General features: G+C 37.5%; 1 non-coding gene across 1 annotated transcript; it reads right to left on the minus strand.

The window, feature by feature from the left end:
- Positions 1 to 24,345: 24,345 nt before the first annotated feature.
- LOC142435275 (U7 small nuclear RNA) lies at positions 24,346 to 24,409 on the minus strand. The gene has a single exon (XR_012781367.1). It is a non-coding gene; the product is annotated as a U7 small nuclear RNA (small nuclear RNA).
- Between the last annotated feature and the right edge of the window lie 47,680 nt (positions 24,410 to 72,089).

Raw genomic sequence — 72,089 nt, forward strand, 5'->3', positions numbered from 1 at the left:
TTGCGTTTGGCATTTAAATAAAAGTCACTGAAAGTGACAAATTTGAATCTGATCAATGGCCTTTGGTAAAAGTGGACAGGGACTGCAGCATATGCGTATGGCAGAGCCAAAGTTCTGACCACCTGGGATGGATTATTGTAGCCTGGCTTAAAATTAATGATTGTTCCTGAGAAAACAACGACTTGTCACTGGCAATATTATTAAATTATTAAAGTCTTAATGAATTCCCTTATTTTATTTCATGCCAGTATCGCTCATAATTTTATGCCACACGTTTAGTAATTGTTGAATGAAGTTTAAGAAGCTTTGGAAATTGAGAGCCAATGAAAGCATTTGCATTTGGAGAAGGAAACGACCCACATGACTTAAGAAGGTATTTTATTAATGGAATCACTTCGTTTATGACTACATAAGTCATATTTTAGAAGGCAATGAAATTTAATTCTATTGTAATTGCCTAAATCAATGATGATGATGATGGTGGTGATGATGGTAGTAGTGATACTGTTTTAAATGTGAACCCAGTGGTTGTCTATGCTTTGTGTCCTTGAGTCATCTGAGAATAAGAAGTATAGTGTAAGTTCCATGTGTTATTTAAAGTTGTAAAGGACAGTTTCAGTGCTGGCTCTGACACTATATTTGGTAAAATTTATTCCTTCTGAAATGTACTTTCCTTATCTGAACAGATGGTGATAAATATGAAATTTAGTGTAAATATTAAATGAAATGATACATGTGAAGTGGATCTATACATTATACATTATTGATATGTTTATTTTCTGACACATTATAAATGATTAATACATGTATATTTTCACTTTATTCCTTAATTTCTTTTCCCTCGCCACCATTGGGAAGCCATGTAGTGTGGAGGAAGGGCTCTGAAGTGGCCATGTATGAGTTCAAATCTTACCCTTCTACTTACCAGAATTCACAAACTCTGTGACCTTGGACAAGTTACTTAAAAATGTTATGCTTTCATTTCTTCAGCTGTAAAATAGGGAAGTGTACAAAGAATGTTGTGGAAAGGAAAGAAATGTGATAATGTATATAAAACCCGTATAACAATTTTTGGAGCATAAGAAGTGCTCAGTATATTATGTTTCCATGAGTTCTAGCCCTCATTCAGCTTTACAGTCAGTGAAATAGAAAACTCTCTCGGAACCTGATTGTATGGGCCAGTTGACTCATGAATGCACTTCAGAGCAGTGCACTGCAGACGAAGCCGTTGTTGTGTTATCCATGTTTTGATTCGTGCTTTACAAAGCTACCTTCATAAGTATCTATGCATTCATTTAGAATAGCCATAGCAATCATGTCACAGGCAAGTATATGCAAGTATATATTTTGGATAAGTGAAATGAATTTGAAGAACATTCAAAGGTCCTAGCTGTAGGAATTGGGTCAATTCTAGGATAAGGCATTTCACTGCATGTGCAAAAGTGTAATGTTATTAAGGAAAGGACTTAGCTAGTTTCTCTGACTTATGATAACCCTGTGTGGCCGCAGTATTAGTGTGCTCTATCAAACTTGCAATAGCATTCTTTTCATAAGTACATCCCTACAATGATTTTCTGAAGTACCTCTGGGTAGTGTAGAATCTCCAATGCTGGGTTCACAGCCAAGCAAATACATTTCCAATTTGCACCACTAAGGGACTCGAAAAGTGACCTTAGATTCATAGTAAATGCATATTGTGAACTCTAAGGCAGCCTCGACAACATTGCAAGAAGTCTAATTGTGACATTACAATAGGAGAGAACATGAAACACTTAAGTTAACCCAGAGAAGACATAAAAATGGGAAAGACAAAAAAAAAAAGAAGAGGAACAGAGAAAACAGTTAACACAGAGGTTAGCTATTTATCCAACTACATTAATAATAACTTCAAACAGGGACTATTTCTATAAACTGATTAAAATATAGATACCATCAGTGTGGGTTATTAAACAAGACTTTATAAGAGACTCATTTCAAACAAGGTAGAGGTGGATAGAAAGGAAAGGAACAAAGAGACGCCATGCACGCACTGACCAAAAGAAAGGTGGTGTTACATTACTCAGTAAAATGAGGCCTATTGCAATGATAGGAAATTCAATTTTCTATGGAGACCTAACAATTCTTAACATGTATGTAAACAAAGCCTCAAAACACAAGAGCAAAAACATAACAAACTCCTAGGAGAATAAGAGACGTTCATTATTATAATCAGAAACGTTCACAGTACTCTTTTAGTCATTGGAAAATCTCAAAAGTAGAAAAGCAGTAAATATATACTTGACTGGAGGCTATCATCAAGCAACCGGATCTAATTGACTTTTGTAGAACACTCCATCCAACAATGGCAGAATACACATTATTTTCATGCTCATGTGAAATATTCACCAAGGTAGACCACATTTCTGGCCTGAAAATACATTCAACACATTTAAAAGAATAGAAACCATACAGAGCATCTTATGACAGAGTAGAGTTAAACTAAATAACTGTAACAGAAAATCAATTAAACAACACATTTCTGAATAATACATAGGTCAAAGAATATGACTCAAGAGAAATTTGTAAAAAGCTTTTTGGAGGCAACTAAATAAAAGTGAAAGCAAATCATTTCAGTATGGCCTATTTTATACTTAATATAAAATTATAGTTATCCAAGGAAATGGATTTATTATTTGACAATACAAATTTTGTATTGTCAAAGAATAAACACATAGATAATGAAACAGAAGAGAGAGGCTCAAAACATTTCATTTATAATTGGCCACGTAATGAAGGCACACGTGATGCTTGAAAAATTGTCATACGGATGCAAAAATAATAGACTAGAAACGGGATTGATAGCTTTCCCTAAAATCCACACAAAATGGATCCTACACCTAACTTAAAAAAAATAAAACATATAGAAGATAATATAAAACTTCTGGATGATGACATAGGAGCACAGTTAGCTGACCTGGAGCTGGGATGAATGCTTATACCTATTGCTAAATGCATCATACTCAAAAGAAAAACATATTAATAATAAGTTGGAATTAATAGCAATGAGAAAAATTCCCCAACAATTTCTGCATTGAAAAAAATTGAGAAAAAATACAAATTGAGGAAAAGTCACAGTCTAGAGAAAATATTTACAGCACACATTGGAAAATGTCTTATATACAAGATATGCAAAGAACTCTTAAACTCAAAATAAAAAAAAACACACCACCATTCAAAATGGGCAAAAGATCTGAAGGTAGTAAGTCACCCTATGAAGAAATATTATGCACCATTTGTCATTAGGGAAATGCAGATCAAGCCAAAAAAAAAAGACACCACTATACATCTCTTAGAATGGCTGAAATCTGTAAACCTGAAGAAACACAAAATGGTACAGCCACGTGGGATTGGAAGACAGGCATTTTTAAAGAAGGTGCACATTCTATTAGCATATGATTACACAGTCACGGTCCTGAGTATTTATTCAAATAAGTGGAAAGTTTATGTCCACACAAATACTCGGTTATCATGGTTTTGTGTATAACTCCTCAAAATTAAAAGCAACCAAAATGTCCTTCAGTGAATTAATAAATGAATAGATTAAAACGGCAACGTAATTTTAGTAAATCATGGGAAAAAGTTGCTACTATTTCAAGGAATAGTATGCATACCTACTGCTAAGAAGAAATCAGCCTTAACACACTTCCTATAGTATCATTTCAACTCTATGTTATTCTGGAAAAAGGTAAAATCATTGAGATGTCCAAAAGATCATATTTAGGTAGAGAAAGAGCAAAGAGAGGGACAAATAAATGGACCACAGGGCACTTTTGAAGGAAGTGTGTGAAATTATTTTGTAATATGAGCGCATGTCATTATACGGTCTCCAAAGCCATTAGAACTGTACAACCCATAAAGCGAATGCTAATATAAGCTGTGACTTTCTTGAATTATAATAATTCACTATTGTTTATTAAATGGTAACAAATTGTAATAATGTGCCGTCCATGCGACTGTGAGATGAGAGTAATAGAAAATAAGGAGACATGGACAAACAGAACAGAGAGAGGACTTAAGATTAGTGATGGTCATTGTAGCGACTGCAGTCAAGGACACGAAATGAAATGTGCATGCATCGTTAGATGGGAAACTAATCTGCTCTGTGCACCTTTACTCACTTCACAATGGAAAAGTTAAAATAGATAAGTAAATGAAATAATTTATAATTTTACCAAAATGAAAAGGTGCTAAGTCTACGAAACGCTATGTGGGAGAGAGACTATGTGGAAACTGTACTATGTGGTTAATTTTTTGGTAAGCCTAAAACTACTCTAAAACCTAGGCTATTAATAAAAATACATTTATACACTGTTCTCCCTTTAAAAATGATTGACTTAGAGATAACAGTGGGAATTTAATGGAAATCAGATATGATTATTATTCATCACCTTTCTATACCAGGCAAGATTTTCTCTAGTGCTCTCTGAAAATCCCAGTGATTTTTGAATAAAAATAGCAAGACCTTTTGATTTAATACATATTTATACAGTGCTATTGCTTTAACCCTTCAGGACTAAAGAAAAAAGATTACTAAATTGTACATCCCAACATAATGATTTGGGAGAAATATGATTAAAAATATGAAAGGACATCTGACCATTGAATGCTAACAAGAGTGGCAAAATAACATTTCTAGTTCACTATCTATATGTCTCTATATGTATTAATATATATGTGTTTTTATTTTATTTACTTATATTTATGCATGCATAGACAAGGTGGCTTAATAAAATTTGGGGGAGATTGTCATTATCTTTTCATTCTATTTTTCAATACAGCTTTTGAAGTCACCACCTACATATGCATACACATGCACAATAAGCCAAATATCATTTTACCTTCTTACATTAGATAAATTTTGAATTTTAACTAAAACAAGCAACCTATTGTCATTGTCATTTACTTATAATTGTAGAGACATTTTTATAGAACCTCAATAAAAAATCTCCAAATTTTAAGACTTTTCAGGACATTATAGAGTTTAAAGCATTAACTTAGAGAAGGAAGTTGAATCTTGGAACACTGTATCCTCTTTAAAAGAAGAGAATATAAATTCTATAAATATGTGATTCTTATATAATTTAATTCAAGCATTTAACAACATTCTTTTTTTAAATCTATCCACTCTTGCTCCATTCCATTGAACTCTTGGAAAGAATTGCCTTGTTTGTATACAAAGCTAGCCACCATACAGATTTGCAACCTGAATTAGGATAATCTAGGGAAACCTAATAGAATCAGAAGTTTTAAGGTGTAACCAGACTGGCAATACTGCCGTATGCAAATCTGGAAGATGCTCACAAAAATCTCTGGGTGATAGGACCCGTATCATTGCTTTTTTTAAAAAGTAATTTTATTGGGGGTTTGTAAAATTCTTATTACCATCCATACATCCATCCATTTTGTCAAGCACATTTATACATTTGTTGCCATCATTATTCTCAAAACATTTGCTTTCTACTTGAGCCCTTGATATCAGCTCCTCATTTCCCCACTCCCTCCCCGCTATCCCTCCCTCATGAACCCTTTATAATTTATAAATTATTATTATTTTGTCATATCTTACACCATTCAACATCTCCCTTCACCCAGGGAGGAGGTTATATGTAGACCCTTGTAATCTGTTCCCCCTTTCTACCCCACCTTCCCTCCACCCTCCAGGTATCGCCACTCTCATCAATGATCCTGAGGGGTTCATCTGTCCTGTATTCCCTGTGTTTCCAGTTCCTATGTGTACATCCTCCAGTCCAGTCAGATTTGTAAGGTAGAATTGGGATCATGATATTTGGGGGCGGGGGGTAGCATTCAGGAAGTAGAGGAAAGTTGTGTGTTTCACCATTGCTACCCTTCACCCTGACTGGCTCATCTCCTCCCCAGGGAACTCTTGCAAGGGGATGTCCAATTTCCCACAGATTGGCCCTGTGTTCCCACTCTGCACTCCAACTCATTCACAATGCTAGGAAACTCTGTTGCTTTTCTACTTCACAAAGTTAGTTGCCTAAACAACATATATTTATTGTATAGGGTTTACTTTTACATACGCTTAAAATATCTAAAATTTAAATGCTTCTAAATGTTATCCATAGTTAGGTATTATCTACACAGTGCAATGTCTTTGCATAATCATAAAACACAAATACATATTATAACTGTTATTCCATGATTTGAGCCAAGATCTATCTGCTGTCAGCAATGATATCCCCTGTTCCAGGTCCTTTTCTGAATCTGCCTTGGATTTCTGGAAGCTCACTATTAAGATACTGCTGCAATTCTCTTTGAATACTCTTTAGTTCAGGTTCAAGAGACAGAAATTAAAACAAGTACACAAGACCCCAAATAAAAATGAGGAAATTCCACCTGAATTTGAAGAACATTTCATGAATAGATTCGATATATAGAGTACTATTGAAAGAACACCAGAATATCTGTAGGATGACATAAAAAAAACATACAATACAAATACAACAAAAGAACTTGTTGTCAAATCAGACTGAAATTTTCTCTTGGTCACAGAGTGCTTAAAGTAAATGAAAGAAAATATAAAGTTAACAAGAACAACACAAATCTAACCGAAAATTCCAAAGGACTACACAAGAAGACAAAGTAAACTCTTATAATGACCCGTACAAAGACCAAGAGTTAGAAAATCAAAAGTCAAGAGCACGCTTAGCAAATATATTACACTGAAAGAACTGAAGAAAATTATTCCAGCCCCAAGCTGCAGAACTAAAAGATTCTATGAGCAAAATAGTGAACAATGAATGAAACATTGAAAGAAGATTGAAGGAATACATAGAGCCACTATATGAAAAAGAACTAGTTGAAACTCCACCATTTCAAGAGATCGCCTGGGATCAAAATCTGATGTCACCTCAGGGAGAAGTATAAGCTATATTGAAGGTATTAGTGGAAAATACTGCTCTAGGAATTGATGGAATGCTAATTGAAATGTTTCAATTGGCTGATGCCACACTGGAAACTATTCACTAGTCTAACCAAGAGAAATGGAGTCACCTGTCTGGCCAATAAACTGGAAATGGTCTAGGAACGCACAAACTTTATAACGGTATCATTGATTTCACATGTAAGGAACATTTTGTTAAAGACCATTTAACAGTGGTTTTGCAGCAGTACATTTGATAAAGTGGTACCAGAAATTTAGACTGGATTCTGAAGAGTACTTGGGACATGGGAAATTATTGCTGATGTCAGATGAAGCTTGACTCAATTAGGGACTAACAAAGAAAATGTTTACTTATGGTTTATTTATTATGCAATGGCAATCAACTATGTGGACTATAATAAACTATGGATAATACTGAAAAAAATGGAGATTCCAGAACATTCCATTGAGCTCAGGTGCAAACTGTACATGGCTCAAGGAGCAGTCCTCAAACAGAACAAGGGAATACTGCATAGCTTAAAATGAGGAAAGTCGTGCATATTCTTCCCGATATGTAGTCAATCTGTATGGTTGACAAAAAGTTCAAGAAGCTGGAGTATAAGAAGAACAAGGCATCAGAATTGGAAGAAGGCTCATTAAAAACCTTGTTTGCTGACATCGAAGAGGACTTGAGGCACTTGCTGATGAAGATCAAGGATTGCAGCCTTCAGTATGGATTACAACTCAATGCAAAGAGGACTGAAGTCATCACAACTGGACAAATAGGTAACATCATGATACATGGAGAAAAATTGAAATTGTCAAGGGTTATAACTTGCTTAGATCCACAGTCAGTACTTCTGGAAGCAGCAGTCAAGAAATCAAAAGAGAAATCATACTAGGTAAATCTGCTATACAAGAGTTCTTTATAATGCTGAAGTGCAGTGATGCTATTTTGAGGAGTAAGCTACACCTAACACATGCCATCGTATTTTCTGTGCCCCATAGGCTTAATAAGAAAAACCAAAGACGAATAGAATTGTGATGCTGCCGAACAATAGTGAACATGCCATGGACTTCCAAAAGAACCGTCAAGTCTGTCTTGGAAACAAGTACGGCTAGAATGCTCCTGAGAGGCAAAGATGTCAAGATTTCATGTCAAGTACTTTGCACAAGTTATCAAGGGAAACCAGTCCCGGGAGAAGGACATCATGTTTGGTCAAGTGGAGAGGGAGTGACAAAGAGGTAGGGCGTGAATGATATGGACTGAAAGAGTGACTACAACAACCGGTTCAGACATCAGGACAATTGTGAGGCTTGCACAGTATCAGGGCATGTGTTGTTATGTTTACATAGGATAGCTATGAGTGAGGAGTGACTTGGGGGGACCTGACTAATCTGGACCACTCATGATGTTCTTTTAAGATGCCATTGAGTTGGTTCTGACTCAGAGTGACAAATACAACAGAATGAAATACCACTTGGTCCTAAGCCATCATTACAATTGTTCCTATGTTTGACTCCATTATTGGAGTCACTGTGTCAATCCATATCTTAGAGAAATAGTCCTGTTTCTCTACCCCTGCACTTTCCCAAGTATCATGTCCTTCTCCAGTTATTGGTTTCTCCTGGCAAAATGTCCAAAGTACCTAAGACAAACTCTAGCAATGCTTGCCTCTAAGAAGCTTTGTGATTGTATTTCTAGGACAGATTTATTTGTTCTTTTGGCAGTCCATAGTACTTTCAATAGTCTTCATCAACACCATAGTTCAAATGCATGGATTCTTCTTCGGTCTTCCTTATTCGCTGTCCAACGTTCACATACATATGAAATGATAGAAAATACTATAGCTTAATTCAGATGCACTTTGGTCATCAAAGTAACATTGTTGCTTTTCAGCACTTTCAAGAGGTCTCATGCAGCAGATTTACCTAATACTATTCATACTAGGCTACACATTTATTTACTTGGCTTTTTTAAGAACTTAGATGTCTTGGACTTTCTTAAACCCAGCAATATTGCATCTCTCATCCTTCCATTATTTTCTTTGCCATGTTTCCTCTTTTGCCTACCTCTTACACTTTTATGTGGTTACTGGGAGTGGGTTACATGTTGCGTAATCAAACCCAACAGCTGCTCCACACAAAAAAATGCAGCTCGTGTAAAGATAAACAGCCTTGGGAACGCATCGAGCCTGTCCCTCTCTGCCCTAAAGGATCGCTATTCATCAGATCCATCTGAGAGCAGTGAGTTTGATTCTCCTCTTTTCGTGATGTCACTGGACTTCCAATAAAATGAAGTGTAATTTCTCTACTTCACAGAAGCACAATTGATTGGTGGTGTTGTGTCAGAAATTTTATCCTGACTCATAGTGACGTCATGTGACAGAGACTAATTTTACAGGTGCCAGTAGGCGTCTTCCTCCTTTGAAGTCACTGGGTAGGTTGCCATTGCCAATGTGCAGTTAGGAGCTGAGCACTTAAATGTGGCATTACCAGAGCTCTTGTTCAGTTGCTCAACACCCTAAATTCTAAATTTTCATCTTGGCTTAATTTTGCCAGGTTACCTAACATATTCCTAAATTCCAAGGAGTAATATATAGACATCTTTACAACCCTGTGCTGCCACTTATTTGATTTCAACTCATAATGACCCTATATAGAGTTTGTACAGTTGTTCTTCTTTTCCAGAATGGATTGCCTCTAATTCCTTACAAGGAGCATCAGGGGGTTTGAAATGTCGTTCTAGGGATTAACAGTCCACCATTGACCAGCACTGCCACCAGGGCTCCAGATGGACATCTTTAAGGAGCTTGTATTCTGTCTCCCACAAGTCCTGATATTTACAAATATTTTTCAATTCCAATAGGTATTATCCAATAAAAAGTAAATACACAAGGAACTACAAATAAGAATAAGTACAAACAAATAAATGAAATGATTTAAAAATAAAATCATAGACTATAAAACAACTGTTGTCCTTTTTAGAAATAAATATGAGCTCAATGAAACTCATACATGCTCAGTCCCCAAAAGAAAATCTCCAAGACATATTATAATTAACCTTTCAAAAAACAAAGACAAGGAAATAATACTGAAAGTAACTCAGACAAAACTGAAAATTACCTACAAAGACAAAGCTAAAAGACTAAATTCTGATTTCCTTGCAGATACCATGCAAACAAGATGTATGGGATGGCCTATGTGAAAATGCTAAAGGAAGAGAAAAAGAGAGTAATCAATTAATATATACCAATTAAATCTCCCCCTAAAATACAATGGCTAAATTAGGACAATTCCAGATAGACAGCGTTAAATCAATTTGTGAAAACCAGTTACACTTTACGGGAAAAACTAAATGGAGTTCTTCTGAAAGTGAACCAACACTACACAACAACCTGTGATTAACAGACCACACCATCCAGAATCAACCATATATGGAATTATCAAAAGTAAAATTTACTGAAAAAACTGAAAATAGGCAAGATGAAATATGAACTTGCAATGAAGACAATTACAAACTACAAGGAGAAAATAGTGTAGTTACACAACATAGAAATGGAGAGTAAATCAAGTTGATTTAAAGCTAGGAGAGACTGAGAAACTTAGGAAGAAAATAAATTAACCTGAAATGATAATATCAAAGAAAATTATTAAGCCTCTTCCTAACCAAAGCAAGAAAAATCACAAAGGCCTAGGAAACACTACACCAACAGCAGTAAAGGAGGTGAGTACAAAAAAAAGAACTCTCTAGCAAGAGGGATTCTGCACAGAGAATTCTGTGAAACAAAGAAACCAGCGGCAACACGCACACAACCACCACCATACACAGAGCAACACAATAATAAATTCATACCTTAAGATAATTGCACTGGCAAATGATTAAATGCACTAGGCAAGAAACAGAGATAAATTCAATGGATGAGAAAACAGGACCCAATAATATGGTGCCTACAAGGGACCCACCTTCGACATAAAGGCATAAAGACAAAAAATAGATTAAAAATTAAAGGTGGAAAAATGTCAAGGTGCTTCAAAATTTCCATTATCGTTTAGTTCCTAATTTTCTACAAACTTTTTGAATCAACCGTAGAGTTCAAGAAAATTCAGAAGCGAGAGTGACAATATTAATTCTGATAAAATATATATGAAAATTCAATTATTTTTATTACTCCAGGAATTAAAGAGATTTAGAAATATATATTTATCTCTCTTATTCCTAATGTTTTGCTGTTTCAAATGACATTTATTTAGTAGGTTTATTATTGTTATTTAAACATAAATTAATAGATGTTTAAAATTTTCCATTTTTACTTTATAATAAATATTGAGAACAATAATATAAATGAACAGATATTTCAATATTTTCAATTTCAGTGTTAAATATTTTATTTTGAGACTCCTTCATCATGTAAATAGATAGTTATTATAGTTCTGCCCTCTTGTTTAATTGACCATTTATCCTTATGTAATTTCCTCTTTTCTCTGAAGATGATTTTTGCTTAAATATATGTTTTATTATTAAACTGATTATTTAAAAACAAAAGTCCTCGAAACTGGACCAAAAGCAACATCATGATAAAAGAAGAAAAGAATTAATGTGTTGTGGATTTCATTTCACTTGAATTTATACCCTCACCCATCGAAGCACTAAACAAACAAACAAATGAAAAGCAGCACTCAAGAAATCAACAACAAAGAAATATATTGAATGATAGTGCATTGGACATATGTACTGCAAAGTACCTCTTCAAAGTGTTAGAAATCAGAGATGTCCTCTTGGAGAATGAGGTGCAGTGGTCTTAAGAGATCTCTTTTTAACCGTTTCAGAAGCTAGTGAATGTTGCACCAGGAATAAGGAAAACTGGAACAAAGGACACTTTTCAGTTATGGTGTGTGTCAAGAATACTGAATGTCATGTGGACTTCCAAAAGAGGTATACATAGAATGCCTCTTAGAAACCAAGATGGTAAGATTTTGTCTCATGTGTTTTGGGCATCTTATCAGGGGGACCAGGCCCTGCAAAAGCATATAATACCTGAAATAGCAGAGAGTCCGTGAAGAAGAAGAAAGCATTCAACAAAATACATTGGCACAGGAAATGCAACAGCAGGCTAAAACACAGCAACCATTTTGAGGAAGGTCCAGGACCAGGTGATATTTTCTTCCATTGTACAGAGGGTCTTTATTACCTTTCTGAATCCCAAATATAACAGTGGTAATCTCCTGCTTAAAAACCTCGAATGATTCTGTGGTGCTTGCCAAACGATAGACAATCACCAAATGCTGACATTCAAAGCCTTCATCGTGTGGCTTAGACTAAAATGTTCATCTCATCTCCCTCTATTACCATGATATAATATGTGACACCTAGCAAAAACAAATTGAATGGCATTATTCCTCTGTCTCATGCTTACCTTCTTAAAAATAACATTTGTTTTGTGTTCAACTGGATTAACTAATTATACTAAAGCGCACTTGAAAGAGAAGGTGGAAATGTGAGAATAGCTCTGGATATATAGCTGTAATGAAGGCCATTAATCCAACTTACAATATGAAAGTGTGCCCTGTACACATTCTAATAATGGCTGTGATCTCAACCTTTCAGATGGAAAATGCAACATTATACTCATACTCTTCAAACCCATCATCTATTGTATGAAATTTGTTTTATGAGCTGTTTTGACATATGTTCATGTACCTTCCTATCTACTAAGGGCATCATGCTTGGCAAGCAAGTATAGACATATTTTTTCTGGTCAGAATCTCCTAATAATGTGCATTAATAGAAAGGCAAGTCATAATGATGAGAGAAGTCCAGGGCCTTGAGGGGTCTATTGGAGAACCAAGTTCAAGGCTGAGTGACATTAAAACAACAACAGCAGCAAAAGTCTGATGTATTAGGATGTTGATACATTAATGACCATTTTGTCTTGCAATTTGTTTTATGGAGGTAACATGATATTAAATGGGGAAATATTTTGGTTTGATTTTTGTTCACTGTATTTGAATATACAAATATTGATTATAATTTGGAAAATGTTGTTAGTTTTCCAACAGCACATTTTAATGTCATTTATTTCTGATATTAATTATTATAATAGAGAGATGTTCTAAAATATAATTCGACAGTATACATACAATTTGAATAGGGAAAGAGTGCAAAGTTTTTGGTTTTGTTGTTGTTTTTCTATTTTGACTCCATCATTAATAAAATTTCAATTAGAAAATCATCAGTAAATCCTAAACTTGATTGATTATTAAAGGTTTTTTTTTTCTCTATTTGAGAATAATGAAGTATCTGTTGCTTGCCTTTGGTATGAAACTATTTAGAATTTGAAGACATTGCCTGCAAAACAATTTTAAAAAAAGAAGTGCAGCTGCATTCATAAATAATTTAAGATCATTATGAATGATCTCTTCCTGGAGAGAGTAAACTTTAAATTAGTTATTTCCCTAACAGATCCATTTGGCCCTAAGTTGTATCTTGTTATGATTATCCTGGTGCATTTATAAAACCTAACATAAATTCAGTTGAACATTTCAATACATTTTCTATTCTAATGGATTATTTATAAGGTGTAGCAGAGTAGATCATTTTATCCCAAAGTGATCTTTTTAGGATGCTTCAATGTTCTTTGGTGAAATCAAAATAAAGAAAATCTCATTCAACCTGAAAGATGTCAGAATCAATTGAAGACTGCAGTTGAACTGAATTTCTTTTTCTGTTTTTTTCTTCTAAAAATTTTGAACTGAATTTATTAGAGACAAATTCAAATAGATACCTAACCCCTTTTAGCATGATTTTCTCTGGCTATATTCTCATTTTCAAGCTCCATATCCATTTAATTTTCAAATTCTGCACCAACTTATGATCCTGTAAAGCTGTTTGTGCCATGATGTCTACACTCAAGAGCTCATGGACAAGAGAAGTTATACTTAATCTTGACTGCATATTAGCATTATCTGAGAGCTTTTAAAAATCCCAATGGCCTTATCTGTATTTGTGTACATCCTTTGGTCTAGCTGGATTTGTAAGTCAGAATTGGGTTCATGATAGAAGTGAGGAGGAAGCATTAAAGAACTAGAGGAAAGTTTATGCTTCATCGTTGCTTTAGTGCACTCTAACTGATTTGTCTCCTCCATGCAACTCTTCTGTAAGAGGTTGTCCAGTTGCCTACAGATGGGGTTTGGGACTCCAATCTGCACTCCCCCTCATTCAAAATGATATGATTCTTTTGTTCTTTGATGACTGATACCTGATCTTATCAACACCCCGTGATCACACAGGCTGGTGTGATACTTCCATGTTGGCTTTTTTGCTTCTCAACTAGATGGTTGCTTGTTTTTCTTCAAGCCATTAAGACCTCAGATGCTATATCTTTTGATAGCAGCCCACCGTCAGCTTTCTTCACTACATTTGCTTATGCACCTGCTTTGCCTTCAATTATCGTTTCAGGAAGGTGAGCATCACAGAATTCCAGTTTACTAGAACAAAGTGTTCTTGTATTGAGGGAGTACTTGAGTAGAGGCCCAATGTCCATCTGCTACCTTAATGCTACAGCTATAAATATATGCACAGAGATCTATTTCCCCATCATATATAAATACATTTACATATGTACATACCTATATTTAGACCTCAAAATGCCCTTTGCCTCCTAGTTCTTTCCTCTATTTCCTTTTGCTTTCCTCTTATCCCACTGTCTTGTTCAGCCTTCGTTTGGCTTTCAGTATTCCTCTTGGTTATATTGCCCTTGCTCAAGTCCTACCAGGCCGCCTACACCCTTGCCACCATCGATTTTGTGTCACTTGTTGTTCTCTTGTCCTTGGGTTTCATAATATCCATTTCCTTTCCCCTGCCTCCCTGTTTCCCATTCATCCCCCACCACCCCAGAACCATGGGTCCCTTTGTTTTCTCCTCCAGATTTGTCATCCCACCTATCTTATCGAGATATACCTGCAGAGATAATAATATGCACATGCACATAAAACAAGACACTGGTACAGATAAGGGATGAAAACACAGGGAATCCAGGACAGAAAAACCCTTCAGGACCAATAATGTGAGTAGCAATACTAGGAGGGTAAGGGAAAGGTGGGAGAGAAAGGGGGAGCTAATCACAGTGATCTACATATAACTCCCTCCCACGGTAACAGAAAACAGAAAAGACCTTCATCAATATTTAAGATGTCAGAGAAGTTTTTGTCATGGAACAGCAAAGATAGTTGTCCCCAGAACAAATTCAGGGTGTTTCTATAGAGATGTTAACTGCCCAAGTATGGAGTTTTAACCAGCACATTTAAGGATATAGTGGTCTCTGCCTGCCAGTAGGGCTAATCAGGACTCTTGCTAAGGGCTATAGGGGATATACCATGGACTCTCAATGTCTGACTGTATACTTTGTCACTGGGTTTGTGGCGCCCACTGTCCTCCATAGCCTTCACAAATTGTGTTCATGATTTTAACTTCAATACTTTTCTTCACCATATTTGAATTTTGTACTTGTCATCTCTGGATCACATTAGCTGGTGTGCTTCTTCTGTGTGGATTTAATTGATTCCATGCTTAGAAGGCTGTTTGTTGGAATATAAGCTTTTTAGACCTCAATCGCTATTTCAATTGATAACCGGGCGCCATCTACTTTCTTCACCACATTTTGCTGCAGGATCCTTATCTTCAGTGATCATGATGTAAGGACTAATTGTTCTTAAGTTGGATCAAGGATTTAGTGCAAGCCCAGATCTCCATCCTGGATCTATGCTCTTAAAAGAGAAACAAAATTGTAGTGTAGCTTGGGCCTTAATACACATGTGGTATCATTCCATACTTCAATCATATCAAGCATAATTGTACCATTGCTTTCATAATCAATCTACAAACAGAATTTCTTTCCTATGATTCTTGATGTCCTTTCCTTGTTATTTAAACTAAACTCAGACCCATCAAGTCTATTATAGTTCAGAGTGGCCCTATCTATATAGATTTCCCATGCCTTCTATAAATGTTTATGGTAGCAGACAGCCTCTCTTTTTCTCTCTAAGTGAGTGATGGGCTTGAACCACTTACATTGTGGTTAGCAGGCCAACCTTTACACCACAAAGGCACAAGGGCTCATCTAAGGATGAAATTTTGCATTTATAATATTCATGGACGTTCTTAGTACAGCTGGTAGGAAAGAGCCATGTGGACATCTTTGTTCAATTTTTAAAACAAAACAACATAATATAAGGGTACATAAATGCTTTATCAGTACTGCTCTACTCTACGAACTGTAATCTGATGAGTTCGTCTGAGTGGAGCAGGTAGACCCGCCCAAACCAATCCCAATTGCACCAAGTTGTTTATGACTCACAGTGACCCTACAGCACAGAGTAGATTTATCCTATAGTGTTTCTAATGCTGTGAAACATCTTTCTCCACCAATTGGAATCACCAACCTTTCAGTTGATAGCCAAGCTTTAAACCATTGTGCAATCAGGTCGTGTGCAGGTAGATGATGAAGGCCAATCATGATATTGGACAAGAGGAAAGTAAAAAGAAAGAGAGGAAAGAAAGAGGAAGCAAAGGGCATTTATAGAGTTCTAAATGCAGGCATGTACATATGTAAATATATTTATATATATCCATAGGGAAATAGATCTATGTGCATAAAACTATATGTTAAGTATTAAGGCAGAAGACAAACATTGGGCCTCTACTCAAGCACTCCCTGCATGTGAGAACACATTGTTCTAATAACCCAGCATCCGGTGATGCTCACCTTCCCAACATGACCGCTGAAGACAAAATGGGTGCATAAGCAAATGTGGTGAAGAAAGCTGATGGTGCCCAGCTATCAAAAGATATACCATCAGGCGTCTTAAATGCTTCAAGATAAACAAGCTGGGAAGCAACTAAGCCCACAGAAGAAGCACACACCAGCCTACATGATCATGAGGAGTTGATGGGATCAGGTATCAGGCATCAAAGAACCACAACAAAAAAATCATATCAATGTGAATGAGGAGGAGTGCAGAGTGGAGACCCAAACCCATCTGTAGACAACTGGACATCCCCTTACCAAAGGGAAGCAAGGAATACATTAGCCAGTCAGGGTGCAGTATAGCACCGATGAAGCATACAACTTTCCTCTAGTTCTTTAATGCTTCTCCCCTCCCTATTATCATGACCCGAATTCTACATTACAAATCCAGGTAGAACAGAGCATGTACACTGGCACAGATAAGAGCTCGCAACACAGGGAATCCAGAAGAGACATCAGGAATAGGAATGAGAGTATAGTTAACAGGAGGATGGGAAGAAGTTGAGGGGTGGGGGTGGGGGGTGGAGAACCAATCACATTGATTGACATATAACCACCACCCCCAAGGGGGATGTACAACCAAAAAGTGAGTAAAGGGAAACAGCGGACCTTGTAAGATATGAAACTAATAATAATTTAGAGTTTATAAAGCATTCATGAGAGAGGGTGAGGATAGGGAGGGAAAATGAGAGTTGATATGAAGTGCTCAAGTAGAAAGAAAATATTTTGAATATTATAATGGTAACATATGTAAAAAAAAAGTGCTTGACACAATGGATTGTGATAAGAGCTGTAAGGGCCCCCAATAAAATTATTTAAAAGGAAAAAAAGGTACAAATAAGGTTTTGAGTCCTACTAGTTCTTCAGTTTTTGTTTTATTTTATTCTTTTGATTTGTGAATTGGGTGAAATTTTACAGAGACATCTGCTTGTTTTACATTCAACAGTTCATACATATATTTTTACAAATCTTATTCCTTGCAATCCCCACAATGAAACATTAATGATCCTAATTTATACATGTATTTCCCATTTCAACTCCTCCTCCTTTCCTACCATTTCTGAACTTTGTCCTGGGATAAATGTAACCCTTCTGATCTCAAGTGGTTAATTATTCTATGGTGTGCATATTAATATTATTGTTCCCCATGTAAACTGGTATACTGGTTGTCTGAAAACTGAGGCACAGGGGTGAGTTCACTTCCAGTCCTGAGGGTGAACAAGAGCCATAGTCTTCAGAATTCCATCGATCTCTACTCAACCAGTAAGCCTGGTCCTTCGTACAATCTTGAGTATTGTTGCACTTTTTTCTCAATCTATAAATGACCTTCTAATATGATCTCTTGAAGGAACGTTGGCAGTCGTACTTAGACACCATCATACTTTTCAGGTTTACACGAAGGTTTATGTGGTTGTTTATTCCATTGGACAGATCGTTTCCTTGCAGCTTCCATTGCATGCTCTTCTTTCAGACAGACCAAGAACCATGCTTCAATGTTCGCTTATCAGTTTTTCTTGTTGCTATTGCTTTTAGTTTTCTTGGACATTTTCATGTTCATATAAATTTAAAATACAGTTTATCCACATCTATACAGTTCTTATAAGTGGTTTGTTTATTGTTATTAATAGTTTTCTCACTCAATAGTGACTTATAGCAACCCCCTGCAGGTGGCTGAGACTGTCACTGATTATGGGAGTAGAACACCCAGTCTTTCTTCAGAGGAGCTGTTGGTGGTTTTGAACAGCTGACCATGATAACAGTAGGCCAAAGTCTTACTGAATCATTATTTATTTCCCTGTGTTATTAGAGCCCTAATTTTCTTTTTTTTTTTAATTTTTTTTTATTTTTTTTGAGCCCTAATTTTCTTTATGAACAAGTATCCATTTTGTTAATTGAACCTAAGTAAACACTACCTTGTCTAATAAATTCTTGTTTAACTTAAAATTATTTTAAAGTGCTTCTTTTTCAACCTCAATCATTTTATATGTTATGTTAGCTATTAAAGTGTACAAACATACACATTTTTAATAATACGACTACACAGATCTGAGTTCAGGAAGCACAGCATCATCCTAATTACAGAAGCCTTTTTCTGAAAGGAACTCACTCTTTTAATTATTTATAACATCAGAAAATAGTTTTGACTATTTATCATCTCAAATCTACATACTCATGTAGTACATATCACCTTCTCCACAACATGGTTATCTGATACAACCAAGTTGCCTTCTGTAGTTATGTTTGCCATTGTTTGTGTAGAATTCCAAATGGAGATAAGAGGACAATTCATTTTGACAGCCTACTGTTGATGAGCATGTAGGCAGTTTTCCATTTGTTATAATAGCTCTAATGTCAACAGTGCGGTCCATGTCCTTTGGTGAACCTGGGCATGTTTTTGTCTTCGGGGTACAACCACAATTGGAATGGCTGAGCAACAGGGCATGCATATGGTCACTTCACTTGATATAAACAAGCAGTTTTCCAACTTCACATTCTTTGATGAAATTTTAACAAAATTAGAAATAAATTATGAAGGCAGAAAGATTAGAAGAATGTTCACTGTTTGTTAAATAGAAGAGAACATACTTAAAAATATCTCAGATCAAGGTGGAAATCAGCATTGAATTTACAAAATATCTCAGAGAAATTTATACTAGCACTTTACTACTTCCTATGCCAACCAGTTAAAGCCCTAAAAGGAAAATTTATTATCTTCATCATTAAGAAAAACTAACGAATTCAAAACTTAATTTTTAAATTTAAATTCCTGAATAATACTGAAATATTCTAAAGCTTTCTATTTCATTACAATGATGTACTTGTCAGGTAATAATTCTTCATAAAATTAGTTTTAGAATATTCTTAATCCTAGAGTGAGTGCAATAACATGCTCAAATAAAAATTGTCATAAATATTGAGAAGCAGCCTTTTTTCCCTTTTAAGAAAGCATGACACTACCTGTGTCAATATACACAGTACTAACACATGTTTTCTAATAAGTGCTGTACAGTATGTACCACTGGAGGACAGAGTAGCAGGGCTCCACAGAATTTTTCTGGCTGTGCTTCTTTACAGGAGCAGACTGCCTAATCTTTCTCCTGGGAAACTGCGATTGGGCTTGTTACCCCTTCTTTTGGTCAGCAGTGCAACACAGGCCATTGAAGCACTGGGGTTCTTTCTCCCATGCATATAGCATGATGAATCTAACCATTGCCTTGTATTTATTGACATTTGCATTTTACAAATTTGTGACCACTATAAACAAATGGTTTCACTTTTAAGTTTTATGGCAAAATATATTATCCACAAATTAGAATGTTCACAATTATCATTCTACTTAAATAGAGAAGTTATATTCCTAAAAATGATCACAACAAAAGTAAAAATGCTAACCACAAACTGAAAATATATTCACGAGCTGAAAACATGTAAGAATTCATATGAAACCTTAAGGAAAGGGTTTTAAAGACAGAAAGTTTTGTAAAAGAAAGAGCTTTTTATTGAGCAGGTCAATACATATTTGGAGATAAACCTGAGTGGTCATCAGGAAGGGAAAGTGAGTCTATACTTGCATAGGTTTACTGCCTATTATGTGTGGGGAATGTGAAAATTGCTGACAATATCAAGTTTTAATGGCACATAAAATATTAAATTCATTGCCATCACATGAAATAGAATTTCCCCTGAGATTTTCTCTGTCTGTCAATCTTTAAGGGAGCAGGAAAGCTCTCATTTCTCTCTCGTGGCTGATGCTTTCTAGTGACTGATTTGGCAGTTACCTCCCCGCCCCCCCACATGTAAGGCCCTGCACCACCAGGACTCCATGATTACACAGACACAGTGCTAAGCTGTTTGGATGTTGGGTGCCATCTCCTAAGTTCTGACTCATAGCAAACCTTTCTGCTGCAGAAAGGAGCACTGGCTGCTCTTGAGCCATCCTCCCAATTGTCATGTTTGAGCACATTGTTGCAGCCACTGTGTCAATCCGTCACATTGAGAGCCTTTGCATGACCAAGCATAATGTATTTTTCCAGGGACTGGTCTCTTCTGATGACACATCCAAAGTATGCGTGGTGAAGTCTTGTCATCCTCTTGTCTACAGAGTATTGGGGCTCTATTTCTTCCAAGACAGATTTGCTTGCTCTTTAGTCAGTCCTCGGTACTTTCCACACTCTTCTGTAACACTATAATTCAAAGGCATTGATTTGGGGGTTGGCTTACTTTCTAATTGTTAAACTTTCACATGTACAGTGTTACTAAATCCCAATACCGTAACCCCAGCTGCCATTACATCGTATAGAGCATTCCCAAGGTTGTACATTTTTATAGGCTCAGATAGGTTTATATAGCTTCCTTGGAGTGGCTGATAGTTTTGAACCACTGACCTCACAATTATGAGTCCAATATTAGCCAGCAGCGCTACAAGTGCTAATAAGAATTCACAAATTCAGTTTTATCTTTAGCTGTAGTCTGACTTGTGAAGATGAATGTGTTCATACCTGTGGTCAGATAGTAAATATATATGTATATATAATTACATATACACATATATACATTCATACACACAGAGAGAGACATATGTGAGCAAGCTTCGAAAATTTTGCAGAAAAATGGAATTTAAAAGAAATGGATTTTTATATCAACCTTTCAACCCCCTTCCTGCATATGTGTGTGTGTGTGTTATTAATTGAAATTACCTGGAGGGCTAGACCATATATGGATTGCTTAACTGTTTCTGACATCCAGAATCGTCATACTAGACATATACTCTATTTTATTATTATTCTATACATTTCACATTTTATGTCACAAATCATCAAATAAAAGAAAAATGACATGCCAAACAAATGCTTCCAGAGAAGGTAAGTATCACAGCAACATAACAACAAATAGAGCTGAAAGAGAAGAGCATTAATGGAAAGTAAGAGGAACCCTTATATTTATAGGACTTAAAATGTAATAAAGCAATGAAAGTCATGAAAGAATATGCTTATTAAGCAAATTTAAAATGAGTAAAGACAAATATGATAGAAATTTAATGAGAACACAACAATACATGAGAGTAAGTACATTAAAATAGCTCTCATAGAAATAGTACACCTAAAACTGAGGCTATGTTACGTGCTGTATAATCACTTAATTTTTAAGTAGTTATGCAACAAAGGTCACTGGGACTTGCAAACGTTTAGCCTTTACCAATGTGCAAATTAGGGGTTCATACCCAACCAAAGGCTCTGTGGGAAAAGGCCTGTTGGTCAGTTTCTATAAAGATATAGCCATGAAAGCCTTATTGTATTTCTGTTCTTAAAAGTAGGATCAACCTGATCACCATGGGTTAAGTTGGTTTGGGGGTTTGTTTGTTTGTTTGTAACAACTATATGTGCCCTGGTGAGATAGTGGGTTATACATTGGGCCACATCATGCCGGTCATTGTCATAAATATCAATCCAGAGTTATATCCTAGATCCCTGCCTTTCCTGAGATTTTTTTTATTTGAATCATCTTCCAATTATTTGGGCTACTCTGTAATCTTTCCAGAACATTCCTTTTTTTGTCTTTAAATTAGCCAGAGTATACATCTAAAGTGGTTGCTTTTTTAGGCACCCATTCACATTCAAAGCTGGTAAACTGGCTGAATATGTCATAGTGTAGAAGACCCTCATGAAGAATTGCTCAGGGGATTCTGGTGCGATGAGCCTACTGAAGGTGAAGCTGTGGAGATGAGGTATATCTTGCTAGAAGCTAATTTAAATGGGATGGGTTTCCATGATTATTTCTGACAGAATTAACTAAAGCTGAAACCTCAAATCCCTCCTTCATGGCATGTAATAAAACTAGGGCCATTATCTGACCCCATTGCCACATGTTTTGTACGAGCTTTAAGCTTCCTGAAACCAAACTTAAAGCATGATGCAGTTGTTGAATTATAAATATTGGGGGTATCCCAGTGATTAGGCAAATGGTAAGAATCTAATAATAATTAAAAACATCATACTTAGTTAGAGGCAGAGAACTGGGGGTAGCACCAAACTACTCCGAAATTCTCACAAGCTTGCTACTTTCTCAAAGTTGTTTTTATCCTTGCAAGAAAAAAAATCATATTACCCCTCTATACCCCTCACTTATTATTAGGCATATATAATTGGAGGGTTAACCTTTTGAGGAAGCAGAGACTGAGATGGAATGTATCATGCAGGATGTTTGTAAAAAGAAACAATCACTGGGTGTGTTGGGGGTGGGGGAGAAGGTGGGGTGCAGAGAAAGAACTGGGCAAAGGATCAAGTCAGGCTGTGATGCAGGCCACAGCCAACTTGAGCCAACTTCTAGGGGTGTTCTGGAGCCAAGATGATCAGATTATTGTCATTCTGCATCAGTCAGACATTAAATATGGGCTACCCAAAGAAGAGGGCATAGCCTTGGGTGAGGCATATATCTGCAGTTGCGGAATTTCTGAAAGAGTTGTGTGCATGGAAGACTACTGATATTTCTGATAGCTGGGTTAGCAATGCCTTCTTGCATGGAGAGCTGAGGAGTGCATGTGTTTGCTTCTCATGGTTCCCCACTGGTGTTTCTGAGCTGGCCTTCAGTGACATTCCGGGAGTACTTTCTCCAGGAATCTGGTGGATCTGTCTTCTAGAGGCAGTTTTAAGGAGGAATGTGTGTGATACAAAATATAACCCCCAGTGCTCTAGCTCCTCTCGGGGTTGCAGTTGATACTGATTGTCCCCTTCCTCGTTTCTCCATTCTGGAATCTCCCACTTTGGATAGCTACTCCTTCATTAATAGTGGTACCATTCCTTCCTCCTTAAAAGCAAAGGCAATTCTCCCTAGCCTACTGGTGGCTCCTCTCCCTGTATGCTGGCCCCCTTGCATAGAAGTCAGGAGTGCCCAATCAGTAGTCACATGACCTAAAATGTTACACCTGCTGAGTCCTCTGATAAAAATGGCCTCCATTGTTTTATATTAAAAATGATCTTCATTTTGTGTCAGGGCTTATAACCATTAAATTCCAGGCCAAGGATGAACAGCACACATTTTTCAGGTGATTCACTGGGAGGGAATGAAGATAGGCAGAAGTACTCCTGGTTCCATTCCTTGGTTTCCAGACCAATGTATTTTTCCTACAAGGTAGGCCAGCACTATATGCATGTCTTCTATGCAAATCTATTCAGCAAAGTATCACTTGTCCTTGGGCATTTAAGTTATGCCTTTAAGTCATTAAGCAGTGCTCCAGAAGGCCAGAGCTTTCGGAAATTGTCCACTTCAGCTCTTTGCTGAAAAGTAACTCTGTTTATTTCATAAAATGTTACATGGGATCCCATGCAAGTGGATTGTATACTGCATAAGCTCTCAAATTCTGAGGCATTATGGAAAGATTTTGTACCGTAATCGATGCAGCCTGTTTTGTGGGTCTCTTTGTGAGTCTTAACAGAATAACATATGTATTACATCATTAACATAACAAAACTCTAGTAACAAATTATAGTTGGGATTATAATCACAGGCATAAACTCCAGCAAAAATACAATGAATCAATTCTGACTCATAATGACCCTCTACAGGGTTTAACCCTCTACAGGTATTCTAAGACCATAGATAATTTTTTTGGGGGGGGGCGGGGGTTTCAAAAACAAACAACCAGAAAACCTGCTAGACAAATTCTAAAAGAGCTGTAACACTGACCATAGATATTTTATGGGGGCAGATAGCACTTGGTGGGATTGCATTCTTGTCCTCATGCTTAAGCACGCAATAGGGAATCAATGACACAACCAGGGCTAAGGTCAAAGTGTTAGTATTTAGAGCACATATTTTGGAGGGACACAGTTCAATTCATAACAGCAAATGACAGTAGAAGTAAAGGCAATAATATATTCTATGTGTATTTTTAATATTTTAAAGATCTTATTTTTACTAAAAGTATGTCTCTCTTAACCAACAACTATATTCTTATGGAAGAGTTTGATGTGATCAGTCCTCTGAGAATTAAATATAAATGTTAGAGTTTGGTTCATATGGTGCAATGGTACATATGGTTTTGTAAAACATGGTAGCTTCATCCAGAATTTAATTCTAAAATAGTGTTTCATTATTCTGAAAGAGAACCTAGCCCTAGTGTCATAGTGATTTATGCATTGTTTTTCTAACTGCAAGGTCAGAAGTTCAAATCTACCACCCCTTCCGAGGGAGAAAGATGAGGCTGTCTATTCTTATATTTATGAGTTGAAATTGATTCAATGACAAAAATGGCATAAAAAAGATGTGGTAAAATGCTTCCATAAAACATATTGTGCCCATATTATAGGGTTGCTATCAATCAGTATTGACACAATGACAATGATTTTGTTGTCACTGTCACTGTGCAGTGACTCAAAGGACCATGTTCTTGTTAGGTGCCCTCAAAGTGGGTCTAACTCAAAGCAATTTTCTGTCGTGCAGGAGGGCTCACTGCCCGCTTAGCTGCTGGTGTGCTGGCACTCATTGATGAATGACTGTGTCATCCCATGTCAGTGATGGTCTTTCTTCTTTTTTCTGAGCTTTAAATTTGATGGCTCATGGTATCTATCCTTCACCAAGGATGAGTCCTTCAGAATAACATGTCCAAAATATGTGGGATGAGGTATCAAAATCCTTACTTCTAACTAGTATTTCAGCTGTACTTATTCTGAGAAAAACTTGTTCATCCTTATGGCAACAAGTGCCTTAATCAATATGCTTCATAAATACCATAATTCATGAGACAAATTTTTCTTCAGTCTTCCTTATTCAATGCCCAATTTTTGCATGCATATGAGACAATTGAAAATAGATCAGATGCAGCTTCATCCTAAAGTGTACCATAGTTATCAAATTGTTATCTTTGATTTTTAACATTTCAAATAGGCCCTTTGCAGCAGATTTTCTCACAAAATGTGCCATTTGATTGTCTGACTACTAATTTTGTGGACCTTGATTTTGGGCCCAAATTAAATAAAATTCTTGAAAAGTTCTATGTTCTGTTCATTTATCACAATGTTACCTAATGATCCAGTGTGAATATTCTTGTTTTCTATATGTTAAATCATTGTGAGATGACTGATACTCCTAAATATACACATTAAAAATCCCAGCAAAACAAATTCAAATCCCAAATTCCCTGCCATCAAGTATATTCTGACTCATAGCGATCCTAAAAGATAAGGTAGGATAGCCCCTGTGGATTTCTGACAATAAAGTTATAAATACAATAGTTAATGGAAATCCCAATGGTCTGAAATTATAGCATATATATTGTTTACTTGTGTTAGAAGGAAATATGTCTCATCATACTCTACATTGATTGCAAAATAGCATAACATTAGTCCGGGGCTTGGTTGGAACAAACTTGATTGATTAAAGACATGGAAGTCTGGAGAAGAAATATGTATATGGACATCCATAGTATCAAGAGTCTGAAGATGTTTTGTTTTTTATATGGACATGCTGCAGAAAGTCGCCAGCAGGCTTCAAGAAATTACCGGTAGGTAGAACATGGTGACCTATAGTATAAATTTTAGTCAGCCCATTTCATCAGCCAATCCAATGACCTTGAATGCAAAGTAACAATGCTGGTTAGATTGGAGATTAAGTATGAGGGGGGTTTTCAAAACATTCATAGAAAATGTAATTTATGCAAAAACTATCCATGGATTAAACAAAAATAGTACAAAAATAAACTCGTACTAACTTGTTATGGTTCATTTGAACAGTATTTAATTCGAGGCACTAAGAAGGATGAAACATCAGTTTTAAAAGAACCCTTATCAGAACAACCTGAATTCTGCTAAGAATGAAGCAAGAATAAGCATCCAATTTATGATGAAGCTTGAATGGTAGAATGGTTAAATCAATCATGCGTTATGAAGTTTTTGGGGAAATCCCCAAAGAAACCAGCAGATTGCAGATGGATCATTTGTTTTAAGAAGGGATGAGATGATGCACACAGTGGCAGATAGTCTAAATAGATTCATTCAAGAAAAACATTAATGAAGTTTGTGCCCCAAGCAAGCAAATCAATGATTAACATCAGAAATGATGGTCAATATCAAGCCATCTCAGTTGTTTCAGCTTCAATTATAACTGAATTATTAAAGTTAAGCAAACATTATCCTTAATGGATGCCAACACTATTGTGTCAAGATGAGCTACACATGTATCACTAGTGGAATCCTGAAAAAAAAAAAAAGCACAAAGCAATGACCAGGAATTGGAGGTGTTGAAAGCAAAAGCAGCCAACCGATCAAGGGAAAAGGTAATGACAACAGTTTGGGGGAGTGTTCAAGGCATTTTCTTGTTGGCTCTCTGGAGAGCCAAAGAAGAATAACATCTGCTCATTATGCAAGTTTTGAAAAAGTTAATAAAAAATTTAGCCGAAAACCTGGGAAAACTTCACCAGAGTCATTCTCCACCATTACAATATTCTTATTCATTCAACTCATCAAATGATGATCATTTTTGTAGTGTTTCACTTGGGAAATTACTAGGTATCCAATTTATAGTCTTTATTTAGTTCCTTCTGTATCCTTTTTTTATTTCCTAATTTTAAAAAATTCTTAAAGGATATCCATTTTTATTCAGCTAACAATTATGAAAGACTGCATTGACAGTTAAATTCCCAGGACTTTCAGTTCTTCAGAAAGGCATTAAATGGCTGCTATTATCACTTACAAAAGTATCTGGACTTTGATGGATCTCAGGTTGAGAAATAGAGTTTATATTTTTAAAACAAATCTTTTCATTCTATGTTTCATGAACTTTTGGAAGTCTCCTCATATAACCAAGAGCATGTGTTGCCCCATACCCCACTGATATCTCAAGCATCACTACCCAGCAGCAGCAACCAGTCCTCATTACAATGCATAGGAATTGATACACTACCTCTTTATAAATAAATTACTTTGTACCTCACCTAGTATTAAGCCAAGAAGTGTTTGCCAATATCTAGATATAGATTTTCATCTGGAATTGTTCTTGTGATGGTTAAGGATATGTATAATTTGATTGGGCCATGATTCTCATTATTTGGCCCTTATGATATATTTTGATAGTTTTATAATTGAAAGTACACAGGCATCCCCCATGATGACATCTTTGCTAATTAAATCACTTCAATGATAATATCTACTATTTGAAAGTTGAAAGGCAGTTCCCTGGCAGTGTGACCTGAATCCTTTGTGTATAGGTAAACTCTTTGTTTTTGTGTTTTATTTCTGCTCCATTTGGATTCTGTTCTGCCTGATGATAACCTGACCTTTTGTTAATTTTGACTTTGTGCTAGCAGAATGCCTTATAGCCTGTTGATGAGTTTGTGAGTTAGGAGAAGCCTCCAACCTGAGGTCTGACCAATGCATGAGAAATTTCTTTAGCTCAATCTCTCTCTTGTTCTATACACTCATACTTTTCCCATATATGCATAAATACCTCATATCTATTGATGATACCCCATAAAACTTGCCTTCAACCAACTATAGCAATACAAAGATGACAGAAATGATTGATGGCCAATATGGTTCCATGGAAATTAATAAATCAAAAATCATTATGTAAGAACTGGAAGTCCCATATATACACATTAAAATAACAACAATAAACGTACTGTCATTGACTGGATTCCAATGCATAGCAATCTTCTAGGATAGGGGAGAACAGCTCCTATCTTGCAAGATTGTAACTACTTATGGGAGTAGAAATCCTCATCTTTCTTTCACAGACATACATGTTGTCATTACTGTTTTCAGGTGCCGTCAAGTTGCTTCTGATTCATAGGAACCCTAGGTACAACAGAAGGAACACCTGGTCCAGCGACACTCTTACAATTGCTCTTATGTTTGAGCCTGTTATTGCTGTCCCTGTGTCAGTCCAACTTGTCAAGGACCTTCTGATGTTTTATTACTCCTCCACTTTACCAAGCATCATGTCCTTCTCCAACAGGTCTCTCCGGATAGAGATGTTAATGAATTAGGAAGACACAAATCACTGGGGCTAGTGAAGACTGAAACATAAAATTGGCAAGTTTGGTGTAAGCAATATATTCAGAATGTATTACCTTAAAGCGTATGAAATATTATCAAATAATGATTATCTAATATATTTTAAAGGAATCCTCAATAAATATTTAAGAATTCAAGTATACAGATCATAGATTACTACAATCTAATGAAAATAAGAAATAAATAATAGACAATTCACTTTATGATAAAAATTACTTTGGAAACAATACATACACATAAATCAACTAAGACACAGTGATGGGAATTATAAAATATTTAGAGATTCAAGATCAGGAAAATATTACATGTCAAAATGTGTGATATGCAACCAAATTATTACTTATTAAAAATGTATGGATACAAATTCATAAATTATAAGGCAAAAATAATTGAAAACAAGAGACTGGTTGTTGTACTCTAGAAGTTCGAAAAAGAATGACCAAAAAAATCTAAGGAAATAGTGGGAAGATACTACCAGAAATAATAACAACATTGAGCCTTAACACAAATATTCGTTGAAGATAATAAAAAATACAACCTGCTTACAAGGGTGCACAAGAAAAGTAAAGATAAAAGTAAAGCACAGAAACAATCTTAGGGATTAAGAGGGATATATATAATTAAAACTAGAAGAGTCTTATTTTAAAGTAGTAAAAATATTGTGAATAGGTTTATTGTAATGTATTACAAAATTCACACATGCAATTGGAGTTTTGAACCACCAGAGATTACTCAAGTATTATAAAACATAAATATATCTATAACTTTTAAATAACTTGAATATACTACCCATAGTTTAAAAATGTCCTGACAAGCAGAGAAGGCATGAATAATCATTCATTATGGCCAAATATGCAGTAGCAAAAAAATCATTCACTGAAATTGCTGTCACTAAAATAATCTTTTTTAAAAAGGCAGAAAACTGCCATCATCATTCACTCACAGCATTTGATTCAAGGATCAGCAAACTAAATTCAGTACTATAAAACAGATACATCATGACTAAGGGTTTTTTCCTCCCAGGAATGAAAAGGTGCTGTAACCACAAACAAATCAATTCCTTCACCTTTAAAAGATTAAAGGAGAAAAACTACATGATCATGTAAATGAAAACAATCATGTAATAAAATCTCATAGCAATATAGGCAATCCTGAACTTTATAAAAGATATCTACCAAAAATCTCTAGTGTACTTAAGATATAACCTCTCACAAACTTAAGCATTGATGTCAGAAAAAGGCAAGCATGCTCACCTTTACAACTTCTCTTACACATACTAAAATCTCTATAGTTAACACACAATAACTGGGCAAAAGGAATAAGAATGAAGAAATTAAAAAGAAATACAGTTTTCAGAAATAAAAGAGAAGTACATGTGACTCAATTTACAGTAATAACAAAATAATTAGCATATATATATGAAGTGTGCGAACTTCTAGATGATGAAAAGTATACACATTTTGCTGAAAGTTGTAAGGGACAACTAGAATAAATGGATTGACAGACTATATCCCTGAAAGGAAAGACTCAATTTGTCAAATATATTAATTCTCTAAATTCAACTTGAGTCCCAATCAAGTTTGTAATTTTTTAAATTATTGGGGCTATATATTTATTTTTATTAAATGATGTGTGGACATGACATTCTTGAGAGGAGATATACCCGTTACTCATTGCCTCCAAGTTGATTTCTTCTCATTGCATCCCCACGGGACAGAGTCAAATGGCCCCATTGACTTACCACAGTTGTGATCATTACAGAAGCCATCTGCCATCTGCCACTCCTGTGGGACCACTGTTGGGTTCTAAGCTCTGACCTGTTTGTTAGGTTTGTTAGCAGCTGAGTACTTAAGGACTGAGCTATCAAGATTATTGTTACATTTTATTTATTTTAGAAGAAAAAATAGAAATTATGACATTGGTGCAATAGCTAGATAGGTGTTTGGTTTTCATGCAAACTCCTGGCAGTCCCAGGGTTCTTCAAGGTTGTGACCTTTCAGAAGAAGTCACCAGACCTTTCTTCCAACATGCTTATGGGGAGGTTCAAACTACGAACCTTTCTATTAGCAATTTAGCACTTTTTCCCGTTGCTCTTTCTCAGACCATTTACTTGCACCTGTGGAGCTGACTTCTGCTTGATAAAATGACCATAATTAGGATGGCTGCTTCCATTTGCAATTCACGAATATTTATTTACCTTAAATAGGTCCTTCATTCTGCCTGCCACTGAGGAGTACTTAGCCCTAACTTTCACTATCCAAGTCTCCCAGTTAACTATGTGTTTCCCCTATTCGCAAAGCATTTGCTTATCCCAGTTCCCAGCAGTTAATCATGTTTCTTCTCTCATTGATGTTGTTGTTAGCAGCTATCAAGTCAATTCCTACTCAAATCATCTCAGGCAAGACATGTCCTGATCCATTCTCACATTTGTCTGTACATTTGAGCCCGTTGTTGCAGCCATGTGTCAATCCCTGTCGTCAAAGCTCTTTCTCTTTTTTACTGCCCCTCCACTTTAGCAAGAAAATTGAAAAGACTGGTCTCTCTCGTCTTGACAAAGTCTCACCGTCTTTCATTCTAAGGAACATTCTGGCTGTACCTCATTCAAGACAGATTTGCTCATGCGATAGTCAAAGGAACATTTTTTGTTAATAGTCTTTGCTAACAGTATGATTCAAATGCATTGATTCTTTTGATATGCTTCCTTGTTAATATTCAAACATTCACATGCATATGGGGCGATTGAACATGCCACAGCTTGGGTCAGGCACACCTTAATCCTCAAAGTGACATCCTAACTCTTTAATACTTTAAAGAGATCTTGTATGATTTACCCAATGAAATGTGTTCTTTGCTTTCTTAGCTGCCGATTTTATGAGCATTGATTGTAGATCCAAGCAAATGATATTATTGACTTCAATCCTTTATCCTTTTATTATGATGTTGTCTATTGGTCCAGTTGTGAGATATTTCTGGGTTTCTTTTCATTGGCTTGCAATTCATACTGAAGGCTACCACCTTTGGTTTTCATCAAGTGACTCCTGTCCTCTTTGTATTCAGCAAGCAAGATGATCTCATCTGTGTATCTCTGTATATTTCAGGTTGTTAATAAGCCTCCCCCCAATCCAGATGCTACATGTTTCTTCATATAGCCTGGCTTCTCATATTATTTGCTCAGGACAAAGAGTGTGTAATCATGATGGAATGATACAAATCCTGACACACACCTTTCCTGATTTTAAACACAGCAATATCCCTTTGTTATTTTTGAAATTGTCTCTTGGTCCAATTACATTTTTTGCATGAGCATAATGAAGTGTTCTGGAATTCCTATTCTCAATTTTTTCATAGTTTGTTGTGATTCACACAGCTGAATGCCTATGTAAAAATACAAGTAAATATATATGTGGGGTTCTGTGTTTCAGTAGAGATATCTGTGACATCAACAATTAAATCTCCATTTAATTTCTGGCAACTATCTGTCAATTTACTGCTACAGCTGGTTTTTTTTAGATTCTTGCCAGTATAATTTTATTTGCATGAAATATTAATGACATTGTTCAATACTTTCTACATTCTGTTGGGTAACCTTTCTTTGGAATAGACACAAATATGGATCTCTTTTAGTCAGTTGACAAGGTAGGTCTTTTCCAAATTTCTTGGCTTAGAGTCGTAATGAGTGCTTCCAGTGCTTTCCCAGCTTGTTGAAACATTTCAGTGGCATTAGGTTAATTCCTGGAACCTCCCTTTGCTACTAATCTTAAGTGCAGCATGACACCTAGCTTCGATACCCTTGGTTCTTTGAAAATCATACATTTTCCCTTTTTGAAAAAACATTGGTTCTGGCTTCATGCTTTCAATCCTTTGATAGCACCTTCATTGTTCAATATTTTACCTATGGAATCTTTAATGTTCCATCTCTTGGTTTAACTTTTGAAGCATGTTTTCCTTGAGATATGCTGAGAATGTTAATCTTTGGGAACTTGCTAACCATTTCTCTTGTGTATTTTGAAGTTGCTCATTGACATTTTCTCATCTGTTCTTTTCAGTCATCATTTCTTCCAGGTGTTTTGGCTACTCAGCCTTCAGAGACAGGTTTCTGTTTATTCTGACATCCACTTTTGCCTTTGCTTTATTTTATCATTTTAAGTAACTTTTGCTCTCTTTATGCATGATATTCTTGATGGTATATCACAGCTTTTCAGGTCTTCTTCATTAGTATTTAATGTGTCAAATATATTGTTGAGATATTTCCTAAATTCAGGTGGGATATGCTCAATTTGATCTTGTTTTAATGTCACTCAGCTTCAACCTGAGACATTGAAGGTCTGTCCAGCAATCAGCTTCTGGCCTCCTTTTGGCTAATGATATTCAACTTCATTATCTGTTTTTTTTTTAACGTCATTGTCTGTTTCCAGAAAAACAAGCAAACAAACAATCAAGTAAATAAAACCACACTGCCATCAAGTCCATTCTAACTCAGATGAGCCCCATAGAAAAGAGTATAATTGCTCTTGGTGGTTTTGGGGGCTCCAAATCTTTCTGGGAGCAGAGAGCCTCATCTTTCCCCTGAAGCAGCTTTCACCTGAAGCAGGTGTAATGAAAAAGTCATTGGCATTGTAAAATTTTTTGTTTATATCACTAAGGCCATATTGTCCAACTACTGTTCCTTTTGTGTCAAACTTTCATATTCTAACCCTTAAAATTATTTATATATATTGATTGAATATCTTATCTATTTCATAATCTTTATTCCTAGATTTAGGGGATTGTGTATACATAACAATAATAGCTATTGTATAACTGGATATAAATATATATATAATACTAATACAGACAGCATTGCATTTCAAAATAAATGAGGGTTATGTTTGAGGATGAATTTTATGCCATTTTCCTTGAATTTCATTCCTTACGTATTAAACTATATAATTTCTTGATTAAAAATGACCAATATCAGTCCATTTTGGTTTACTAATGACTAGGATATTGTTCTTTAGGGGCTATATTTCTTTATTGATGACTTCTAGTATTCATTGTTCACACTGCATACATTCTGCATATCTATTATTTATGGAAGTTCAGAGCTGTTTCTTCCCATTCTGAGCCAAGCCCGATTAGCAAGGGATGGTCCCCAAGCTGCACTCCTTCCGTATCATTAAGCTGGACTCCACTTTGAGGAGGGAACCCATCCCCCAGCACGTTCTGAGTGCCTTCCACCCGGAGGGGCTCATCTTCCAGCAATCGGCTGATAATGCTCTAGTACTGCTCATAAGGCTTTAATGGCTGACACATCAGAAGTAGGCAGCCCATTTCTTTTGAAATTTTTCTTAGTCTGCATGTTCAACTGAATCCAGTTCACCTTGGGTGACCCTGCTGATATGTTAAATATCCATGATATAGTGTCCAGTATCACAACACACAAGCAATCACAATATGAAAAAATTGATAAAAAACAACCTTCAAAGACTCATTGAGCCACATTTACCTACTTACTAAAAGGCAATGGGCTAGAAATCTGGACAATGAATAAAGAAGAATGAAGAATAATCAATGAAATTGAATTATGGTGATTGAGAACATAAAATATAATGTGCATTTCCAGAAAAAGGACACACATAGGCATAATACAGCAAGTTTGCTCATTAGACATGAGGATGGTGATATTTATTCTCACACATTTTGGACATGTCATCAGGAGGGACACTATGTTTGGTAGAGTTCAACAACCAAAAAGAAAAAGAAAAGAAAAGGTCCTCAATGAGACAGACTGATACAGTGGCTGCACCAATGGGCTTATAGATAGCAAAGATTTTGAGGATGCTACAGGTCTTCGTGGTGTTACATTATTTAATACAAAGAATTGCTAGGAGCTGGAGATGGCTCAATGGTACCAAGCATAGCAACAGCACCTTCATAGATTTTTTTAACCCATCTTCTGCCTTTCGCCTCAATTGATGAATGTTTCCCCTTTTCCCAACCATTCCACTTATGCAATGATTTCCATATCTTTATAGTAATTAAAGTACTTCTATTATTCACTCCTCAATATAAAAAATTGTACTTCTCCATTTTTTCATGTTTCATTAGATGTAAAAGCCAAAGTTCTTACAAGGCCCTTCCCAATCAGACCCCAGTTTTTCTCTAACAAGTTAAGCTTCTGAGCTCATTGTCTGCTACTGCCTTTCCTCTTTCACTCCTCTCCAGTCACACAGTCACAATGGGAGATTCTTATATACTTCTTCTTTGTACTCATATATAAAACATTACACAGAGTTATTACCTAGATATTAAATTAATGAGTTATGTAGTGTGCTGAATAGTTTTATGTGCCCATTAACGTGGCATGACTATCTACAATCATTTGACCTTAAATTCAAGAAGCTGGTCTTGATCATTTGAATATGCATCATTTAGTTGTAAAGCCTAGACTGTACAAACTGATATTTCTAGATCAAGAAAAAATGATGCCTGAATTTGAAACATCAAGTCCTGTTTGTTTGCTGATCTATCCAATAGACTTTGAACTTGCTAGCCTCCACACTCACCCACACTTAGCCAGTTGCTTGAAGTATATCTCTACTAGTACTGTTTCTCTGAATTACAATAATTGATTCTTAGACTATGCATATTTTCATTTTAATATATACTAATAAATTAACCTCTGAAATAGTTGACCCAATGTATACTGCTTGCAGGCTAGTATGAAAATTTTAGGATACACACATTATAGGATTCTGCCATTTTCAGTGTTAATTGTGAATTTTATTTTTGAAAATCTATTAGCTATGAAATGGCACAATTATGACTTCATGTGCACATCTGTGATTACCATTGAAGATGAGCATCATTCAATATGAATATTGACCCATCAGATTTCATTAGGGAATAGACTTCATTCTTTTTCTCATTTTAATTTCCCTATTGCCTTCATCTATTGTTGCTTTTGAAAAATCCCTTACATGTTCTGAATAGTAATTATGTTTTCAGTTATTTTGCTTCAAATATTTTTTTCACAATCTGCATATCATTCAACTTGGGTCATGGTGACTTTTTATTACAGAAAAATTAATCTTGTTTGTTTAGTTTTTTTATATCTTTTCTTTCCATCCTTTGTGATGATTTATGTGTTGTAGTTGTGGTAATGTTTGAAGCTCTGCCACTACCATTTAAAATACCACCAGTGTCACCCATAGAGATTAAGAATAAGACTGGAAAGAAGGAATAGACTGTCTACTTGTGAAGGATGAACCACTTAAAGCTCATGAAAATTACTAGAAGATTGTGAAAGAAGATGAGTCCCTCAGCCTGGAAGGTACTTAAAATTATAGAGGGATGAGCTCCCTCTATGACGTAAAGTTAACCTTACTTATGTGAAGGAAGCAATGTTTTCAGGACATTCACCTGCTAAAAGGGTACAACTAAAAATTAAAAGAATGAAACAGCTGGAAACATTAACTAATGATAAGAACTTAGAGTGTGTAATGTATGATTTGATGAAAATTGGAAGTCATCAAAAATGAAAAGTAATGCATAAAGGTAGTCTAATTATTAGTGAACTGAAATAGACTGGTATTGACCATTTTAATCAGACAAACATATGTTTTAATATGTCATGACTAACAAATATAAGATGGATAGAATTACATTCATCATAAAAATTCAAGATTTATCTTGAAGTACAATGCTGTTTATGATACTATGATATCTGTATACCTACAAGGACATCCAGTCAATACAATTATTATTCAAATTCACACACCACCCACTAAAGCTAGTGATGGATAAAAAATGGAAGAAGTCTGTCAACTTCTTCAATATGAAATATACCATATATGTACAATATATTTAATCAAGATGCATTGATAGTTGTTGGAGACTAGATTGCAAAAGTTGGAAATAGAAAGAGAGGCTTAGGGGTTGGAAAAGCAGGGTTTAGTGATATAAATAAAAATAGATACCTCAAGATAGATTTTTTTCTGGATCCATAGTTATTCATTGCAAATACCTTTTTTTTCTAATAAAATGAAAGGCAACTATATATGTGGACCAAAAAGGCATAAAATACACTACATTTGTGGAACGAGATGATGGAGAAAGCCAATGTTATCTACCAAAAGAAGCCCAATGGCCAATGCGCGAATAGACCACCAGTTGCTCATATACAAGTTTAGGTTGAAGCTGAAGAAAATTAAAACTAGCGTATGGAAAGATTTAACACACTTAACACCAGCAACAGAAGACCTGACAACTGTGGGATGACATCAAGAACATCATATATGAAGAAAGAAAAATTCTTAAAAATTCACAGAAAAAGGCAAAAGTGAATGTCATCAGAGACTCTTAAACTTGTTGAATCTAGAAAAGCTTAAAATGGAGGAGAAATGATGAATTAAGAGCTAGACAGAAAATTTCAAAGGGCCCCTCAAAATATAAACCAAAATAATATACATTCACAACAGTTTAGAATCAGTTTGTGAATCTCTATAAATTTATATGGTGGGTTTTATTGATAGAGTTTCTGATGCCCATCATTCTTCTCCTATGTATATGAACACACCTGGTACTGTATTTGATTTATAAAGTCTAGATTTGGTTGCTAGAATTTCCCTTAGGATCTTCTGCATCTATATTTCTAGAATTTGGACTCAAATTTTATAAATTTAGATTCAGTTAATATTTGGAGTTTCAGGTCATACTTGCTTCTTAAAATGAGTTGGGTAGTTTTTCTTTTACTTAGTTATTTGGAAAATATCAGATATTTTTATATAATTAGAATTCTATATCCTTTAAATATTGTATAAAATAACTTGTGAAAGCATCCAAGTCTGAAAAACTAGTGGACCCTAGAAATTTTTTGAGAATTAATTAAATAGCTTTAATTACAGTCGTCTTTTTCTTCTGATTTCAATGATGTAAATCTGTCTTTTTCTACAAAACTATTCAATTTGCCTAAGTTTATGAATATATTCGGGGATAGTCAGTACTTTTTTCTTTCCAAATTTCTAAATCTCCCCCTCCAATATTTTCTTTGGTATCAATATTATAAATGTAAACTTTAAAAATGCTGCTGGAGATTTGTGTATTTCACACATTCGATGTGTTGACCATGTTTGTTGTAGGTTCTGTCCTATTTATATACTTTGTGCTCTTATCATCAAAAGTAATAAAAATCTCTAAAAAGATGTCAGTCAGTACAGATTAAAAGCCAGAGGCAGTTTCAAATAAAAATACTGACAACAGTAAACATAGAACCTTGTCTATCAGCTTGTCAACTGCAGGAGGCCAGCTTCCACACTAGAATGAGTTCCAGGGGGTGGTTGTATGATTGAGGGTAAATTAGCAAAACATTACACAAGGCATGCAAGGGATCGCCACTTTTCTGATGACCAGAACCAGAGTATGAGTATTCTCTAATAAACTTCAATAATCTCGTAACAGGAAGTGGTTTTATTAGAGGCATGCACATAACAGGAAAGGGATGTGCTAGGGGGAATCATGTGATAGGACAGTACATGGGCAAGTTCAAATCAGAGGAATGACCATTTCACAGGGGTCATCAGATTAATAACAGTATCAAAATTACAGTTATGAAGTAGCAACGAAAGTATTTTATGGTTGGAGTCACCACAACATGAAGAACTGTATTTTTCCCTCCTTTTAAAAATTTAAAAATCTTTTTATTGGGGTTCGTACAAATTTTATCACAATACATACATACATACATACATTGTGTCAAGCACATCTGTACATTTCTTGCCATCCTCATTCTCAAAATATTTGCTTTCTACTTGATCCTTGGGTATCAGCTCCTCATTTTTCCCTCTCTCCCTGCCCCTACCACCTCACAAACACTTGAAATTTTATGTTATTATTATTTTATCATGTCTTATGCTATAAGATGTTTCTCTCACCCACATTTCTGTTGTCCGTCCCCCAGGGAAGAGGTTATATGTAGATCATTGTAATCTCTTCCCCCTTTCTACCCTCCTTCCCCTTCCCCTCTTGGTATAGCTACTCTCATTATTGGTCCTGAGGGGTTTATCTGTCCTAGATTCCCTGTGTTTCTACATCTCATCTGTCCCAGTGTACATCCTCTGGTCTAGCCAGATTTGTAAGGTAGAATTGGGATCGTGATAGTCAGGGGGAGGGGCATTAAAGAACTAGAGGAAAGTTGTATGTTTCATCAGTGCTATACTGCACCCTGACTGGCTCATCATCTCCTCCCCATGACCCTTCAGTAAGATGATGTCCAGTTGCATACAGGGATGTCCAGTTACTTACAGATGGGCTTTGAATCTCCACTCTGCACTCCCCCTCACTCATATTGATAGGATTTTTTTGTTCTTTGATGCCTGGTGCCTTATCCCATCGGCTGCTTGTGATCACACTGGCAAGTGTGCTTCTTCCATGTGGACTTTGTTTCTTCTCAGCTAGACGGCTGTTTGTGTATCCCAGATGCTATATATTTTGATAGCCGGGCACCATCAGGCTTCTTCAACATATTTGCTTATGCACCTGCTTAGTCTTCAGCCATCGTGCAGGGAAGGTGAGCATCATGGAATGCTAGTTTAATAGAACAAGTATTCTTTCATTGAGAGAGTACTTGAGTAAGGCCCAATGTCCATCTGCTTCCTTAATACTAAATGTATAAATATATGCACGTAGATCTATTTCCCCATCATCATATGTAAATATATTTACACATGTACATGCCTATTCTTAGGCCTCTATAGATGCCCTTTGCCTCCTGTTTCTTTCCTCTATTTCCTTTTACTTTCCTCTTGTCCCACTATCATGCTGAGCCATCATTTGTGTTTCAGTAATTCCTCTCAGTTACATTGTCCTTGGTCAAACCCTACCAGGCCTCCTACTCCCTTCTCGCCATCGATTTTGTATCACTTTTTGGAGGAACTATATTAAAGGGTCGTGACATTATGAAGGTTGAGAGCCACTGTTCTAGAGTTCAGATGAAGGCTTAATCTTGGTCATCTCTGAGCTAGCTTGACCTTAAATGCCCCTGAGCTCTTCTACAGGGGAATAATCTATGATCTTTTTCAGAAGGGAGTGGGCCCTACTTAGGATGGGACAGACAATAGGGTCTGATTGAGGCAGAAGGCCTTCACTCAGATAACCTTCAAGCTTATATAGTATCAACCATGTGCTTGCAATCAACGTCTTAAGATTGGCATGTTATGCGGGGGGCATCATGGGGAACAACTTTAATTAGAAGAATCTGACTGGGATACATGCCCAACTCAAAAGCATTAAGGCCACCCTCCAGGAGAGTCTTGGCCTCCCAGATTTCTTAAATATGAGCATAGAGAATTTGTGTACATACACTCTCTTCCCTGGTTCTCAGTTTCCTACTACTGTGTTGGCTTGTTTATTGCTGCCATGCTGGTAGTTACGTCACAGGTCATAGGTTAGCAGGGTCACCCAAAGTGAAGAGGTTTCAGCAGAGTTTCCAGACTAAGAACTCACAAAGAAGATCGCGTGATATAATTTTGCAAAGCCAACAACTTATACATGGAAAATACCTTTTCTCAATAACACAAAAGGATTCTATACAAATGGACTTCTCAAGATAGCATACACAGAAATCATATCGACTACACATGTGGGAAGCCACGATGGAGAATCTCAACACCAGCAAATAAACCAAGCCAGTTTGATTATGGACTAGACCATCAATTGCTCCTATATCAGTTCAGGATAAAGCTGAAGAAAATGAAAACAAACCTAGGAGAACCAATATATTGCCTTGAGTCTGTCCCATCTGAATTTTGAGAACATTTCAATAACACAGCTGAGGCACTGAGCAATAATAACAGAAGAGCTGATGGAGGGCATCAAGATCATCATTCACAAGGAAAGCAAACCATCATAAAAAGACATGAAAACCCCTCAGGAATGAAGGTCTGGATCACCCCACCAGGCAAAAAACCACAGCCAGCTGAGGTGCTTGCTGAGGGTAAAGGTAATACAGAATGGGTCGTAGAAGATGGTAGTTTTACTTATCAATTATGACCATGTGATCAATTGCAAAAGCAAGGTTTGTAATTATCAGTGTATTTTCTTTTCATGTGCTTATTGCATATTACTGTAATGAGAACTGTAAGGACCTAGAGTTAGAAAACCAAAAGGGGAGAATACACTCAGCATATATGGAACTGAAGGAATTCAAGAAATAACTCAAGCCTTTGCGTTGCAATCGTGAAAGGTGCTGAGGGCAAAACATTGCTGTAAGCATCAAGAGAAGGTGTAAAGAATACACTGAGTCAGTGTTCCCAAAATAAAGAGTTGATAAGCCTCCATTTCAAGAAGTAGCATATGAGCAAGAACCAATGGCATTGAAGGAAGAAGTTCAAATTGCACTGAAACCATTAGCCAAAATCAAGGATCCAGGAATTTATGGAATACACATTGAAATGTTTCAGCAAGCTGATGAAACACTAGAAGGATTCATTCATTTATTACACGCAATTCAGAAGAAGCTACTTGGTCACCTGACTGAAAGAGATGCATATCTGTGCCTAGGGCAAAGAAAGATGACTAACGGAATGCTCAAACTTAAAAGAACAGCATCATTGACATTGAATGCAAATAAAATTTGGCTGAAGATCATCCAACAATGATTGCAGCAGTACATTGACAGGTATCTTCCAGAAATTCAGACTGGATTTAGAAGAGGACCTGAAATAAGTCATGTTTGCTGATGTCAGATGGATCTTACTTCAAAGCAGGTAATACCATAAATATGTTTACTTGTGTTTTATTAACTATTCAATGGCAATTGAATATGTGCAACATTGAGGTAGTTAGTTTATTGTGCCAACCTGGCCGATAAACACATGTGGGGTTAATTTAAGGGCAGAGGGATAAATGGCTCAGTGAGCCTCACCTTTCTAGTTCTCGGGTCTCTTGCTTTGTGCTGGTAGGACCAGCATGCAGTTGCCTTAGCAGTTCCCCGCTTCAGCTTACAAGGCTCACTTCCTGCTAGACATCCCCAAGTAGAAGCCTCATGGAACTACCCTCATTCAGCCCTGGGTGCTGGAGCAGCTGTGTGGAGACCCCTGTCAGCACTGTGATGCTTACACCTATTTGGTTTTTCTCCTGCTGTCGGCATTATCGTGTGTATTTTATGAGACAGGGGAGGACTTTGTGGATTGGTGTTGGATATAGGGGATCATGGGCTAATGTTGGACTTGTGGGCTTGGGCAGCACTGGGTTGGGGTGTTTTCTTGATGGACACTTACCCTTTATATAAAACTCTCTCTTACACATGAGGTTCTGTGGATTTGTTCCTCTAAAGTACTCAGACTAACACAACCATAATAAATTATGTATAACTTTAAGAAGAATGGGAATTCCAAACACTTCATTGCACTTAGGAAGAACTTGTACATAGATCAAGAAGCAGTTGTAGGAACAGAATAAGGGAATACTGCACAGTTTAAAATCAGGAAAAAGTGTGGTTTCCTCTCACCTTACTTGCTCAATCTGTATGCCAAGGAAATAATTATAGAAGCTGATTTATATGAAGAAGAATGCAACATCAGGAGGACATGTAAACAACTTGAGACATGACATGACAACATTCCTTGCTGAAAGGAAGCTGCACTGGAAGCACTGGCTAATTAGAATCAATGTTTGCTGTCTTAAGTATGGGTTATGAATCAATGTCGAGAATATCCTCACAATGGGAAGAATTTGTCAAATCATGATTAAAGGAGAAAAGTTTGAAGTTGTTAAGGGTTTTGTCTTTCTTAGATCCACAATCAGTGCTCATGGAAGCGGCAGTCAAGAGATCAAAAGATATAGCATTAGGCAAGTCTCCTGTACAAGACCTTTTCAGAGTGTTGCAAAGCAAAAATGTTACTTTGAGGACTAAGGTGAGCTTGACCCTAGTATGAGTATTTTCCATTGCCTCATTTGCATGTGGAAATTGGACATACTAGGAATACCAAAGAAAAATGAATGCATTTGACTTGTGTGGCTGGAGAAGAATATGGGAAGTACCATGAATTGCTATGAGGACAAACATCTCTATTGGAAGAAGTAAAGCCAGAATATTACAGGGAGGAAAGGATGGGAAGACTTTATTTTAGAGATTTTAGGTTGTTGTTTTTTTTTTCAGGAGAAACCACTCCCTGGAAAAAGGACATCATGCTTGGTAAAGGAAACGGGCCTCAAAGAGGAAGGCCTTCCATGAGATAGATTGACTGCAACAATGGGCTAAAGCATAGGAACAATTTCAAAGATGGTGGAGGACGCTCAGTGATTCCTTCTTTTGTGCATAGGTGGCCGTTGGTCAGAATCAATTGGATAGCACCTAAAACAATGACTTTGTGTGTGTGTGTGTGTGTGTGTGTGTGTGTGTGTGTGTGTGCGTGTGTGTGTAGTTCAGACACTGGGAATGTATGGAAGAGTTCAGAGCTGAGCTATGTAATAAAAATGACTCAAATACATGAAAAATAGGGAAGAACTACATAAGAACTTCCAAGTTAGGTGAGATGCTCCAAGCTTGTCAAGAAGTTGCAGAAAATGGACATCTTATGCAGCACTCTCTTATTACACAGATTCTTATGTATATCTGGGTTCAGTTACTTTATTTTTAGATAGTGGTACATGCTATTAATTTGTTACAGCAAAGACTGAACATGTTAACTTGTTTTAATCACTGAGCTGATGTTATTCCCTTATTCACAAAGCCTATATATTTTAATCCATTTTCTATTAATGTGTTAAAGGTTAGCATTCTGTGCTTTCCTTCTTACTTTACTTGACCACTCCCTATTTTTCCTTTCTGTTTTTATTCTTTTGAATTATTTGGAATTGTATATTTTATATCCTAAATTCAAACATTTGATTCTGAGTGAAATCGGATTGTTAATTTCTAACTTTTTTACAATATATAAGACATACTACGATATACAACTCTTTTTAAAAGTGATTTCATGATGGAAGTATATGATATATGAATATTATATCAATAAATCTACCAAATAAAGGAACAAAGAACCAAGCTTGACCAATAGGTACCGTAATTAAAGCTATTAACAGAAATGTGTTTGAGCCAACTAAAGTTAGGCAACCAAGAGTTTAACCAGTCCTACAAGCTTGGAGCCAGGTAGCTCTTTCTCTAATCTTCTTCTGTCTTCCTCTATCCGTCCGTCAATGTCGCTCCAGGTATAAGAAGTTCTAGCTACAGCACATACTATTCCTTGCTGGACCAAAAGAAATCGTGGAACTACTTTGTTATTTAATATCACGTTTGCCATGGGATGAAAAGAGGATTGCTGGGCTTGTATGACATCGGCAATATTAGCTGCCAGGTCTTCCAGAGTGGTGGGCAATTTACCAAGGGAGTATTTTAAGGCATCAAGTCAACTCTGGACCAAGAGAAAAACTCTTTTAAACGAGGACCATAGTCCTGGGTTTTCGTCCAAATTGCTATATCTCTCTTGGCTTGTCTATCATGGTTTACATATTACATTTTCTTTAGGAGAAAAGATTAAATTGTTAGTTTGGTGAAGAGTATCCTATAGGAGTGAATATATAAGAGGAACAATATGTGTCCTAGTATGCAGTGGCCAATAATATGCCATCAATGTGCATAAGATCTGGGTGGTGACTGTAAAGTTTTGAATTCAGGAAACTTTGTCTCCCCCATATAAAAATGCATCGCCCAGAGGGGCTAATAAGGTGACATCCCTAGTGTGGCCACTCTAAGGGGGCCGGTCTAGAGAAGTGGTTCTCAACCTTCCTAATGCCGTGACCCTTTTGTACAGTTCCTCATGTTGTCGTGACCCCCCCCAAACCATCATTATTTTCATTGAGACTTTGTAAATGTCATTTTGCTACTGTTATGAATCAGGGAACCCCCATGAAAGGGTCATTCAACCCACAATTGGGTTGTGACCCACAGGTTGAAAACTGCTGGTCTAGATGACTAGGTTAAATCATGGCTCATTCAATGAGTTTTTTTCATATGGATAACAAAGCCCAACTAGTGAAACTATATAAACTGTGGTCGAATAGATAGATAGATAGATAGATAGATAGATAGATAGATAGATAGATAGATAGATAGAGAGATACTATCCCTGTTGGATAAAGTCTCACAGAAACATTGGAGCTATATTTTTAATTTGAATCAATCTTGGGGCTCAACTGTCCAATCAGTACACTTCCCAAATCTCCATGCACTCTCATCTTCCTTCTAATGAGAGCCATGTGAGCTGCTGTGAGTAATCACCAAATAACGTTGTAGCAAAATTTATTCAAATGTGTGAGGTTAGATTGAAGCAGGGTTTCCGAGTTTGGATTTTCATCACATTCTAACGTGAACTATCTGCTTGAAATTAACAGTGGGTTGGGAATATGGGCATGTTAAGCTTGGATCTGTAGGGAAACCTAGGGAAGTGAAACCTGTGAGACATAGATGTATGTATACATATAAGAGCCTTGATTGCAGAATGATTACGTGATGGGCTGCTAATTACAAGGTCAGCAGTTCAAAACCACCAGCTGCTTTACAGGAGAAAGACTGAGCTTTCTACTAGAATAAAGAGCTACAGTCTCAGGAACTCACAGGGACAATTCTACCCCGCCCTACAGGGTCACTTAGAGTCAGCATCAGCTGCATGAAGCTTTCATAGTATGCATTTTTCCATTCGGCGAGCCTCAAGGAACTCACTCTGAGTTAGAGCACCCAGCGCTCTCTCCCAGGTAGGTTGTATCTGGTTACAGTGAATTCTTTTGTAAAAGCAGTTGCAAATTTTTTGAAACTTGGAGCATTTGGAGCTTTGGTTTTTTGGTTTGTTTGTTTGTTAGTTAGTTTTTTTGAAAACAGATTTAAGAGAACAGTGTATGGCACTGAAATTTCATTTCCTGCTCCAGAACAATGCCAGGGAAACTGTTGTGATGTTGAACAGAGCTTACAGGACAGCACTGGGGGAAGAACTTCAAGTGCATGAGTGTTTTCCTCATTTAAGACAAGGTGAAATGTTGATTGGTGGCAAACCTTGTTCTGAACATCCATCAACTTCCTGAAAGGACAAAAGCATCGATATACAGTGTACTAGTTCCAACAGGTTAGACTGTTCATCAAGCTTTCTATATAGAGGTTCTGCAAAGATAGCTTAACAGTGTGCAGCAAAAAGGAAATAATTTTTGGCAGACTGAGGACTGGTTTTGCCATCATAACAATGCACCTGCTCATGCAGCCATCTCAGTGCAACAGTTTTTGGCAAAAACAGCATGCCTCTCTGGTCCCATGCACCTTACTCAGCTGATGTCGCTCTGTGTGAATTCTTTTTGTTTCTGAGAATAAAGAGGGGCATGAAAAGACAGCATTTGATGACATATCAGAGGTGAAGAAAGAAAATGAGGGCGCTTATGTCAACCATCCAAAACGATGGATTTGAAAAATTGTTCTCAGAATGGAAGTGCAGATTTGACAAATACATTAAGTGTAATGGAGAACACTTTGAAGGTTAAAGTTATTGTGTGTGTGTGTGTGTGTGTGTGTGTGTGTTTGACAAAGGACTCATGCAGTTGAGTCCAGTCTCATTCAAGGCTATGAATCAGATATTAGGAAATCCTGAACAATGGTATTAATATCAAATATCAGACAATTTAACCTGGTTCAGCAGAGAACGTGGAACAAATGATATCATCATTACTGATGTTAACTGAAAGCAGAGAATTCTAGGAAGCTTATTATTTTTGTTTTATCAACTATGTAAAGGCAAAGAATGAGAATTCCACAATAATTCATTGTGGTCATACAGAAAGTAATGTAGACTGCGAGAGGACAAACAGATCAGTCAGGGAAGAAGTATAGCAAGACTGATCTGTAGTGGCAAAAGATGGCAAGACGTTATCTTATGGACTTTGAACATACTGCAAGGAGCGACTAGTCCCCGGGGGGAGGTAATCGTGCTTGGTACAATAGAGGGATGGGGAACAAGAGGAGAGCCCTCAACAAGGTAATTCTCACAGTGGCTGCAACACTGGGCTCAGTAATAGAAATACTTGCCAGGATTGTGCAGCATTTCATTCTGTGGCGCACAGGATCGCTATAAGTTGGAACCTACTCAGTGGCCACTAACAACATATAAATTGGAAGGCTGGGCAATGTATACAGGATTCCAGATAATAGTTGATTCATTTGAATTACAGTATTGGGAAAAGACATCGCACTCCCATGGATGGCCATAAGAACAAGGAAATGGGTCTGGAAGGAAACAGCTAGAATGTTCTGTAAAAGGAGGATGGGGAGACTGTCTCTATACTTTGGACATGTTTTCCAGAGAGAGCAGTCGCTGGGAAAGGACATCATGCATGGGAAAGAACGTCATGCATGGGATAGGACGTCATGCAAGGGAAAGTAGAGGACCAGTGAACAAGAAGAATACTCTCAGCAAGATGGATTGACACAAGTGGTGCAACCAGGGATTCTAACATAAGAACATGGGTGAGGGTGGCACGGGCCCGGGCAGGGTTGCTATGAGTTCAAAATGAGGGTGACACCTAACAGCAAGAAGAAAAGTACATGTTGATTTGACTGCTACAATGAGTGATTATATATATCTATCCATATATATGGAATTTTATATATATGGAATTTATAAGGGGGTAATTGAAGTGGAATTAGATTGGATTTCTGGAGGTGAAAATAATGAACAATTAAGTTTTTACGAGGACCATCAATGATATTGACAACCCTTACTTTCTTTTGTTTTAATTTGGCTAACAATATATAAAACAAAATATTTCCCTGTTCAACTTTGTCCACATCCATACCTCAGTGATATTGTCACCATGTTATACCACCTTTATCGTGATCTTTTTATTTCTCATTCCCAAATCATTAGCATAAGCCAAATGTCTCCTAAGGAAGCACCCTCGTCCCTCACATGCATCTGAACAACTCACTGCCTGTGGCGACTCTTTGTGACCCTGTAAGACAAGGGAGATCTGCCTTGTGGGTTTCAGGGACTGGAACTTTTTATGAAAACCTCATCTTTCTCCCTTCAAGTAGCTTGTGGATGGATTCAAATAGTGCTCTTGGGGTTAGCCCAATGCAGAGCCCCCTAGGCCATCAGAGCTGCCGAGTAGCTAGTAATAATGTTTGATTTCTGTGTGTGTGTGTGTGTGCTGATTTCAAGGTCATTTCACTTCATATAAGCCTTTTGTGTCTGAGTGATTTCACTCAGTACCCTTTTTTCAAAGTTCCTCCTTTTTGTAGTATGCATCAGGAATTCAATTATCTTTGCAGCTGAATAATATTCTATTGTGTATAAATATCACATTTCATTTATCTATTCATGTATAGAAGGGAGAATGTTTTAAATAATGAGACTAGAGGCCATTGTTAAGTACTCCAGTATCAAAGTTTTCAGTGAATATAAAATGACCAACCTGAAGAATATCACAAATAACGAATTAAAAAAGTCTGAAATGTAGTGTGGGGAAAGAAATAAATTTTAATAAATAACCAATTTTAAATAGGGACTGGATTATTGGTTTAAAAACAGTTGTTTTTGTGTGCTGTCAACTTGATGCCAGCTCATACTATCCCAGATGGTTTCCTAGGCCAACATAGTTACAAGAGTATATCACCAGTTCTGTTTCTCCGTAGAGCAGCGGTTCTCAACCTGTGGGTCACGACCCCTTTGGGGGGGTCGAATGACCCTATCACAGGGGTCGCCCAATTCATAACAGTAGCAACATGACAGTGATGAAGTAGCATCGGAAATAATGTTATGGTTGGGGATCACCAACACATGAGGAACTGTATGAAAAGGTCCTGGCAATAGGAAGGTTGAGAACCACTGTCCTGGAGCCCCTGACGGTTTGGCACATCCAACCTTTTGGTTTGCAGTCCAGTACTTAGTTATTGAGCAACTGGGTCTCTTGAAATTAGTAACAGGAAGTAAAATTTCACTGGCTTTCTCCGTGACTCAAACCAAAAAGCAGCCATACTATCGCATCAACGTTGATGCATAGCGACCTTCAATATAGTTTCTGAAGTTATAAATCATACAGGAGCAAATAGCCTCCTTTCTCTTTCACAGAGCAGCTGGTGAGATGGAATCATTGACCATGTGGTTGGCAGGGCAGTACTTACCAGACAGCACCACTATGACCCTTTTCTTTTACCTGTTAAAAAAAAAAAAAGTCGGTGCCATCAAGCCAACTCTGACTCATTGCAAGCCTGTAGGGCAAAGACTTTAAATCCCATGGAGTGACCAACCAGTAGCTTCTCACTATGGACCTTTTGGTTAATAGCTCAATATGCACACTGCCCACTGCACACCCGGGGCTCACTTCTGTCAAATGGGTAACAGCAGTCGCAAGAACTGCGCTGACGTTCGTATTTTGCAGGGAGGAGCATTTCTGTTAGGAAAAGGAGATACAAGGAACAGTCTGTATTTATATAGAAGGTATAGTGTAAGGCAGCTCACTTACCAAGGATCAGGAGTGTTAAGGATGCAGTTGGAAAGAGTTGTCTCTGGTGGTAACAATGAGGCTCTGGGTCAAGGTTACTAAAATGGAAAGCAGGGTGGGGGGCGATTATAGGAAAAGGGATGCCACTGCAGGCTAGTAGCGAATGGCAAGGCAGAGAGAAGAAATCAGGTTGTACTATATATCTCTGTAGTTTCACGGAAATTCTCATGTGGTTTTTGAGTTAACAGCTACTGATATCAGAAGATTGATTCATTTTGATGTTTGCTGCTTAATTAGATATGCTTGGCCTTCGACTGGGATTTCAAATTAAACAGAGGAAAGCTATGGTGTTCAACTAGAAAATATCCATGCATCTTTATTTCTGGTGATATTAATTCACTTCGCCTAATATCTTTGTATCCCCTCACATTCAACATTTTGTCTAGCTTTTTCATCTCACTCCAGGAACACAAATCCTCCATATCAATCATGCTTTACATTTGCACAGTGCTTTTGTAAACATTTATATTAAGTATCTCATTTGTGTCTCACAAACACTCGAAAATTGAAAGTGGTAGTTTTCTCATTCTAAAGAAGAGGGAACTAATTAATTTGAGCTAATACATCGACACGCACACGTGTTTTTATCTATGGTCTCTTTTTAGTTTTTCAGTCTTTCAATCAGGCTTAGATATCAATTCCATACTGTTTTACCTTGAAAAATGGCACCGGCAGAAAGCATCAAAGAAAATGGAAGGATACAAGGGATCCCTTTACCTTACCAAAAAAAAAAAAAAATTGGTTGATCTTCATCCATTTCAGAAAGTAGCATATAAGCCTTAACCAATGACATTTATGAAATAAACCCAAGTTATACAGAGGCGTTGGTGAATAATTTTTAAAATCTACTAACTGTGTGGATTAAAATCACATAAACATCAACATAATGAAAACAAAAATTTTCACTATTGGACAAATAAATTCATGATAAATGAAGAAAAGATGTAAGGTGTCAGAAATTGGATTCACAATCAACAACCATGGAAGTAGTCAAGGAGTCAAAGGATATTCTGCATTGGGAAACTCTTCAGGATTAGGCATCTTCAAGGTGTTATAGGGCAAAGAAGTCACTTTTCTATGGAAGAAGAACGTGCTCTTTTCAATCGTTTCATATGCTTATGAAAAATAAATAGCGAATAAGGCAGACTGAAGAAAAAGCAAAGAACTTGAATTATGGTGTGCGAAATACTGAATTTGCCAAGGAATTCCCAAGAAACCAAGTCTGTCTTGCAAGAACTATCACCAGAATGTTTTTGTTTTTGTTTTTTTATCTTAGTACCTTTTTCTTTAATTCAGGCATTTCCAAACCATGCTGCTTTATTTTCTTTTTATATCACATGGGCTTTAATCCAGGTGAATTTTTTTTTCTTTTTAAAAAAATCATTTTACTGGGGGCTCATAAACTCTTATCACAATCCATACATACATCATTTGTGTCCAGCACATTCGTACATCTGTTGCCATCATCATTCTGAAAACAGCTGCTTACTACTTGAGCCCTTGTTCTGTGAAGCACAGATGGGGAGACATCCTCCGATGTCCTTTGCCTTGCTCTTTTTCTTTGAGTTCCCTCCAATATGAAGGGCTCATCGTCTAGCAGACAGTGGTCCACTGGTTTTCATTTGTTTTAAGAAGTGAATCACCAGTTCCTTCTTCCTAGTGTCTCTTAGTATATAAACACCACCGAAGCCTATCCACCGTGGATGGAGCTGCAGGATTTTAAATATTAGTGGGAGATCTTCCAGCATCAGTCACATACAAACAACCCCAGTGCAACAAACTGACAGATGAGTAGTGGTTCATAGAAAGAAGTATTCCAATTTTCAAACTAAAAATCTACAATTGAGGAAATAAGTAAAAATATTGTGAAAAAAGAAAGATGAGTTTTTTGTGAAGTGAAGTAATGGATTGAGGAACTCATTAGCATTCCAACAGAATTTCAAGCAGAAATGGGACCTCCAATTTCTTGAAATGTAAATAAAATTCCACTGGACACTCATTGTTTTAAAAAAGGAAATGCAGAGGAAAATCTCTAAATGTGTATATTATCCTGCAGTAAGTCTTCAATATCTGTAAAAATTATTACACCCTGTACTCTATGTTGCAATTACTTACAAGATTGATGTACTACTAGATGGTACATTAGTCTCCATTTTCATACACTGTTTAAAACCATGGTTTTTGTAGCAAGAAAAGTGAATCTGATCAAAGAGGCATTTGAAGACATTTTCTGACAAACAACAACTGTGAAATTTTCGGTATATAAGTGACAGTATGGTAAATTAGCATCAAATGTTTGAGAAAACAGACCTCTCCCCAGAATCACACTCACACATTCAAATTTTGTGATGTTCATTACTGTGCGGATTCAAAAATACTTTCATAGAATCCTGCTCAATATAAGACAAATACCAAACAGAATTCCTGGAGTCAGGAAGATAGGATGAACCTCGGAAAATGTTGCCCTGATATATTCTTTCCACTATAAACTAGGAATGTACTCTGAATATTTTTAAAATAAAATAATATTTTTGCATAATAACAAAATTATACACAAATAAAAAATAAAGGAGCACAATTAGAACTATCTCAGTGGTGTTTAAGTGGAATTAGGAGTTTCAGCATAACTTCATATATTTCAATATATGTACACATAAGCATAGATATTGTCTAGGTCTTAGGTTATCACTGTGATTAATCAGTAAAAAAAAATGAAGTGTTTTTAGAAAAAGTTTTGACCCCAGGTCTAGGGCAGGAAATATAAAACTTGAGTCAATGCAGAAGCACAATATCCTCAGCAAAACAAGGCTGAGGACTTAGGATGGAACAAGACATAAATTTGTCATACGTTAGTTCAGGGTGAAATAGATGATAATGGAAACAAATCCACAAAAGCCAATATGACTTTGAGCTTCACATCCCACCTGCTTTTCGAGGACACTGAAGAATAAACTTGACTCATTTAACACGAAGGGAAGAAGACCTGAAGAGCTGGGGGTGACAGCAAGAGCAGCCAGGAAAGATACAAGTGAATGTGAGAAGAGAGTCTGAAATTTGCAACTAAAGTAGATGAAAGCAAAGTTGACGTAAAGAGCTGAATAGACATTTACAAGGAGTCATCAGAGAAGACAAAGTACAGTATAAAAAAGAGTACAAATACCTGGAGTAAATACATTAAACAGTAACCACACCCTCAGCATTTCTCAACCTCAATATCAAGTAAGCAAAAATGATTACAACTGGACCAATAGAAAACATCATGATAAAGGGAGAAAAGCATGAAATTGTCAAGGACTTCATCTTGTTTGGATCCATAATGCTCATGGAAGCAGCAGTCAAAGGAACTTGAACAATGTATTGTGTTGGGGAAATCAGCTACACAAGACTTCTTCAAAGTGGTGAAGACCAAGGATTTCATTTTGAAGAGTAAGGTGTGCCTGACCAAAGCCATGGGATTTTCGGATTTTCAATAGCCTCCTTAGCATGGGAAAATTGGACACTGACTAAGAAAGACTAGAGGAGAATTTACACTATATTAGAAAATAATATTGAAACATGGACAGTCAGAGAAAAAAACAACAGATCTCTCTTGCTAGAAGTACAGCCAGAATGCCCCTTTAAGGCAAGAATGGTAATAGTCTGTCTCATGTACATGGACATGTTATTGGGAGAGACTAGTCCCTGGAAAAGGGCATCATGCTTGTTAAAGTGAAGGGACAGTGAAAATTAGGTAGCCCTTCAACATGATGGCTTGGCACCGTGGCTGTAAGAATGAGCTCAAACATCACCATTGTGAAGATGGAACAATACTGTAGAGTGTGTTTCTGTGGTACATAAGGCCACTGTGGGTTGGAAATAACTTGAAGGCTTCTACAAACAATATCACAAACAACAGACCTTAAACTAATGAATATAGAATGATAGAAACAGACAGTTAACCATGTGCAGAAATTACAGAGCTAATTGTTTCAGGCAAGGAACAAAAGAATTCTAAATTTTTTTGGCAGACCATAATGCAAAACATGAATGATTACATTGGCTCAGCGTATCTGTTCCAAGATGCTTGTTAACCATAATGTTTAAAATAACTTTAGAGTTATTTTAACTTACAACTTTATAGTGGGGAAACCTAGCAAACAGTACCTTAACCTAATAACCAAAGTTAACATCACTGACTTCTTTGAAATCATCAATGAAACAAAAGATTGAAGATGCTTCCTTGAGTTAGAAACAAAGAAAAGACAAAATCTGAAGTATTTCGGTGGGCACAATATATGCAACTTAATGCCACTTAATTCATGTCGAAAGAAGAATGGACTTCGGGACAGAGAGGTTGGTGAGGATGATAAGACAAGATAATTGGTAAATCCAAACATAGGGTAGATCAGGAGTTCTTGAAACTTTTCGGTAAGTTTTGAATTACATTCAAACAAAACATTAATGAATAAAATTTCTCGCAGAGCCATTGGTTTATAGAGGCCAGTTAATAAATGATGGACATAGATATTAATAAGTGAATTAATTTGACTAAAGGTAAAAAGTAGAACTGATGAAACCAGTTGCTTTGACTTTCAATCAGGTATATAAAATTTGATCTATTTCCCAAATGTTTATACAGCTATATCATTAATAATTAATTAATCTAATTCAGAGATTAACTCTGTGTGCAACAGTAGTAGAGACAGCTTGATAAGCTTAAGCCCCATGGCCTAGGGCTGCACTTAACACCATCTGGAGCTACCCTAGGAGCTCAGGCCAGAATCTGACCAGCTCCTTCAGAGATGGGTAGTGGTGATGGAAGTGGTGGTTCAAGGGCATCACTCCCCAGTCCAGTGATGGTATCAGTTGGATGACTTCAGCGAGGGCTATGAATGGAGGTATGGACACCTCAACCTCTCGGCTTTGCCTCAGAGGCAGTGGTTGGGGAAGCAATTGCCCCCCTGTTCTCGGCACCAACTTTCTGCTGTCTGAAGTGAAGCTAAGCCATGACAGCAGGAAAATTACCATAGTAAAAGTCACCCTAGGCCAGAGCCCAGAGTGCTTTCAGGAGGTGCTTACACAGATATCAAGATGATTGGCAGTGGCTTTTTTGCGTGTCATGTGCTAGACCATGCTGAGCGAGCCTGGAGAGCAGGTGCAATTAGGAAGTTTCTCCTGGATCGAAGCTCTTCAAAATTTGAGAGATGCAGCTTTTGCCTAAGTTGGATCACTGCAGCATTGTGAGGCTGAGATACTTCTTTCTAATCCAATGGGGAGAAGAAAGAGAGTTACTTACATCAAAGTTGTAATCTATGCTGAAATGGGGTACAGGTGGCCCACCATTTCACCAAGTCAAGTTGACCATGCTTATGATCTTGAACCATGGGTCAAGCATAACAACAGATGTGAGTCTGGCTCAGTCCTGGGCAGTGTTTTCATCAGTTCTACATAGGATAGATAGGAGTTGAAGCATCCACTGTAGAGTACATGTCAGTGCAAGATCAAGGCCCATCACTGCTGGTGGACCCAGAAACTGCCATACTCAAACTCTGTGCTTTTGACAGTGCAAAGCAGTTAGTTCATGGGAGCCCGCTGTCTCCGACATCTGTTCTTGCCACTACTAGCAAGAACTTCATTCATTTCTTAGAGCTGCTGATTAAACTTGTTCAATTGAAGTGCAGTCAGCAAGCAGTGTCCTGGCTCAGCTTCTCAGGACCGAGGACAGTGGAGGTAGTTGAGCTAGTAGACACCATCAAGATGTTTCGCTCAGCAACCCTGAAATAAATCTGAGGGATGAACACCTAATTCACAGAGTTTAAGTCATACAAGATTAAAGTGCAACCCAGGACAAAGGCCATTGCACTTTGCTGTGACCTGCTAGAATATTCATTTTTCACTGGAAGTCTTTGGCCACGCTTCTTTCATCATTTGTGGTATCCTGAGCCTAGTGCCCCAACCACCATTTAATTCCAATGCCTTCCAGTTTCAGTCCTGGCAAGCTCTGCATACAGCTCTCTCATCCCCCCTCACATGAATTTCCCAGTGGCCTCAGCCACCCTCACCCTGTTCTCAGAAGCTCTAAGTGATCTCTGGTTGGATCAGATTGACAGCCAGCTGGTGCCTCACCGATTCTTCCTCAGGGCCCTTACTGGCTACCTTTCTATCCAGATGTCCCAAGGGATGCTGAGGTATGAAGGGCTCATCCACCATATCCCTGCCCTGATTGGACCCATTAAATGAGTCCTTAGCCCTACCTCCTAAGAATGGATGCATTTTAATCAGGGTGTTGGGGAAGAACTTTGAAAATGGACTTCCAGAAGAATAAACAAATTTGTCTTGGAAGAAGTGCAGCCTCAATGCTCATTGGAAGCAGGGAGGGTGAATTTTCATGTTGGGGACTTTGGACATGTTTTCAGGAGAGATTAGTTCTTGGAAAACGAAGCCCTGCTTGGTGAAATAGAAGATTGGGAAGCAAAAAATTAAAAAAAAAACAAAGGAAAGGGAAGATCTGCATCAAGATAGATTTATACAGGATTTGCAACCATGGATAGAAACATAAAAACCATTGTGAGGCCGTGGCAGTATATTCTGTTGTCCTGTGTAGCAAGGAGGAAGAATTGACTTGATGACATTTGACAACAGCCATGTGAATAATAATTGAAATGTTTCAACCAGCTGATGTAACAATGGAAGCCTTGTCTATGCCAGGAAATTTGGAAGACATCTCTATTTGTACAGATTCCAAAGAAAGATGATCCAAAAGAATGCTCAAACTGCAGAACACTATCATTGATATCACACGCAAGTTGAATTTTTTTCTGAAGATAAGCCAGCAATAATTTCAGTAGTGCATCGTCAGAGAGCTGCCAGAGGTCCAGGCTGCATTCAGAAGAGGACTTTGATAGAATAAGGTATATTATTGCTGATGTCAGGGGAACTTGGCTGCAAACAGAGAATACCAGAAAAAATGTCTATGTGTGTTTTATTGGCATTCAACCGTGTGGATCATAATAACCTATGGATAGCCTTAATCAGTATGGGAATTTCAGAGTACTGCACTGCCCTTACTACAGAACTTATGTATCAATCAAGAGTCCATTGTGTGAACAAAACAAAGGAATGCTACATGCTTTAAAATCCGGAAAGGTGTCATCATGGTTGTATCATCTCACTGTACTTATTTTAACTTCATGCTGAGCAAATTATCAGAAAAGCTGACTTATATAAAGAAGAATGTGATATCGGGATCAGAGCAAGGCTTATAACAACCTGCAATATGCAGATGACACTACTTGCTCTCTGACTGTGACAAGGATTTAAAGCACTTGATGATGAAGACCAAATATGCCAGCCTTCGTTACGGAGTTGGACTCAATGTAAAGAACATTAAAAATCCTCACAACTGGACCAATAGGTCATATCATGAGCAATGGAGAAAAGATTAAAGTTGTCAAGGACTGTGTCTTGCTCAGATTCATGATCAGTGCTCATGGAAGCAGCAATCAAAAGATCGAAATAGGAGTTACATTGGATAAATCTGCTGCAGAAGACCTCTTTACAGTATTGAAAAGCAAGGATGTTATTTGCAGGACTAAGGTGTGACTTAGCCAAGTATATTCAGTTACCTACTATGAATATGAAAGTTAAATATTGAATAAAGAAAACTAAAGAAGAATGAATGCATTTAGCCAAGATTATTGAACTTACTGGACTTGCAAAAGAACAAACTGGTCTGTCGTGGATGAAATGTGGGCAGAATGCTTCTTATATACAGGGATGGTCAGCCTTGGACATCGGTTCAGGAGAGACCATTGCTAGAAAAAGGCATTATGCTCCATAAAGTAGAGGGCCAGTAAAGAAGAGGCAGGCTCTGAGTGAGATGGAGTGACAAATTGGGTGAATTGAGAGTCTCAAACATCAGAAAGATCGTGAGGATGGTGCAGGACTGGGCAGTGTTTGGTTCTGCTGTCCACAGGGTGGCTACGAACTGGAACCAACTCAAAGGCACCTAACGACAAAATGAAGAAGTCAAATACTCCTGTCTTGGATCTTCTTTTGCATTCAGTGAGTGTGATAAACATGTATTTTAGTATAAAAGGTCCATTTAAAATAGGGTGAGTGCAGATTGGAGACTCAAAGCCCATCTGTAGGCAATTGGACACCCCCATATTGAAGGGTTGTGGGGAGATGAACCATTCAAGGTGCAGGGTTGCAACGATGAAGCATATAACTACCCTCTAGTTCTTAAATGCTTCCTTCCCCCCAACTATCATGATCCCAATACTACCTTATAAACGTGGCTAGATCAGAGGATGTGCATTGGTACAGATAGCAACTGGAAACACAGGGAATCCATGACATTTGACCCCTTCAGAGTGGTAATACCTGGATGGTGGAGTAGAAAGGGGGAACTGATTATAAGAATCTACATATAACCTCCTCAACTGGGGGATGGACAACAGAAAAGTGGATCAAGGGAGATGTCGGACAGTGTAAGATATGACAAAATAATAATTTATGAATTATGAAGGATTCATGAGGGAAGGGGGAGTGGGGAGGGAGGGGGGAAATTAGGAGCTGATTGTAAGGGCTCAAGTAGAAAGCAAATGTTTTGAGAATGATGATGGCAACAAATGTACAAATGTGCTTGACACAATGAATGTATGTATGCATTGTGATAAGAATAGTATGAGCCCCCAATAATATCATTTAAAAATAAAATAAAATATGATTGCTCTTATGATTGCACGAAATGTAACATGATCTGTTACTGGTCAACAATTGTGGATTTTTCTCTCACTTGGGCAAAATTAGCAGTGAACTATTTCTCATTGAAAAGACTGCTCTGTACAATTTATCAGTCTCAATTTTTCTTTGGAGAAATGGATCATTAAGTGCCCACTCTATGAAAAACCAATATGTACCTCATTGTGCGAACAAATCACAGTACACAAGCAAACAGATATTTCAACTCAAATTGGAAAGTGAACGGAGTTTCAAACTATATTTAAAATGAGAAATTAGGGTCAGCACAGTGACCAAATTACCAAATTGAAGTATTAGACTGGAAATCAATAGTTTCTTTCAGGATAAGCTTCCAATTAAATACTACAGAGGAGAGGAATAGAAATAGTATATTGAAGTAGGAATTTGTGTTGCAAGTATGTGGAATTTCACTACCTATTCTCTTCATCCTCTTAAAATCCTCTTAATACTCTGGTAATGCAGTATTTGCACCCATTGACCCCCCTGTACATTCTTTGCTACCCACCCCACCAATAAAGTGACATCAGAGATACTAGGTTCAAAAATTATCAAGAGGACCTTCAAGAGACATTACTGCTTATTAGAAGTCTTTAGCATCTGCCAGTTTGTGTTTTCTGCACTTTTCATAATAGGACACCTTTCTCATGAGTCTCTACCATCCATAAACTGGATAGTTTCTGTTCACCAAGACTTCCCTCTAACAATTAGCATTTTCCCCTAGATAGCCAAAAAACTTGACAGAGACTGTTCCAGAATTGTGCTGTGGTCTGAGGCTTTTCCCACTTACTCCTTTTCCCCCTTGCTCATCTCAAATATGCCAGACCTGCACCATGGCCTACAGGCTTTCCCTGCCTGCCCCCTCTTCATCCTTTATAGACATTTCTCTGAATAATTCCCTTGATAATAAATTCTGTGTTGGCACCTGCTTTTCAGAGGAATCGACTAACACAGTTGCCAACACATTTAACGAAGCCACACATTTAATGAAGCAATTTGTTGACATCAAAACCAAACGAAGACATTACAATAAAAGAGAAGCTTGGCTGGTGTTTCCCTTGAGCACCGACATACTATCCATAACAAAATATGAGCAAATTGATTCTGTCTATAAAAGAACACAAATCAATAACATATGAGTTTTATCCAAGGGACACAAGGTTGGGTTAGCATTCTAAAATGAGGGAATATAGTTCATCATATTAGAAAATAAACAAAAAGACATCCAATCCCCCAAATTGAAACAATGAATCATTTGAAAACCTGCAACAATTAATGAGAAAACTCTCAGCACACTAACGGTAGACATCTTTAATCTGATAAAGGACGTCTCTATGGAAATCCTACAGCTTCCATCATCCTAGGGATGGTGCAAGACTTAAAGTTTTCTCCCAAAGATAGGAAAAGATTCAAGAATATTTTCCCCACAAATTCTATTTAACATGGTATTGGATGTATTGTCCACCATAATAAGCCACGAAGAAGAAGTACAAATTAGAAGTACAGGAAGGCCACCTTTGCTCAATCACATCATTATTATGACCATATATAAAATTCTAGTAAATATAATTTAAAATGCTACTGGAATAAAATAACCCACTTGGAAGATACACAACCAACAAACAAAAATCATTTGTTTCTATAGAGTTGAAATAAAAATTAGAAAGCTAATTTAAAACATATTGTCAATAACAGCAAAAAACATGAAAATTGAAGTCTATATTATGAAAACATATTCAATATCTCTATATTGCACAGTAGACGATATTGCAAACTTAAAGAAAGCCAAAGTAAACAGATAACCCTGATGTACTTGAAGACTCATTAATATTTGGGTATCAATTACCTCCATATGAATGTATAGATTTAATAGATTCCCAGTAAAAATTCCAGCAGGCTTCTTTGTAGAATTGTTGATTTTAGCTGTTGTATTGAATCACACCATTTCTTTAAAAATTATGAACTTGTTGAATCGGTTAAAACCTGAAGTCTCCTGGAAACTATTACATTGAGATATATCCTAAGTATTGAGCTAAAACTATTTGCTGAGGTTACCTTTAAGCTAAATGTCAGCTTTTCTCACAAAATTAAGACTGCCACCTGTGAGTACTCTGCTTGTTTTTTTTTAAATCATCTATATCAGACCTAATGGTCAATAATTACTTTATGGGAATTTTATAGGAAAACTAAAGCCATTCCTTGTAAGCTTTAGTTAAGCAAACATATCTGAAAACAACAACAAAAGAACTCACTGCCATCAAGTTGGCGCTGACACAGAGCAACCCCATAGGACAGTGTAGAACTGCCTCTGTGGGTTTCTGAGATTGTCATTAGTAGAAAGGCTCCTCTTTGGCCTATGGAGGGCCAGGGGGTCTCAAACTGAAGGTAGCAGCCCAAGTTTCAAATTTCAGACTTAAAGTTGGCAGCCCAACAGGTAACCACTATGCAACGGAGGCTCCTTGATGTCTTAGGAGCAAAAAAAAAAACCCTATAAATTCTATGTGCAAAAAGAAAAAGTAAATTGAAATTGATGAAAAATGAAAACTTTCAGAAAAAAAGGGGGAAAAATTTAAGTAAGTGAAAAGACAAGCCAATGACTGGGAGAAAATATTTGGAACATATATCTGATTACAGACTTGCATTCAGAATATAAAATAGATCTTACCTATCAGTAATAAGAGATATATTCCAAAATATTATCAAAAAGGTTTATAAACGGAGAGAAATAAATTAATGTCTAAGAAGCTCATCATTGCTCATCAGGAAAATGCAAATTAAAATCAGTGATTTGCTGTGTTACACCTGCTCGAGGGACTGAAATTGCCATAAGGGAAAGGGTCATATATTGGGCAAGAGCAAGTGGAACCCTCATACACTCCTGTTGAGAATGGAATCTGGTGCAATTGCTTCGGGAGAGAATTTTTCACTTGGAAGAAATTCCACAGAATTTCACCAGATGATCCAGCTCTTTTCTTACTAAGTATTCAAGATGAAACGTACTCTATGCCATTACAAACACGCTGTAGGCGTTGTGTAATTAGACATTTTTAAATTACAGCTCACTCATAATAACTGAACCTGGAAACAACCCAAATGTCCATCAATAGGTGAATTAAAAACTAAACAAAACACATTTCCTTGTGTCTGGCCACAGCTACAATGGGCCCTGGTGGAATGGGTTAGCCATTGAGCTGCTAACAACGTCAGCAAGTTCAAATTCATCAGGCACTTCAGTGAGAGAGCAACCAGTCTGTCTGCTCTCCTAGGGAGCAGTTCTCTCCTGTCCTATGGGGTCGCAATGAGACACAGTCGGTTTGATGGCAGCATATTCAGTGATGTGGGACTGACAAAGGGAACAAGTGCTTGCTACACAATTATGTTGATGAATCTCAAAAGCCTGGTGCTGAGCAAAACAAGCCAGCCACAGAGCAGTACAAACTATATGGTTCCATTTATATGGAATTCTAAAAGTGATAAAACTAACCAATGGTACAATAAAGATTAGTGGTTGGCTATGTTGGGGCCATTGGAGATTGAATGCAATGGGGCGTGGCAGAACTTTCTGGAGTGATGAAATGTTTTACAGTCTGCTCATGGTCTGATTATATCGGCACATTCGATTGTTAAAACATGGAAATGTACCACCTGAAATGGCTTATTTTGTTTTAATTAAATATTTTATCAAAATAAAGGTTGACAAAGATGGGTAAAAGAGTTTTCTCATTTCATTGTTCTCATATTAATGAAAAGAAATTTCTAGCTATTGAAGGGATGCGGTTCATTCTCTCGTCACCTTTCTTTTCTAACAGTGGTGTATTAAATATATATATTGCAATTGCTGTGCCATGAGAGAGAGGTTTTTTTTAATCTGTCTGGGTGTTTGGTTCTAATATCAAATTAGATTACATTGAAATCGAGAGTGTTGCCTTTGTGCGTGACTCCAAGCCTCTTTATTCAGCAACCCTGGAGGAGACTTTCAAGCTCTGTAATCCTGTGTGGAACAGGAGTTTTACCCAGTCTCTCATGGATAAGGCTGAAAATGGACCCTGTGCTTTGGGGGTTTCGCTTCTCATTTAGACTTCATAGAAGATGGTTGATTTCACTACTTTTAAATGTAACAAGTAATATTAAGAAAACAAAGATCTTTCAATTCTTCCTTACTGGAAGAGTCATATTTATGTACAATTGCTTCAGCAGACTCTAGATTATTTAAAGAATGTTCACTAGAAGTGACTCCTAGAAATTCTTAGTAAGTGATGCATCATCCTGATAAAAGCTATGCATTATCAATAAGGAGATGGGCAGGCTACGTTTACGTTCTCACTCACTAATAATGCATTTTCTTATTAGATACAAATTTTCCAGAAAGCAAATAACAGAAAGCTGTATGCTTGCTATAAAATTATTTTCATTCCGTCTAGTTTTTATCTCTCTCGATGCCCGAAGAATGAAGGTGAATGTCAATTAGTTTCCTTCATGGCTTTCTACATGTGTCCTCCTGGTTTAGACATCTGGAAAGGGAAAATGTACTGAAGGAAACAAAAGCGGTGATGCAATCTAAGTAACTCTACCGGAGAAAAAACATGGGAATGTGTCTTCTCAGTAACCTTCACTTGTTGATATTGCTGTGTATTTCGTTCCTTTTCGATTGGAAGCTCCATCATTTCCTCTGAACCTTTTGGAAAATGGAGTGAGGAAACGGCATAGTTACTTCCACCTTTTTACTTGGTATAGATTGGTTCACTTCTCATCTGCCCCTCACTACTGTTGGCATGTTTGGATTTGTATGTGCATGCATATGCATTTGCGTGTATACAGAGAAGTTTTAAAAACTTAGTATCCAGTGTGAGTTTATTTGGTCTTTCAGAATTCTTATCAATTTGTGCTCTTTTGGTTTCTACAGTTAGAGATTATTTGGCATTAGGTATTGTCATCAATTTTTATCTAAAATACTACAGTGAGATGTAACTAGATTTTCTTTGATCTGTATGTTACTGAAAAATAGTGGGAAATAGGCCCTCAAAAGAATGAAATCATGCTATCTATACAATAAGAGATCTGTAAAGTTTATGATTTATTCAGCATCTTTTATTGCCAACCAAAGATAATTATGACATACTAATCTCTTGTAAAGATCTAGGAAATAAAACATTTCATTTCAAATGCATTGAATTGGGCCTTTTCTGAAACAATAACAATGCCACATACATCTGTAGTTTGTCAGAATAAGGATACCCTTCTCCCATAACTCTGTCACGGGCACTTCTTGGCCATTTGATGTGACTGGGAACTTCTAACTCTTTCGACGGCTCCTTCCATAGTTGGGCATCAATCTGTTAAAAGGAATTTTTCTTATGCCAAAGCAAATTCTATTGCTCTGTGGCTCTTACGATAACCCTTGTTCTTGTCTTTGGGGACATTGGGAATAAACCTAAGTATAGTTGTTCTTGAAAATATGACTCACTGTAAGCTATTTGTATTGAAATTATAAGACTAAAGCATCCTTTCTTCTTATGGTCAACGTCACTGAGAGAAACCATAACTGATTATTAAAATGGTATGTCATTTTTTTAGAGTCTGAAAAAAAACATGTCTTAAACATTGAAAATGTCAAATACTGGTGTAAACACAATACTTAATACAAATGATTTGATTTTTATATATAGACAGAAAATAAAGAAAAATGACATTTATTGTCTATCTACTAAAAAAATACAAACAAAATGAAACAAAAGGACGGTACCATTGAGTGCATTCCAAGTCATAGTAACCCAATAGGACAGAGTAGAACTGCCTTCTTGGGTTTCTAAGGCTGTAAATCTTTACCAGAGCAGACAACCTCGTCTTTCTCCTTTGATTGGCTGGTGTGTTTTAACATCTGGCCTTGCATTTAACAGTCCAATACTTAACCCACTGCACTACCAAGGATCCTTACACTACTAGGCCCTGGGAAATATGCTATCTACTTATGCATATGCAGCTGAGTATTAACCACAGTCTCTGTTGTACAGATGAGAAAAGTAAAGCTCAAATAATTTATTATGCTTTTCTTTTTTTTTTCTTTTATAAAAATTTTTATTAAGGGCTCATACAACTCTTATCACAATCCATATATATACATACATCAATTGTATAAAGCACATCCGTACATTCTTTGCCCTAATCATTTTCAAAGCATTTGCTCTCCACTTAAGCCCTTTGCATCAGGTCCTCTTTTTTTCCCCCTCCCTCCCCGCTCCTACCACCCTCATGAGCCCTTGATAATTTATAGATTGTTATTTTGTCATATCTTGCCCTTCTGGAGTCTCCTTTCCCCCCCTTCTCTGCCGTCCGTCTCCCAGGGAGGAGGTCACATGTGGATCCTTATAATCGGTACCCCCTTTCCAACCCACTCACCCTCTACTCTCCCAGTATCGCCCCTCACACCCCTGGTGCTGAAGGTATCGTCCACCCTGGATTCCCTGTGCCTCCAGCTCCCATATGCACCAGTGTACAACCTCTGCCCTATCCAGTCCTGCAAGGTAGAATTCGGGTCATGGTAGTTGGGGGGAGGAAGCATCCAGGATCTGGGGGAAAGCTGTGTTCTTCATCGGTACTACATCGCTCCCTGACTGACCCATCATCTCTTAGGAGAAGTGATTATGCTTTTCAATGTGAGTTTCTCTCCAGAATCTGCCCTATATTTGCTTGGTGTTGAACTGCCTCCCGTTGTCTGCTTGGCTTCTTGAATGATTTGTATTCTCACAGCCCAAGCCTGTGAGTTTTGTTCCACTCGTAGTTGTGTCCTTTTCAAAAGCACTGGGCACTTAACGCACCACACAAGAATTGTCCATAACTGTGCATTCCTGTGATCCAGCGAATGTCGTGGTCACTCAAAATCCCACAAGCCACAAGCTTCTTTGTGACTTTCATTCTATTGTCTGGTTTGCTCTAACTGGCCTCTTTCTCATGTCCTCATTTGAAAGTTCACCTATTTTGATGCAATCCTACTTCACTCGGGTCATTCTTCTAACTACCACACGAGTGGCTTGCAGGGCTTTCTGCCCCAAGTGAGTGAATCACCTATAATAACAAAGCTATCACTCACCTGCCTGTATTCCTTGATTTATTCATTAAACAGACACACGATGTACTGTCTACTGTATATCAGAGTCTGCTTGGCTCAGGGTGGCAGACATATATAAGCACACATGAGTGCAATCTACTGGGTGGAAGGGCATAGCACTCCTCTGATGTTAAGTATGAGGGAATTGAGGCAACTCGGTAGGCAGCTGGTAATGGTGGCAGGAGTATTTTCCCAGACAAGGTGACTGCTGAGCTGAGTTTTGAAGACTATGTAGAGCATATTATCACTCCAGCGAAATGAAATGCTATCTCCAATGAGAGAATTGGAACAAGCACACCAACACCCCAAGCTGTGCAATGACACAGGGGAGCATGGAGGGCTGGCAGCACATGTTGTGAATGATGGCACAGTTAGGTAGATGCCAGGGTTTGGACCTGGCACCTGGGCACTCTCTACCAAGACCTACTTCCACACCCCTTGGCTTCCTGTCATCCTGCTAAGACCACATCTTTGCTGAGTTATACTAGCTTCCTTTGAACTTTAAAATCTACATCCCAATTTCTATTGTTGGAACATTCTATTCAGCACTAATACTCATTTCTATTCTTAATTTATACTCCACTCTGAAGAACAAACAAATCTGTCTTGAAAGAAGTATAGCCAGAATATTTCTTAGCAGTCTCACATTCTTCGGATATGTTCTCAGCAGGGAACTGTCTTTGGAGCACAACATCAGGCTTGCTAAAGCATAAAACTCAAAACCAAACTTATTTCCATCCATTCGATGCTGCCTCTTAGTGTGTGAGTCTGGGTTCACTAGAGAAAACAAATCCAGAGATACTCATATGTGTATAAGAAAGAACTTTATATCATAGAGTAATTATAGATTAAGAAAAAATCCCAACCCTGTCCAGATCAAGTCTGTAAGTCCAATATTAGCCCATATGTCTGGTACCAGTCTATAAATTCACCAAATGCAGGAAGATCCCAGGTCAGTAGGAAGATCCCATGTCAGTTGGTGGAAAGTCTTGTGGATTGAGTGGCAGTGGAAGCTTCTAGCACTGGCATGGGTCTCTACATGGTTCCTCCAGATCCAGGACTCTCGCTGAGACAGCCTGGCTCCATGTGTTTTGTCAGCAGGAACAACGAAGCAGACAGTGTGTGTCCCACCTCCAGGGTGGAAGACAGGAGTTCCCAGAATCCTCAGGAGAACTCTATGCCCACATGGAGGCCAGCTTAGCTATGACCTGATTGACAGGCTAGACTCCACCCCTTCTCTCTAGTTGACAGGAGATTATGTAATTGTCACACACAGGGACTCTATAGGGTAGAGTTAGAAATGAAACTACAACCCCCACCCCAAGAGATAGCCTCATCTTTCTCCTGAGGAGGCACTGGAAGTTTCAATCTGCTGACCATGTGGTTAGAAGCCCAATGTTTAACCCACTGTAGCAGAGGGTCAGCCAAAAAATTTAAAAAAGAAGACCTTAAAGGATATAGACGGACTCTGTGGCTGTAAAAATGGACTTAAACATCACAAGTATTGTGCAATGGCTCAGGACAGGGCATACTGGCCTTGTGTTTGCATAGTGCCACTTAGGATTGGCATTGACTCAACTGCACCTAATGATACTAATGATAAGAACTCTATTCTGGAACCCACAGTGACCGAGCTACCAGCAAAGCAGGATGGCCTATCGCCCCTGGGGTAGAATTCTTAGTTATTTCTACAGTGTTCCTAGGAGGAGGTGTGACATTTTAAACTTTTCAGAGATCCAAATGTCCTGAAAGATCATTTTTAATAAGTGACTTGGCATGCAGATTTTATTTCAGTTTGAAGAATTATTTTAACTCAAAGCAACATCAAATGATAAGTGCAATTTCTGTGTGTGTGTGTGTGCGTGTGTGTGTGTGTGTGTGTGTGTGTGCATGCACTTACATTTTCCAGGATATCATTGTTATTAGGTGCCATTGAGTTGATTCTGATCCGGAGCCACCCTACTCCTGTACCATCCTTGCATTTGTTCCTACACCTAAGCCCATTATTGGAGCCACATTGTCAATCTATCTGACTCAGGACTGGCCCCTTTCCACTGCCCTTCCACAGGGGCTGGTCTCTCCTGACAACATGTCCAAAGTATGTATGTCTCACCTCTTCCTGGATAAGAAGCAAAAACACCAGGCCTTCTGATTTCAGCACTAAAAGCATAGCAACCCTTCCATGAGGTTTGGCCAGGTGGATAGCACAAGGAGAGGGGGGAATTCTACACATTCTAGTGAGTTCTCCTCATTGCGGGCTCCTCAAGGAAATTCATCAGGCCTCACCACACAGTTTCCTTAGGTTGAATCCTACCCACCACTGCATTTAGGAGACAAATAAACCTGTTAAAAACTACATGTGCCATCAATTCAAAAGAGTAGTAGTGTGCTAGATGGATTTGGACCATTTCAATGATGTGAATTACTATAGCATTTGATTATTTATTTTTCAAGTGGCGGTTTATTGACTTTCTACAGAAGCAGGCCTTGCTGAAAACCCTGTATTTAAGAACAAGAATGTTTTCAGAGATTTTAAACCATATCACTTTTAAATCCAGTTTTCCCAGCGTATCTGTTTTTTTAAATCATTTTATTGGGGGCTCATAAAACTCTTATCACAATTCATACATACATACATTGTGTAAAGCACATTTGTACATTCATTGCCCTCATCATTCTCAAAACATTTGCTCTCCCAGCACATCTTTTTACAGTATATTGATACCCAGTAAGGGAAAGAAAATCCCACTTTTTTAGCGTTAAGTTTTTAACCAAAAAACACTTGATTTCCATGTTTTACATCAGAGTGCCATGCAGAATTAAAAAAAAGAAGAAGGAAGAAAGAAAATCTCACTTTCTTGCTTTGGGTTCTATAACTCCAGGACTAAGGGTAGAACTATCTTACAGGGGAGATTTTCTATCTTTTTTTTTAAGATAATTTTATTGGGGCTCATAAAACTCTTATCATAAACCAACCATCCATCCATTGTGTCAAGCACATTTGTACATTTGTTGCCATCATCATTCTCAAAACATTTGCTTTCTACTTGATCCCTTGGTATCAGCTCCTCATTTCCCCCTCCCTCCCCGCTACCTGCTCCCTCATAAACACTCAATAATTTATAAATTATTGCTATTTTGTTATGTCTTACACTGTCCGACATCTCCTTTCACCAACTTTTGTGTTGTCCATCCTCCAGGGAGGGGGTTATTTGTAGATCCTTGTAATCAGGTTCCTACTTTCTACCCCACCTTCCCTCGACTCTTCTGGTATCGCCACTCTCACCACTTGTCCTGAAGGGATCATCTGCCCTGTATTCCCTGTGTTTCCAGTTCCTATCTTTACTATTGTACATGCTCTGTTCTAGTGTGATTTGTAAGGTAGAATTGGGATCATGCTAGTTGGGAAGAGGAAGCATTAATTAACTAGAGGAAAGTTGTATGTTTCAATATTGTCACACTGCACTCTGACTGGCTTGACTCCTCACCTCCATCCTTCTGTAAAGGAATGTCCAGTTGCCTACAGATGGGCTTTGGGCCCCTACACCACACTCCCCCTCATTCAAAATGACATGATTTTTTGTTCTTTGATGCCTGATACCTCATCCCTTCAGCACCTCGTGATTACGCAGGTTGTTGTGCTTCCATGTGGGCTTATTGCTTCTCAACTAGATGGCTGCTTGTTTACCTGTAAGCCCTAAGACCCCAAACACTATATCTTTTCATAGCAGGGCACCATCAGCTTTGTTTACCACATTTACTTATGCACCCACTTTGTCTTCAGCGATGATTGTATCAGGAAGGTGAGCATCATGGAATGCTAGCTTAATAGAACAAAATGTTTTTGCATTAAGGGGGTACTTGAGTGGAGGCCCAATGTCCATCTGTGACCTTAATACTAAACCTATAAATATATGTACATAGATCTATTTCCCAATCATAATATATAAATATATTTACATATGTACATGCCTCTATTTAGACCTCTATAAATGCCCTTTGCCTCCTACTTCTTTTTTCCATTTCCTTTTACTTTCCTCTTAACCCACTATCATGTTCAGCCTTCATTTAGGTTTCAGTAATTCCTTTCGGTTACATTGCCCTTGATCAAACCCTACTAGGCCTCTTACACTCTCCTTACCACTAATTTTGGATCACTGTTGTTCCCTTGTCCCTGAGTTGGTTCCACCCAACCCATTTCCTTTCTCCCACCTCCCCTTCTCCCTTATCCCCCCAGAAACATTGGTCCCATTCTTTTCATCTCTGAACTATTTGTCCTGCCTATCTTATCTAGATAGACACCCAGATACATTAATAAGTGCAAAAACAATGCAAAGCCAAATAAAACAACAAAGGAAGTCAAAGCCAACAAAACAATAACAACAGCAGAAAACAAACCCAAAATTACACTAACAAAAAGAAAGTCACTGACAGAAACAGAGATGTCTATAAATATTTCAAAGTCTGTTTGTTAGCCTTTACTAGTGTTTTCCAGTCAAGTCAGATGAGTCACCAGACTTTGTCTCCCAAGTCTATTTTTGGTATTCTCTGAGGGTTTCTTCAGTCTGCTCCCCCTGCTGCTCTGCTGCATGTCCTCAGTGGTTCGCCCCAGCGTGATGGGGTCAGATTGTGCACTCTTCCTGCATTGTGTCTCTAGCGTTGTCCCCTGGGGAGTCATGGTTCACTGAGGGATGCTGTGTTCTGTGGTGGGGTGAACCCCTCAGTACTCCCCACGTGTTTTCTGCTCTGAGTAGGAACATTGTCCTCAGGGCTTGGTGGACCAGATCTCCTCTCTTTCCCCTCCATCCCTTTTCATTTCTCCTGTGTGCTCTAATCTGATACACCCCTCTCCTCAATCTGTAGCCCCAGTGCTGTCCTCTGAAGTGCATTCTTCTGAGGGGGCTGGGTTGGGGCGTGTCCACATAGAATAGGTGGGATTGGGGCCGGCCCTGTGGACCTCTCTATTTGTTCCCTGGTACATGCCGCAATATTGTATTCATGTCTTGGGGCATCAGGTTGAAGCCTGGTCTCTCTCTCCTTGTCCTGTGGAGATATAAACAATACATTCCCCTTGGGTGGAATAGTGCTCTGCTCCCTCTCTACCCATGTCTTGTTTTTTTTTCTCTTTCATTTATCTCTTTTCCCCACCTCTTATTTAGTTGGCTGCCATATGTATCCTTGGATTGGGTTTGGCTCTGCCATAATTGCTGGGCCTCACTCCAGGGATGTATGTATGTAGTAGCTTTTCCTACAGGGGAGATTTTCAGTAAAAAATAGAGACAAATGGACACAGTACTTCGACTGCTTTTAAAATCACATGCATTCAAGACTTGGTGGTGCAGGGGCAGTGAATAATGTGGTTCTTCAAGCCAGTCTTTCATTTAAATGAACATTTTCCTGGGTGGGTCTTGATAAGAAGGTGGAGGAACAGTTTTGAACAGTATGTAATTGTGTTTGCCATCTTGAGGAATATACAGTGAGCCATCTGAAAACCAGGAGGGGTGGATATCTCAATACCAGGAAGAACCAAGGATGGGGTGCATCCTCTGCACCCTGAGATCCCTACTAATGAAATTCCTGTGACATCTGAGGAGCAGCATCAGGACCAGAAGCCAGAGAATGAGAAAGAGTGGTGGACTTACCAGGCCATGGAGAAAGTAAAGCTGAGTGCATTTGTGCAGCTTGTGCAGTGGGGTGCCCTAGGACACTTAATAGGAGATGCAAACCCACAGAACGGAGCAGAATGGTTTTAGTTGGAAGCTTACTACTCTGTGGAGTGCCTCTGGTCACTTCATGATGAAAACTGGGCTGACTGAATCTCAAAACTTGAGCTTAATGCCCTTGGATTGTGGCTTACAATGGAATGGTATGCCTTATGGGCATCTGTGCCATCTTGTGGGCGCCAACTTATAGCTACTACTATGACTTTCTGAGGCTGTAATTTGTTTTGTTGTTTTAAGAGTTTTATTGACATCTCATTGTACTCTCATCTCCTCATCTCTACAATCAATGTTGGTACAATTACTTCATTTTTTGTACTTGTCATCAACTCTCCTCTCCCCCAACTTCCTCTGCTATGTCTCCCAGGAAACTATCAATACAGTGAATCTCTCTATACCTTTACACACTCGGGATTTCCTATATAGAAAAACATAGAAAACAAAATACAGGAAAACAAAAGAAAAACAGTCACTGAACTCTTCATGATAGTAAGAGTATTCATATCTGGGGATCTGAGGTCAGAAGTTATTCACTGCAGTTTCAATCCACGTGTGGACCCTGCAAACCGTTTGAGCTGCCACAGTCTTCCTCAAAACAGGTGTCAACAATTTAAGCTCTGATATCATTCCCTTCTTGGGCCTTAAATTTTGTCATTTGCAATCCTTAGATCATGCAGGCTAGTGTGCTTCTTTCAGGTTAGCCCAGTTAATGCCTCATTATTCAGATGACTGCTTGCTAGAAAACAAGCTTTTAAAACCCCAGACACTATTCATTCTAATGGACAGGCACCATCTAGTTTCTTCACCACACTTTTTTATAGCACTCATATTTTCAATAATTTCTTCAAGAAGGTAAGCATCAGACAGGGCTATGTCATAAGAAATATGTGTTCTTAGATTAGAGCTAGAATTAGTGTGTGAGGTTGTTAACTCTTTATGTAAGTAGAGATCCCTTTCTCTCTTCCTCTCAACAGCTTGTGATTCTGAACTGGTAACTTTGTGTATCACAGCCCCAAAAGTAACCATTGCATTACCAGGTCTCCTGGGTATTTATGAGTAGCCCTGAAAAAAACTTTGTAACATGTCCTAATGAACTGTATCCTGAGCATTTCTCACTAGCATTATAGCCTGGATATGTCCTTAATAAAGCTCCTTTATGTATGAATATTGTTTGTGAGTTGTGTGACAGCATTACAATAGATTATAGGACTTATATGAAGAAGTAGAGAATGCTGTTTGAGCGAGATCACAGATGGAGAGGTGAAGACT

The sequence above is a fragment of the Tenrec ecaudatus genome, chromosome X (genome assembly GCF_050624435.1).
Source record: "Tenrec ecaudatus isolate mTenEca1 chromosome X, mTenEca1.hap1, whole genome shotgun sequence".
Lineage (NCBI taxonomy): Eukaryota > Metazoa > Chordata > Mammalia > Afrosoricida > Tenrecidae > Tenrec > Tenrec ecaudatus.